The 72,089-nt window shown below is 39.9% G+C and overlaps 2 protein-coding genes and 1 pseudogene across 2 annotated transcripts; all 3 read left to right on the top strand.

The window, feature by feature from the left end:
* Positions 1–1,871: 1,871 nt before the first annotated feature.
* On the top strand, positions 1,872–4,295 carry ANT1 (aromatic and neutral transporter 1). The gene is given in 3 exon segments (XM_089137312.1): positions 1,872–2,145; positions 2,238–3,298; positions 3,301–4,295. Coding segments are annotated over 2 exon segments (1,290 nt in total). The 5' UTR covers positions 1,872–2,145; positions 2,238–2,299; the 3' UTR covers positions 3,592–4,295.
* Positions 4,296–42,150: 37,855 nt separating this feature from the next.
* On the top strand, positions 42,151–55,491 carry LOC149001784 (putative 12-oxophytodienoate reductase 11; annotated as a pseudogene).
* A 13,737-nt stretch (positions 55,492–69,228) lies between these two features.
* LOC149001783 (uncharacterized) lies at positions 69,229–71,073 on the top strand. Its single transcript, XM_089137197.1, has 2 exons — positions 69,229–69,954; positions 70,984–71,073. Exons 1-2 carry the CDS (start codon positions 69,229–69,231, stop codon positions 71,071–71,073), a joined length of 816 nt encoding a protein of 271 aa, XP_088993323.1.
* Positions 71,074–72,089: the final 1,016 nt, after the last annotated feature.

The following is a 72,089-nucleotide window of genomic DNA, read 5'->3' as shown; positions in this document are numbered from 1 at the left end:
ATCTTCTCTTCATCAAGGCGTAGTCTTTTCTCTATATCCAACACTGTCTTCAAGTATGGGGCATCATCTTCAATCTCCATAGGTTCGGAGTCGAACACTATGTCTTCTACCAATATGGCACATAGTTGACTTTCACTTCTACTTTGGGTCTTCGGACCTACAGACAAAGGAGTATCCGGGTCAAGGTTAGGGCCGGGTTTCACAATAGCCCTGTATCAGATGCAATGCTTTCGAATCCCCAAGGGTATATGCAGGATGATGGGTTAAATTTGTGCCAAATTCTGGAAGGGTGGAGCAGAAAAGACCAATTCACTAACCCTAATATCATGGGACAAATGTTGTACACCAAAGAGTCTGGGAGGGCTCGGGTTCAAAAAAATGGAAGATCACAACAAGGCACTATTCTTGAGACAAGGATGGAGATTGCTCACAAACCCAGAGGCTCTATGGGTGAAGGTATTATGGTCCCAATACTTCAACATGACAACCCCCTTTGAACCGCGAGTTATGAGTAAGAAAGGCTCACTGATTTGGAACAGTATCACTAGTATCCTACCGACACTAAAGGAAATGATAGGTTGGAAAATAGGGAATGGGCAAACCACATCATTCTGGTTTGACCCATGGAACCATCCCCTACAAAGAAAAATTTCTTAGCACTAGGATTTTTCTATCTAGCCAAGAAATGTGACAATGGCCTGTGTGGTAGAAGATCTTCAAGCTCTTAACAAGGAGTTATCTGATAACTCTGCCACCTCTCACTCCTTCATTTCTATTCCAATCTCGATATCTAATCATTCTAACTCTTGGTTCTCTTTACTCTCATCCAATGGCAGTTTCACCACAAAAATGGAAAAATTTTCTACATTAAGGAATAAATTCTCAAAGTGGTGGCAATATCTATGGAAAATCCCAATTCACCCCAATTTCAAAATTTTTCTATGGAGACTTTTGAATGCCGGGCTACTTCTCCACGAGATTCTATCCCTGTTGGACTTCACAGTGTGTTTACTATGTAACCAAGAAAGGGAGACAACTTGGCATGTTTTTATCTCTTGTAGGTGGACAAAGAGGATTCGTGTAGCAAGACCTCTTGGACTGAGGACAGAGCACTGGACATATCCATACATACTTCACCTATGCCAAGCATTTCATTCAACCAATCAAATGCAAACAAAAAGTGGTATCTCTTTGTATTTGCAATTACTTGCTACTTTATATGGAAAGAAAGAAATTCTTACCCTTTCAAGAAAACCCAACCAAACTTGTTAAAGGAAATTTCAAAGTGGATTCGAGACTTACACATCTCAGCACCAAGCATTGAACCCACAACCCCATCACCAAGACCTTCCCCCTTGCAAACTGTAATCAACTTAGTCCCTTGATATGTATGCATCGCACTAACAAATCGATTTTACTTTGTGCAGGGATATATAATGAATGGATAGGGAGCGCATGATGGAGTATGGGGATACATAGTAGTGGCCGTCTTCAGTATTGCAGCAATGGAAAAATTGACAATGCAGGTGTGGCGGAGGCGATTTTGGCAGAAATCCAAAAGGGCGTGGAAAAAGCTAGATTAATGAATATTGAGATCAAGGAAATCTGGTGCAAAAATTCCGAACTTGTAACCTTCTTGCCTATACACACTAAAAGTTGGCCACTTAGTATCATTAATAGTTTAGTTGCAGTGGCAGAAGTAACAAAAACTGTTAAGTTTTCTACTTTTTAATACCCCATGCTTAAGGAAATATATGTCAATTTAGCTAAGTATGCATCAGATAGCTCTAATGATAGGCTGGAACCACAACCTCTAATTTGTAACTGTTTCTATGTTGGTAAGTATTTTAGTTCTTATCCCAAAAAAACAAAAACCCACTGGAGTATGTACATAATGCCATTTTTGGTTTCTTCTCTGACATTTTCTGATTATGTGGAACTTATCTCGTTTATGCTATGAGGTTCTTCCTATCGATGCAGGAATAGCTGATCCGCCTCTAATTCCTTGAAGAGTGCACCCAACCAGCAGAAAACCTATCGAAGATCTAGCCTTCGAGAACAAATCTCCCACGGAAGCCGTATAGAGTGGAACGAGCGCGGCGTGACGGGCCCTGCAAGAGCTGTTGATGCATATCTTGATTTCAGGTATGCATGTTGTTCACCTTCTCTCACTGCTCAATTTAGAAGCCAAAGTTGTAATTTGAAGATCTCTCATGGAAGTTTTTCTTCGGTTTTAGATTTTGATAGGTAATTGAGTTGAGTTATAGCTGATTCGTCCCAAAGTCTATATTGGGTCTTTATGTCATCAATGGCGAAGGAAGAAACAGATGTTCCTCTGCTCAAATCTTCAACTAAGGAAACTGCTTCATGGGTTCAAACGCTAGGAAACATAATTGTTGTCATCATCGGCACTGGCGTCTTAGGCTTACCTTACGCTTTTAGGGTTGCAGGTTGGCTTGCAGGAGGCCTTGGAGTAATAATCACCAGTATCACCATTTACTACTGCATGCTTCTCCTTGTTCGATGCAGGGATAAATTAGATTCTTCTCCTCTATCATCTGATGATGAATCCGACAAAGTACACACATATGGCGATCTGGGTTTCAGAGCTTTCGGTAAAAAAGGTCGGTATCTCACTGAGTTTCTTATAGTTCTCTCGCAATTCGGAGGTGCTGTGGCTTATTTGATCTTCATCGGTCATAACTTGTCGTCTATATTCAAATCCCACAATCTCAGCATCTCATCCTTCATATTCCTTCTTGTCCCAATCGAAATCGCTCTTTCTTGGATTCGTTCCCTCTCTGCTCTAGCTCCTTTTAGCATCTTTGCCGATATCTGTAACGCTCTGGCCATGGCGATCGTTGTCAAGCAAGACATCCAACTGTTCGATGGATTTACTGACAGAAAAGCAATAACGAACCTAGCTGGGTTGCCATTCGCAGGAGGCGTTGCGGTGTTCTGTTATGAAGGTTTTGCTATGACGTTGGCATTAGAGTCGTCGATGAGTGAGCGGAACAGATTTCCATGGGTTCTTGCAATGGCTTTCTCAGGCATAACGGTTGTGTATGTGTTGTTTGGTTTCTTTGGATACATGGCTTATGGTGACCAGACGAAAGACATTGTAACACTTAATCTACCAAATGATTGGTCTTCTACGGCTGTGAAAATTGGGCTCTGTGTTGGGCTAACGCTCACTTTCCCAATCATGATGCACCCCATTAATGAGATCATAGAGGGAAAGATGAAACAAGGGGAGTGGTTTCAGAAACTCTGCCATTACCGAGGAAGAGGAGGGGAGGGGCGAGAGAGAGGTTTGTGGTGTATATCAGCAGAGCCCTTGTGGTGTTGGTGGGGGCGGTGGTGGCCGTGGCTGTCCCGGGTTTTGGTGTGTTTGTGTCGCTGGCAGGAAGCACCGTTTCTGCGCTGCTAGCCTTTGTGTTGCCGACCACGTTTCATCTCATGTTCTGTGGCAGTTCTATGCGTTTGTGGCAGAGGGTACTGAATCTCTTTATCTTGGGTTGTGGGTTGGCTTTTGCTGTTTACGGAACTTACAATGTTGTAGCCAAGTGAAATTCCACGGGTGCATTTTGAGACATCACTTTGAAGCATTGCGTAGCCGCGTGTATCCTCGAGTCCTGACCATTCAAGCTGGTTTGTTAACAAGTTTAATCGAATCAGATTGGGTTTATGTGGTTTGCTAAATCACTGATGTCATGGAATCACGGAGGATTTGGATCCGGATGTACTTGTGTTGCACTTGTAACAAACAATCTGTTCTCATTACAATGGGTTGATTTTGTCCAAGTCGGTTTGGTGTTGATCAAGGTTGGTCTGGATATCGATCTGATGTGTTGCAAAGTGAGATTATGTTGCTCTCTAGAGTTAATTTCATGCATTCACCCTACCCTAATAGGGTATTTATAGTTTTACAAATCATAGACTAGAATTAAGAGTATATTAAGTACAAAACAAATGAAAGTAACTAAGAGTCCTAAAGACATAACGAGAGGAGAGTCGTATTCAGAGTAGGGTGAAACACTCATTAATTTAGGTAAACCTTTGGCGGAAAAATATGTTACTTGATCTTTTGATTTCACAAATGGTATACAGATGATTCCACTTTACAGTACTTTTATAAAGTGCCGGTCAATATTCACATGCTTTGTCTTATCATGTTGTATATTGGATTATGTGTAATTCTTATGGAAGTCTTCTTGTCACGATAAACCATCATGGGAAGAGGCATTAGTACACCAAAATCTTCAGGTAGACCACATAACAATAACAGCTTACAAACTCCTTGAGTTATAGCTTGAAATTCTGCTTCAGCACTAGATCTTGCAACAATGTTTTGCTTCTTATTTTGCTAAGTGATTAGATTCCCACTAACGAACTTTTGATTATGTGAATCTTCCTAGTCTATGTCAGTGTAAGCTTCAACTTGAAGATGATCATGTAGGGATTCGATAACACCTTTGCTAGGAGCAAATTTTAGATAATGAAAAATTCAAAAGACAATACACATATGATTGGAATGTGGGTCTCACAAGACTAAAAACAACAGCAACATCTGGTTGTGTATGAGACAGCTAGATTAGTTTCCCCACTAGTCACTGATGCCAACCTCTATCAACAAATTCTCTTTCTTTTTACTTGAGTTGCATAGCAACTTCTCGAGGAGTGTCAATCGGATAACAACCTAGCAGTCCTATTTCATATAACAAGTTTACAATATACTTTCTTTGGGATAGAGATATGCCTTTAGCTGAATGAGCAACTTTGATCCCTAGAAATTATCTTAGTTTTCCTAGATCTTTTATTAGTCAAGAATTTATTTGACTTGAGTATTTCTCTATCATCATTACCTGTCACAAGTATATTATCTATACATGCAATGAGGATGGTGGCTTGAGGACTTGTTCTTTTGATGAAGAGAGTGTGATCAACATTAATTTGTTTGCACTCAATTGACACCATCGCCTTATGGTACCTAACAAACCAAGTTTTAGGAGACAATTTTAACTCACACAATACACTTGGAGTCTACAAACTTTACATTGGGTTTTATAGTTAGAAAACCAAGAGGATTTTCATGTAGACTTCTTCTAGTTCTTCATATAAGAAAGTATTCTTCACGTCTGACTGCTCAAGATCCCATCCCATTTTGATGGCACATGCAAGTAATATTGTTACTATGTTCAGTTTTGCAACAAGTGTGAAAGTCTCCTGATAGTTAATCTCGAAGATTTGGGTGAATTCTATAGCTACCATCTTGGCCTTCTATTTGACATAGACAGAAAGGACATGACCCACCGAACAACCCAAAGATGGTTGGACCATGCATGAGACCTAAATGGGAAGGAGTCTAGTTCGAGTAAAATTGCAAGGTTCTCGCCGAACACTCCGAGAACGTATAAGGGAATCTCAAACGTACATGGATTGACTAGATCGAATGGCCTCTTACCATATTGGAATAGGACACTACAATTAGGGCATGTGGGGGTGCATTGCATCCAACAAACAGCGATACAAGGTCAACAATACATCCAAAATCCATCGTGACACCCTAAAACCTATAAACCCTACTAACTCACCAAGCAGAGGTACATGTTCACTATTCACTCTTAGTATTCAAGTTCTATGCTAGCTCATACCTAGAGTCTCTATCCAAGCTATTGTGTTGTGACTAACTTGATTGTCAGAGATGTTCCCTAGACCACCCTAGTTTGGCACACTATTTTGCAGTTTCTCATCCTCAAGGAGAGCAGGGATGAAGTTATTGGAGCAATAGTTTTTGGCATCGTCTGTGGGAAATGATACAAGAAGTCAGGGTTCCTATAAGGACAGGTTTGGAGACAGGTGGCTAGTGGCATAACTACAACCAACAAGAAATTCAAGATCCTCTTCCTTGCAAGTTTCCACCACCTAATGAGCAGGATGACAATGAGGCTTTGGCTAAATCTTCCACTAGGACCTTCCAACCAAGCCTTCATCGCTATTGAAGCCTTCCAGAACATGCAGTGACAACTTTTGGAGTTATATGGGATGATAAATGGTTTGACACAAAACATTGGAATCCCTACCAATCCAAATTCATTCATCGAAGAACAGGTTCGCACAACGAAGAATCCATCTAGAGTTGTAACACAAAGGCCAGATGACTGAGCATCTCAATGATAAGATGCTCAGCCATCCCAAATCAATCATGAAGAGTGCTCACTTCTAGGAAACCAAGAGAATCAGATCCATCAAGTGGATGGTGGAGTTCGGTCAAATAAGAATGAACATCCACGAGGAAATGCTCTGATAAGCGTGTTTGATCGTCTGAACAACCCAAAATGAAGGACCTATGATCTTCCACAAAGGATTTGGGGAGGATCTTGTGAGGTGGATAGCTGACCAAAATTTGAAGACCAGAAAGGTCAAGAGGACAAAATTGGACACCAACCCACATCCAGGAAGGCATGGGCGAGCATAACGGTCACACCCCACCCAATTGTATCTAACCCACCCGACTACTCATGGATCTTATCCATAGTCATAAGATCAAATTACGTGCCACAATACAAAATACTCCTCACAGTTCCATAGTTAATGAGCAAGAGTAAATATGTCCAACAAATAAGTATTAAAAGAGAATAAATATAACAACTATCTCAAAAGGAAAATGGAAAGGAAGCAAAGTTTAATAATATCCTTAAGTAAATCTTATAAAATGATGTACTTTCCATTTAATTACTTCTAAGTTTCCACAAATGACTATCCTCCTATTAGAAGGGTTGAGTGCCATAGGAGCACTTCATACATGCACATGAAGTATTGCATGGCTTGTAGTCTTCCACAGCTGGAACCTTGTAAGTCTCTGCCGGGGCTGAGTATTCTTGAATGGCTTGATTGACATAACTTGCAACAAAATATAAAGTGTTTTCCACAAGGATTGAATTCCACAAAACTTAGCGAGATCAACAATACTCACATAATACTCAGTCAATATGCTAGAATGGAATATGAAATGCAATATAGGATGCCTCTAGTGTTCTAGCCATTCTAGTCTCTATCTAGGTAGACACAAATTAAGGATACCAATAGCCGCCTCTGGGATGACTCACACATACCCCTCACAGATTCCAACTGACTATTGGGCGTCATGACCAAGGTGTATGTATACAAGTCTACATCACAACCAAGACGGGGTATAGGGCCATGCTTTGTCACCATGGCCATTAGTATGAAATTGGCATGTGTTAGGGTAGAAACTTGCCCAATGCAAAGTCATCTACTTATCATGCTACTCAAGGTTCATATACCTTCCCTCATGCCACATGCCCTATTGGTCCAGTATCATTTCCAAGTGTAGGAATGTTGATCCTCACAGCTCCTAACTGTCTTTTGGATAAACACCCCATAACCCTATGGTCATGCACATATGATAGGGTGGAAGCCACTTGTGTCCCCTTACAGCTCCGAACCATCTTTTGGGCACCCCATGAGCCCTACTCCTACCATATGCAACCTACAGTGAATGACATGCCGGTAGAACTATGTCTCCTCACAGGATGGCTACTGATTGCGGAACGCCCACAATCACATCTACAACTTTCATGGCTCACTCGGCTTCAATGCCCATGCCAAATGGGGCAACATGCTATAGGTCCTTATCCATGCATCTAGACATCCAAGGAATGCACATACAATCTATATGTTATACAAGATGAACCAAGGTCAATGGCCTAAATCACAACCCCCTTCATGGTTAATAATTATGAATGCATCTATACAACATAATTCCAACATTTAATAATTCACATAATCAAGTGAGACAAATAGTAGAATAACATGATAACAAAAATCCCATCATCTGCCCATGCATATGCATGCTCTAACAGTATAAGAGATCATCACATAACAAACATAGGCATTATATGGAATTAAAACTAAGGACAATTAACATAACCATAGATATGTGAGGATTGTCTCCCTCACCTGACCAATGCTTAAAGATATTTAAAGTATTCACAAACTCTACAATCAGAGATGCTAACAAGCTACTGGAATCCCTAGAATTATGTGCAATTAATTAGATTTAGGTTTGGAACCGAAACAAGCCAAAATAGTGCCCCAAACATGTCACAGAAGAGGGGTGGCCAATCAAGCTACAAGAAGGCGGTTGACCACAACTGACTAACCGCGTAGGTGTAGGAGACAACACCTAGGTCCCAATTCCTTGTCTTCGATCCCTTGTTTCTGAAAGGTTTTGGGTCGATTTTAGACAAGAAATTTTGCCCCTAAAGCATGCTCAATCACCCCAAAACAATCACAAATCAAACCATGATCTAAATCTAACATTGTAATGATATGAAGTTTCTGAAAATCTATTTTGGGGAAAATTCAGCTATTGGGAGAGATGCAAATATCTTCCCACATGCCAGATCTGATTAGGATAAATGGAAAACACGTGTTTCCCAACTAGGTTGAATCCCTAATACAAATCTCCTACATCCTTCCATCACAAAACCAAAAGAAAGTGATAAAATAGAATGAGAGGATGATTGGTTACCTTCAACATTGAAAACCAATAACTGATTCGTGATTCATGCTGCAAAATCCACTTTCTTCTTCATTGTTATGACACCTTGACTCGTTCTAGGGTTCTCAGCTGTGTAACAATATAAAAATCTCACAATTGAGTTTAGGGATGCTTAAATAGAGGTCTTAGGAGCCAAAAACCTGAAAATATCTGTCCTTGTTTGGCCAATTGCTTATTAGAGTGGCAGGTTGGTTGACCAATTTCACCCCTACCATTTTTATGTGGCAAGGTGGTCAATCAGTCTAGTTTGTATTGGGTACTTGCCCAAACTTAGAGACCACGTTCAGGGCTCTTACCTGAATTTGGGCACCTCTCAAATCTTGAGATGGAGATCCACCTTCCAAATCCATCCAGTTTCAAGTCAATTCTTCTTCCAAAATCCAACAAAGTGGTAGAACCACAATCCTCATCATCCTAGTCCATAGATTCTAATCCAAATCTAAGCATCTCAATTTGGATGGCTCACAATTGGCTTTTGTTGGATTCCCGAGTTCTCAGGCTTGCAAATAAGGTTTTGGGTTAGAATCTAGGGCCTGACCTTTAATGGTTGGCCGGGGTTGGAACTCAATCTGATGTTTGCTGAGCTTGATAGCCCAAGTAACGAGTTGACCTGCTAAGTCTGGTCAGTGAAGTATGTAAAAATCCAACCCTAACCTTGACCCGGAAACCTTGTTGTTGTAGGTCCAAAGACCCGAAGTGAAGGAAGAAGACAACTATGGGCCATCTCAGTGGAAGACATGGTGTTTGACCCCGAACCCATGGAGATTGATGATGGTGCTCCATACTTGGAAGCTTTGGTTGTGTTTGATAAGAAACTACACCTTGATGAAGGAGAGATTAGTTGATGGACCTAAGGCCTACTTGGACATGATTTGAAGGTATTTCTCTATCCTAGATAAGTCAATTGTTGAGTAGGAAGAAGCCCACTTGAATTTGAGTTGATTTGGGCCTCCATTTCCTTGTCTAGGCTTATTGTCCTAGCCTAGTTGACCAGCCAGGCTGCTTGACAGAATCCAAGAATATCTTATGTTTAGGTCTTTTGGTGCTCTATATAATGGAACTTCATGTTTCTTAGCCTCCTTTGTTTCTAAAACCATTAGAGAATGTGGGAAGCCTCTCCCTCCTTGGTGTTTGTGAAGAACTCTTGCAAGATCTCAAGTTCTTCATCTCTTGTTCATCTTCAAGGTTAGTAATCTCTATGTTTCTCTTTGATTTACTCTTGTATTGATCTAATCTTACTACTATGATTTTGAAGAAAGTATTGTAACCTTTCAAACACCTCTTCTACAATCTCTAATGATTTGGAATGAATCTCCATTCATTCTATTGATGCTATGATCTTCATACTTGATTCTAGCCATGTTTCTTATGATTTCTTCATGAATACATGATCATTCTTTTAATTTGATTTCTCTAGCATATTAGGACTGATTATATGATCGTATTCATCTATGATCTATTGCTAATGATCCTCTTGACATGATCCTTCATTCTCCTTTGCATCCATGGTTGTTTTCATTAAAAACCATGCTTTTGATCAAAATAGAAAGTAATGTTTTCAAAATAGGAAGTCATGGTTTTGATCCTTGTTTGATGTTTAATCTTTGCTAGATAGTCTTAGATTACTGTTCCTAAGGTTCCTTTAAAATTTTGGAGTGTTTCGAATCCCGGAAGATGAGTTTTGGACCAAGATTTAATTTTTGACTACGAGTACTGTTCCACTGGTCACCTGGTTGATTGGATCAGTTAACCATCCAGGCTGTCAGGCATGGACAGCATTGTGTTCTTCATCCGATTTGATCCGTTTGACCTCCAATCTTCAAGGGCTTTTTCCTAATATTGTATCTATGTTTGTCTAGGGTTTATTTGCAAACTTTGGACTTGATCTCTTGTTCCTCCAGATTTTCTTCGAATCTAATTAAGGAAAGGACAATTGTTTCCATATTAACATAGCTTGCGTGAATCTTAGTTTCTATTTTGGGAATTTCTTAGATTTACTACCATTCTTGTATTTTATTAGCATGATATTATTATTGTTAGTACTTCAAGTACAGTAGTACCTTGTTCATGTATTTCTTTATTATTTATGAATACTTATCCTTTTTTACATAATTGATTGGTCTTGTTTATATGTATATGTCTATATGTTGGAATATCAATTGTGTATGTTATGACTAAATTGGGATTGTGATTGATTAGGTATGATTTGGGATTGGAGAATGTCCTTTTGATGTTTCTGTCCTTGGATGTCAGTGGGAATAGTATGGGATATTTTCGATGGTGCCCTTTGACACATTTCCGGATTATTGGTTGTCATACCTAGGGCTTGTCTAGCGGTGTTTGGCTAGGATGACCCTATTATATTAGACCCAATTTGGAAGGGTATTGAGACCGAGTAACCCATGGTAGCAATGGGGATTTGTGGGCACTTGAGACCGGTGGGTTATATCCGTGAGAGGACATGAATCACATTGTGGGGGCCATTTATTGGTAGGGTTGCAAATAGTAGACTTGGGCTTATGGGCGCTCAAGGCCGGTGAGTCATATCTGTGAGAAGACATGAGATCTTCCCGTTTATTATTTGTGGATGACTAATAGGGTTGATGAGTCCATAGTCCGAGTTGGTTGTATCCATAAGATACGCTGACTCTAGTGAGAAGGATACCGGAAAGGATCGCTCGAGGCGAGGAATGGACGTATCTAACTCTGACTTGATATAACCAAGTAGATGACTTGCATTTGGCTAGGCTTTACCTTTCCATGCGCCAATACTTAGATCAATGGTGATGTGAGAGACTAGTGACCTAAACCCCAGCCATGGAATGTCTCGAGGGATGCAGGACCCAACTACCACCGATAGACCCAAGATACCAAGATGGTTGAGGGGGAGTGATTTGATACCTACCCAAAGAAGTATGGTGCTATGACTTAAAGCATGTCTGCCAATAGAGACCAACATACATAGAGTTAGATTCATACATGCATTGTCTGTTTCATATCATATTGCATTTGCTATGTTTTGCTATCATGTTATTTATGTTGTTGTGGAATAACTTGCCTTGCTGAGTTCTTTTGAACTCACTCCTTTTTGCAAATATCTTTGTTAGACTATCTTGCAGATACTTTAGAATATGACAACCAGTACTATGAAGCGCAAGTCAATGACACATACTACTCCTAAGGTGCTAGCGGTTACAAACATTACGTTGAAGATCCCTCGTGTGATCATGTTGCATACCAGGATTACCCCTGTCTTGGAGTGGAAGTGGTCGTGTTTAGTTTCTCTAGTTTATGTTTATGAAGATACACTTTACAAGTTAGAAGAGACCTTAGCTTAGTTTGATTACTTCTTTTCTTTCTTTTCTTTTGGAAATCAGTTGTAATCTTCTTTTTGACTTTTGATTTACATTTCCGCTGTGTTATGTGGAGTGTTTTTTTGCACACTTTACATGTGATTGTTCGACATTGATTAGTATTATATTGGTATCATTTCTTTCCGCACTCTGATTATGTTGTCTTTTTCTTCTTCTTATCTTTATCTCATTGTTCTTATAATGTTACTTTGATTTTATCTTGTTCTTGATTATGTTATTGTATATGTTGGTCTTCGGGGGATCACACACTCGGGTATGCCAGGTAGGGTACCGACTACGTGGATGTGACAGAGTGGTATCAGAGCCCAAAGTTTAAGGTAATCCACACCACAAAAAACAATAATGGAACATTCCTGGGTCATAGATCCAAAAGTGACTCCAAGTATTCTTAGATGTGAATAATAGATAACTTGGACTAGAAACTTAATTAATAAAGCAAAACTTGTTTGTTGAATAATGCACAATAATTATGATTCAACAAATATCACTTAATGCAATAAAGGAAAGTGCATTATACACAATAATAAAGTGAAACAAAGTGAACTTCATTAATATTAGGAAAGTTTTACAATGTGTTACATCGGATAAGCATAAAAGGAAAACCTAGTACAATCTATCTAGGAGATCGCCTCTGATCTCTGGGTGTCCTAACATCATCTGCAATCTAAGTGAGCTGAGATTCCATCTGATCCTGTCTCGGCTCCATTTGTACCTATCTCAACTCCATTCTCTCATGCATACTATACATCTGCTCCTGTCTGACATCCATCCTCTCCAGAATGGAAGTCATAAAAAGTATATGAGCATATAAGTCCGATGTCTCCGGAGCTGATATGAAAAGGACCTCCGATCTCGAAATGTGATGGTGCAGGAATCTTATGATCATCCGGATCAGCCTCGTGCATCTCCATGTCATCTCTAGCCTGATCATCAGTATCTGGACTAGCATCTCCCTCATCCACTGGGATATCCTCATCCTCATCCTATGAGTCATCATCTTCCTCACCCTCGTATCTCACAGCATGATCTAGGTCATCATCTTCCTCACCCTCGAATCTCACAGTACTAGGCTCATCCGATTGTCCCAATGGGATAGCCCAGTTTTCCAGTAGTCATCTCTATGTCATCTAGTCTCACCACGAAGTGCCTAAAGATGAGCGCCATAAGTCGCCCAAAGAAAAGGTTCATTGTACCTGGATGGTCGACTATCTCTATCATGGCATTTTGAATAATGAAAGCCAAATCTATCTCAAACCCCATGTAGATCCGATAGATGACTAAAGTGTCACACCCCACCCACTGGTCTCGATTATCCGCCCGACAACCCGTGGATGTGAACCGTCACAGGATCCACGGTCTTGCCCATTAATAATAATAAACACAAGTATAGACAATCAAAAGCAAGAATAAGTGCAATAATTAATAAAAAGGTTACATGAGTTCAAATACTCCAATAAATATCCAAGAAAGAATCAAAGGAAAGAATCAAGAATCAAATGTAATATCGAGTTCAGCGGAAGCAAAATAAATAAAATAAATAATCCTCTTTCCGGTTTTCTTTTCTAAATCTAAAAACTGATTTTCTAAATTAGCAAGTAAAGGGGGTCCTCCAATCTTTCTCCATACGATCATCAAAATCCTGGCAATCTGCCTCCGTCGGCCATCAATGGGTGCTATAAGCGCACACCAAGCATCTTCAGGAGGCTTCGTGCTTTGCTAGTTCATGAACCACTGTCTATGCCACATTAGCTTCGTACAAGAAGGCTCTTTCATACGAATCATCTCCAACTTCTGATGTTGTGCATCCATCTGTACACTCATATAATATATACAATAAAGGAATGAGTTCTGACGAACTCGACTAAGGAACAGACAATTCTCATATATATATATATATATATCAATACAATCCATGAATGCATATATGAAATGATATGGATGGTATGTAGAAATATGAATGCTACTAAGATCTAACTATGCAAGTCTAATAATTGACATGCCTTTAAGATATACACCAGCCCTTCTCTGGGTAGATCTAGTCACTCTGATCCGGCAAGGACTGGTTACCTCTGTAGGATCCTAGGCAAAGGGGTAGGTCCACACCTAGCTCTCAAACCATCGCTGGGGTTAAGTCAACACTTTCTCACCACGACCATTGGCAATGAGTATTGGCGCATGTCGGGGTTTCTAAAATGCAAGTCATAATGGTAACATACTATATGAAGTCCAGATACTTCCCCTATGGCACCAACCAACATGGTTCAGTATCTTTTGCAACCTAGGGGCGAGAACCCTCACGGACTGGCTACCACTGTTGGACTTCACTCCTTAACCCTATGGTCATCCACATATTATTGGGGCGGATGCTCTCATGGCTCCTCACGACACCCGGTCCACTCCTTGGACATCCATGAGCCCAACCCTAACATATGCAACCCTACCATTGCATGACCAATAGTGGACCACTGAGTCTCCGCATGGGATTGGTTACTGATGTAGGATGAAACAGAGTCACGTCACCATTGTCACGGGTCACCCGGCTTCAATTCCCCTACCGAAAGGGTAATAGCATGTGGAATACCTAGCCATGCAATTCTAGACTCTCCTAGGTATGTCATCTAGTTATCATGATAGTGCTAGAGGCATTAGTGAGCATGTGTCCCATACCACAACCCTCTAATATCTCTAGCCAAGATATCCCAATGGAATACCCCTTCCATCACAACTACACTACATCACTCTTTATCATACCATGAACAGTTGTGTAATATCATAAAAGATAAAATACATAAAAGAACATTTCAAGCTGCAAGTATACAATAAGATTCACATGCTTTATACAATTACAGCAAGATACATAACTAAAGAATAGTAAATAGAACAACTGATTCATCATGTATATGTAATTTCATATAAATAAGAATGCATGTCCTTACCTGTAATTTAGTAAAAGTCCTTTAAATTGCAATCCAAACACAATTATAAAACTTTAAGTAGAAACAGAGGACACCTATATGCAGGGTTACAAGAACGTATAAGAGTCAAGAGTCAAAACAATTCCAAAATCAAACCTACACAGTCACTAAAAACCAGCTGGTTGCTTGTGCCGGTCGCTTAGGTTAAGCGACCTCCACAAGCGATCACCCCTATTTTAGACAATTTCCAACTCCGAAAATTAGATTTTTGATCATCCAATTTCAATCCGTTTTGGGATGATCTTAGTTCAAATTTCAAACTTAATATGTCTATAACAAAGGGGTGAAACGAAACCCTAAAATTAACAAAGATCAACCACCCAAAATTCTCCCTTTGATTAGATCCATCCATTAACAAATGCAGGGATTCGTTTATGGACAGGATCTCATCAAGAACATCGAAAGGGAGCTACAACTAATCAATTGGGTAACCACTAACAAAATGGGGATGGGTTCATATCAATTAGAGGTTAAAAAGAAGAGAATAGCAAATGGAGATTCATTACCTTAACCAGAATCACCAAGAGTAGAAGGGAAAGGTTCCAGATCACTAACAGCACTTCTCCCACCTTCCATCACGTTTCCACTGCCACCTAATCTCCCAAAATAGCAATCCTGAACATAATAATGCGTTAATAGGGTGAGGGTTGCTATTTATAATGAATAGGGGGCAAAATAGGGCATTTTCCCGCAAGCGAAAACTGGCGGTCGCTTGGTTTAATCAACCGCCACTAGCAACCGCCCCTTAGTATATTGCTATACAAGGGTGCTTTGCTCAGGGGGTTGAAACCCAAACACAACCTAACCCAAAACAACACTTGGGGGAGGTCTTACCATCATTCCGGACATCTTCAAACACCACTTGCCTTCAACCAAAGATCCAACTTCCTAGCAAGGCAAGTTCTTCAACAAGAGAATCCAAATCCATGGGTTTAGGGTATGGATCATGGACTTCTATCTGGACACTTCACAAATTAATCCGACTAGACCTGCGGGTTCTCGGACCTACAATACGGATCTCGGGTTAGAAATACGGGGGTTGTTACATAAAGCCTCCATCACTGACACCTTATGGTGATGACCGGCTTTAGGTATGATGTTCCGACCCACGATCCAACCGATGACCCTAGCTGAAGGAGTCATCCTACCACTCGTCCGTGGACGGTAACAGCGATCATCATCCCGAAGCATAGCACAGATCTCGTGAAGCTTGTAAGGAAGAAGATGTTTGTCTATCGCAGGACTCGCTGGTATGCATACACAAGCATGTGGATAAAAGGGTACATGGTGCTCGAAAATATCTGCCAGTGTACGTGTAGTGAATCTGATCCGTGTCTCTTGGACCTGACTAGCTACGACCAGCTAAAGAAGATCTACACCCAAACCCTCCTCGAATGATGTAAGGTTGCTGAAGAACAACCTCACTAATTTCGGATATACTGGTAGATCTGCGGTGAATAAGTGTGTCCACTGCATAACATTGAACCTCTGTCTGATCCTGAAAGTCCGAAGCTGCTGTAGTCGTAGTAACCAACCATACTTGATGCGGCAATGACCAAAGAACACCTCATACAAGAACTCCGCCTGTGGTGTGGTAAAATGGTGTCGATTAATGACCTCAACCCATGGCTGAAGTGGTGCTCTACCCCTGCCTCTACCTCTCCTAGCACCGATTTGTCGTCCTCATAGAGGCATGATGTGTATATTTGTAGATAAGACAAAGAAGTTGAATGTCAATGTGATTACGGAAAAAATTCAGCAAAAAGGGCATTTTCGTAATTTTTGAAAAATTTTGACTTTGGCGAAATTGCATTTTGAACATACTAGCATGTGCATAATACTTGGAATAACTTGCTAAGAAGGTTTATTTGAAGAAAATCCATCAAAATCTTGGTCTAAAGTAAAAAAATTCAGCAAGAAGGAAAGGGGATTTTTTGCATTTTAGGTCAAAATTTGATTTTTGGAAATGTTAGAATTGGTTCAAACAAATTACATGCATACATCTAGCATATCATTTCAAGCATGTAGCAACTAATTTGGTGTTAAAACTCCTAGCGGTTTGAATGTAATCAAAGTTTTACCAAATTGGGGATTTTCGGTTGCGTTAACAATGAAAGTAAGCTTGTTTGTGTTTGTGCTTGATGTTTAAGGCTTGGCATTGTAAGAAAACTATGGGAACAAGTTGCTAAATTTTCCTAAGCATGATTCTAACATAGAACAACAAGTATTTCATAGTTTTTCAAGAAATCTAAGTGAAGAACTCAGTATGAGAGAAGATGAATAGTGTTTACCTTGTGATGAAGATCAATGTAGGTTGTGGTGTTGTTGTAGAAGACCCAAAAAACTTTGAATGACCTTTGGAATCCTTGCAAAACCTTTCTCCAGAGCCCTCCCTCAAAGCAAGAGTGTTTGTTATGATTTTTGAAGTGGGAAATGAAGTTTAAAAGATGAAATTCGAGTTCAGCTCAGCCTTGGTCGACTGCCTAGTCGACCAGACAATCAACCACTAAAGGCCAAAATGCCTAGTTGCTGGTTATTTTTGGAAATTTGTGATTTTTTGACCAATGATTGATTGTTTGATGACTATATTGATGATTCTAAACATGATTTAAGTGTTCTAATCATTTGGTCAAGTGGTTGTTGACGAATCTTTGATTTTCGGTGTTTGTTCTCTTTCGGTTTTGCAGAATGGTTGTTTTAAGAAATCGTCATGTTGGGTCCAACAACAATGGAAATGAAGACGCACTTAATGGTGGTTCTGATCAGCAGACTCATGCGAATGGTCAAACTACTAATGACATACCTAGTGCTCCGCTGGTAGGAAATCTCCATGATGTTGCCAACATAATGGGCAATATTATGTAATAGCAAGCGAATCAATTTCATCAGATGATGATGGGTTTCATGAACCTCCATAATGAGACTTGTGCTGGTGTGAATGGAAATCCTAATGCCGCAGTCCTAAATGCAGAAAGATTAGTTGGAACTCCTCATACTAGTCTGATGGAGAGTTTCTTGAAGTTGTAAGTGCCTACCTTCACTGGTGTGACTAAAAATTCTCTATTTCCTAACAAGTGGCTGCGGGAACTAGAGAAGGCTTTCCGCCACTTATAGTGTTCTGATGCACAGAAAATTCTGTTTGCCGAACAGAAGCTCCAGCATGAAGCCGATACTTGGTGGACCTCCACCCGACCTATTCTTGAAGAATTACATGCTGGTGTTGTTACTTGGGAATTATTCCAGGAAGCTTTTTGTAGGAATTATTTTCCTAAAGTGGTGAAAGATGCCAAGGAAGCCGAGTTTATGGCTCTTGTGCAAGGTTCTCTGTCTGTCTGGACTACCAACAAAAGTTTAAAGAACTCTTCTTCTTTGCCCCTGATTCTACAAAGCCCGATCATGCTAAGGCAAAGAAATTCTTCAAAGGTTTGCGGCCTGCAATCAAAGCATACCTCACTGTCCACCCTATTGAGAGTTATGCTCAGATTGTATAGAACTTGAAAAAGTTGGAAGACAAGAGAAAGAAAGTGCTCATGTTCAAAGGCCATGGCAGTAAGAAATCTTGGATTGGTTGATCGTACTGAGAGGTGATTCATTTGACCTACACCTTATCCTACTCTTACATTTTAGCTTAGGAGCGTAGGTTAGAGTTCTAGATTTGCACATGCCGGTCAGCATAGTCAGTTTGGTGGGAATAGACCAATAGTGAGTGTCCAATCTTCTAGGCTTGAGAATGTGAAACCTAGACCTGTGTTTCAGAAGACTCCTATTGCAGCAACTCGAGTTGGACCAAGGGACCCTGTTTGCTTTTTCTGTAAGTAGACTGGACACTTCACTAGTGCTTGCCCTAAGAAGACAAATCAGCCGTCCACCCCTACAGCAAAGAGTGCTCCTGCCCCTCCCTCTGGAAGAGTGTTTAATATATTTGGTACTGAACAAGATGTGAACCATGATGTGGTAACAGGTACATTGTTAGTCGCTTCTATACCTACATTTGTTTTATTTGATACGGGTGCGTCTCATTCGTTCATTTCATCTACATTTGTTAAGAGGACTGACCTAACACCCAAGAACCTATCTAATTGTTTGATGATTAGTACTCCTACTAGATTTGTTGTGAAACTAGATAAATTTTTAGAAGAATGTCCTGTTTTTGTTTTTGAGAAGAATCTAAAAGCCAATTTAGTGCTTCTTGATATTAAGGACTTTGATGTTATTTTGGGAATTGATTGGTTGACAGCCCATAAAGCTGTAATCCTTTGTTCTTCGAAGAAAATTCAGTTTCAGATTTGTGGAAATTCAATTTTTGAATTTTAAGGTGAGAAAGGAAGAATTAGTAAGAAGACCTTAACCACATTTATGCAAATCTGTGCATTAGTGGAAAGTGCTTCACCTGGAAGGAAGGTCAAGGAAGAGAAGAAGCTTGAAGAAGTCATGGTTGTTAGTGACTTTGTGGATGTTTTCCCGGATGATCTGTCAGGATTGCCTCCTGATAGGGACATTGAATTTTCGATTGATTTGATCCCAAGAGTTGCTCCAGTAAAGCTCCGTATAAAATGGAACCTACCAAATTGAAGGAACTACAAAACCAGCTGAATGAGCTCTTAGTTAGAGGTTTTATACAGCCAAGTGTATCACCTTGGGGAGCTCCGGTTTTGTTTGTGAAGAAGAAGGACGGTAGCATGCGTCTATGCATTGATTACCGGGAGTTGAACAAGTTGACCATTAAGAATAGATACCCGCTGCCCAGGATTGATGATCTCTTCAATCAGTTGAAAGGTGCAGCCATGTTCTCAAAGATTGATTTAAAATCTGGATATCACCAACTGAAAGTGAAGTCTAGTGATATTTTCAAGACAACTTTTAGAACAAGATATGGTCACTATGAGTTTAGAGTTATGCCTTTTGGTTTGACAAATGCTTCTACTGTGTTCATGGATCTTATGAACCGAGTATTTCATGATGTGCTTGACAAGTTTGTGACCGTCTTCATTGATGACATCTTGATTTACTCGAAGAGTGAAGAAGAGCATGTGAAACATTTAACTGTCACTTTGCAAAGGTTGAGAGAAAAAAAAAGCTTTATGTTAAGTTTATCAAGTGTGATTTTTGGCTCTCAAGGGTAGTATTTCTCAGCTATGTGGTTTCAACCGAAGGTATTTGTGTTGATCTTGAGAAGGTACAAGCAGTTGCCTATTGGGAAAGACCAAAGACCATGACGGAAATAAGAAGTTTTCTAGGAATGGCAGGATACTATAGAAGATTTATTGAGAATTTTTCTAGGTTGGCTACCCCTATGACTAAGCTAACTAGAAAAGAAGAGAAGTTTGTGTGGACCAACACATGTGAGAAGAATTTTCAAGAGAAGTTTGTGTGCCCCGGTTTTGACTATACTTGGTAATTCAGGTGGTTTGACCGTCTACACTGATGCGTCAAAGATTGGTTTGGGTTGTGTCCTAATGCAACATGGCAAAGTGGTAGCTTATGCTTCTCGGCAATTGAAGGAATATGAGCGGAATTACCCCACTCATGATTTAGAACTTGTTGTTGTTGTCTTCACTTTGAAGATTTGGAGACATTACCTATACGGTGAGAAAATCGCTATTTTTCAGAGATCATAAAAAGTTTGAAATACTTCTTTACCCAAAAGGATTTAAATATGAGACAAAGAAGATGGTTAGAATTGGTCTATGATTATGACTGTGACATTCAATATCACCCTGGTAAAGCAATTGTGGTTGCTGATGCTCTTAGTAGGAAAAGTAAAAGAAAAGAGTTGGATTTGAATGCTTTGAGTTAACCATTGTTGTTTTTGATTTCGGAACTTGGATTGGAAATTGTTCTTGAGGGTTTGGAATTTGTTCTTTCTACCATGACAGCAAGATCCACCCTAAGAGATCGAATTGTTGCCTTGCAAAGTTCTGATCAGGAATTGAAGGAGAAGATTGAGAAGATTTCTTCAAATCCTGAGTTGGATCTTGATTTTGATATATCTATGGATGGTGCTTTATTGTTTAAAGGAAGACTCTGTGTACTTGTTGTTGAAGAGATTAAGAAGGAAATCTTGAAAAAAGCACACCAGTCTATTTTCACAGTACACCCAAGAAGTACCAAGATGTACAAAGATCTAAGAGACCATTTTTGGTGGATTGGTTTGAAGGCCGATGTGGAAGATTTTGTGGCCAAGTGTGAAACTTGTCAACGTGTGAAAGCTGTTTGACAACCTCCATCTGGACTTCTACAGCCCCTTCTTGTTCCTAGTTGGAAGTGGGAAGACATTTCTATGGACTTCGTGACTAGCTTGCCCCGGACAAGCAAAGGCAATGATACGTTATGGGTAATTGTTGATAGGTTGACCAAATCAGCCCATTTATTCCTATGAAGATCACTCATACTTTGGATAAGCTAGCTAGGCTTTATGTGGACAATGTGGTTCGTCTGCATGGAGTGCTAGTGAATATTGTTTCTGATCGTGATCCTAGGTTCACCTCAAGGTTTTGGAATAGTTTGCAAAAAGCCTTGGGAACCCAGTTGAATTTGAGTACAGCTCATCATCCATAGTCTGATGGACAATCTGAGTGGACAATTCAGATTTTGGAAGATATGCTTAGGTCTTGTATTGTGGATATGGGTGGCAATTGGGTTGAACATCTAGCTTTGGTTGAGTTTGCCTATAATAACAGTTACCAAGCCATAATAAACATGGCTCCATTCAAGGCTTTGTACGGAAGCACTTGTAGAACAACCTTGTATTGGACTAAGACCGGTGAAAGGAAAGTCTTAGGTTCCGAAAATGATTGAAGCTACAAGTGAGATGGTTGATATGATAAGAGAAATGATTAAGTCTGCTCAGTCAAGCCAAAAATCCTATGTGGATAAGAGAAGGGCCAACTTGGAATCTCAAGTTGGGGAGAAAGTTTCCTAAAGGTATCACCTATGAAAGGTGTGATGAGATTCAATGTTAAAGGAAAGCTCGAGTCCTCGCTTCATCGGACCTTTTGAGATTCTTGAAAAGGTTGGATCTGTCGCATACTGTTTGGCCTTACCCCCATCTCTTGCTAGAGTTCATAATGTGTTTCATGTTTTGATGCTTCGGAAGTACATAGAGAATCCGGAACACATACTACAGCAAGCACCTGAAGGACTTAGTGCTGATCTTTCCTATGATGAAGAGCCAGCTGAAATCCTAGACAAGAAAGACAAACACTTGTGGAATCATACCATTCCTTTGGTAAAGAATCATACCATTCCTTTGTTAAAGATTCGGTGAAAGAATCACACCCCCGAAAAAGGTTCTTGGGAGAAGGAAGAAGACATGAAGGAGAACTTTCCTCATCTTTTTGGAAGCCCAGGTATGCTTTCAATTTCGAGGATAAAATTTCTTTTAAGGGGGGGGGGGAGAATGTGAAATCCAGCCCTAACCTTGACCCGAAAACCCTGTTGTTGTAGTTCCGAAGACCCGAAGTGAAGGAAGAAGGCAACTATGGGCCATCTCAGTAGAAGACATGGTGTTTGACCCCGAACCCATGGAGATTGATGATGGTGCTCCATACTTGGAAGCTTTGGCTGTGTTTGATAAGAAACTACACCTTAATGAAGGAGAGATTAGTTGATGGACCTAAGGTGTCACATCCACCCAGCCGGTACCCTACCTTGCATACCCGAGTGTGTGATCCACAGCCTCGAAGATCAAGTATCGAGGAAAACAACCTCCCACATACACAATAACATAATCATGAACAAGATATAATCAATGTGATATTATATAAGTAAGAGATCAAGACAAAAAGAGAGAGTGACAATATATCAAAGTGCGGAAAAGAATTATACCAATATATATTAATAAAAAATGTAGAGAGTGCGGAAAATCACTCCACATATAACAGAGGAAATGTAGCTCGAAACAAAAGAAAGAGATTACAACTATTCCTCAAAAGAAAGGATAGGAAAAGAAGTAATCAAACTAAACTAGAGTATCTTCTAATTTATAAAGAACATCTTCATAAACATAAACTTCAGAAATTAAGCATGGCCGCTTCCACTCCATGGTAGGGCTAATCCTATATAGCATGATCACAAGAGGGATCATCACCGAAATCTTCGTAACTGCCAACACCTTGCATGAAGTATGCTTCTTCAGTTTGCATCTTGTAGTACTAGCCTTCATATTCTTCAGTACCTACAAGATAATCTAACAAGATATTTGCACAAAAAGGAGTGAGTTCAAAAGAACTCAAAAAGGCAAGTTATTCCACAACAACATAAAGAACATGATAACAAAACATAACATGATGCAATATGATATGAGACAGACAATGCATGTATGAATCTAACTTTATGTTTGATGGTCTCTATAGGCAGACATGCTTTAAGTCATAGCACCATACTTCTTTGGGTAGGTCATTCACTCTCCCTCAGCCATCTAGGCATCTTGGGCTCTGCCGATGGTAGTTGGGTAAGGCATCCCTCGGGACATTCCATGGCTGGGGTTCAGGTTGCTGCTCTCTCACATCACCATTGGTCTAAGTATTGGTGCATGTCAAGGTAAAGCCTAGCCAAATGCAAGTCATCTACTTGGTTATATAAACTAAGGTCTAGATACGTCCATTCCTTGCGTCACCACAAGTTATCCTTGTCCTCTCATGGTATCCTTTTCCACTATCTAGTATTTGCAACCCATGACCAATAAATGGCCTCCATCCCTGACTTACGGCCTCATCAACCTTATTGGTCATGAGCGCCACAAATCCCCTTCCCCCCCGGTCATTCGGTTCAATCCCTTCCGAACGGGCAATATAACAGCGTACTAGCCGAACACGCAGACAAGCCCTAGGTATGACAACCAATAATCCGGGAAAGCATCAAAGGGCACCATCGGAAATATCCCATACTGTTCCCATTGATGTCTAAGGATAGAAATGTCAAAATGACACTTCCAAATCCCAAATCATACCTATTCAATCACATTCCCAATTCAGTCATAACATACACAACCGATATCTCATCATATAGAAAGTTGCATATAAGCATGATCAATCGCATATGTAAATGACAAGAATAAGTATTCATAATAACAAAAGAATACATGAAAGTTTTTTTTTTTTTTTTTTTTTTTCCTCCAGTTTCTTTTTACATTAAGAAACTACAATAATGGTAGTGAATCTAAGAAATTCCCAAAATAGACTAGATTCACGAATGTACTTATGGAGACAATAGTCATACCTTAAATAGATTTGAAGATATTCCACTCGACAATCAAGTCCAAAGGTAGCAAATGAATCCTAGACAAGCATAGATTCAACATCAAGATAGAAACCTAGAAGATTGGAGGCCAACGGATTCATGCAATCTATGTAAGGTTGACTAATCCAAGATCGAGACAACCAACAGTCCTTAAAACTAAATTGTTTATTCGACACCATACTTCCCAAAAGTCAAAGAAATCTAAGTCCAAGACTATCTAGCAAAGATCAAGCCAAACAAAGATCAAAACATGGACTTTCTATTTTGATCAACATCATGGTATTCAATGAAAACACCATGAATGCAAAGGAGAATGAAGGATCATGTCAAAAGGATCATAATCAATAGATTAGAGATGAATACTATCATAAACTTAGATCTAATATGCTAGTGAAATCAGATTGAAAGAGTGATCATGCTTTCATGAAGAAAATCATATAATCATGGCTAGAACCAAGTATGAGAATCATAGCATGAATTGAATGAATGGAGATTCATTCTCATCATAAGAGATTGTAGAAGAGGTGTTTGCAAGAGTACAGTACCTTCTTCATAATCACAGTAAAGAGAACAAGATCAAACAAGAGTAAATCAAAGAGAAAACAAGAGATTACTAACCTTGAAGATGAACTTGAGAAGAGAAACTATAAATCTTCAAAGAGTCCTTCACAATCACCAAGGAGAGGCTTTGGAGGAGGTTTCCCATGTCCACAATAGGTTATCGCAGCAAGGGAGGCTAAAAAATATGAAGTCTAATTAAATAGAACAAAAAAAGACCTAAAAGCAAGATTTTCATGGATCTTATAATCAGCTGGTTGATTGGCTTGGTCAACTGGCCAATCGACCAGGGCAGTGGACCAGGCTAGGACAGCAAGCCAAGTCAGGGATTTGAAGGCCTAGATCAACTCAAATTCAAGTGGGATTCTTCCTACTTCTCAATTGACAAGTCTAGGACAGAGAAATACCTTCAAATCATGATCAAGAGTGCATTAGGTCCATCAACTAATCTCTCCTTCTTCAAGGAGCAGCTTCTTATCAAACACTGCCAAATCTTCCAAGTATGGGGAACCATCATCAATCTCCATGGGTTCGGAGTCAAACACCATGTCTTCTATTGAGAGGGTCCATAGTTGTCTTCTTCCTTCACTTCGAGTCTTCGGACCTACAAACAACAGTGTTTTCGGGTCAAGGTTAGGGTTGGGTTTTACATAAGGCCTACTTGGACATGATTTGAAGGTATTTTTGTATCCTAGATAAGTCAATTGTTGAGTAGGAAGAAGCCCACTTTAATTTGAGTTGATTTAGGCCTCCATTTCCTTGTCTAGGCTTGCTGTCCTAGCCTGGTTGACCAGCCAGGCTGCCGGTTCTTGCCAAAATCCGAGAATATCTTATGTTTAGGTCCTTTGGTGCTCTATATAATGGAACTTCATGTTTCTTAGCCTCCTTTGTTTCTAAAACCATTAGAGAACGTGGTTAGCCTCTCTCAAAGCCTCTCCTTGGTGTTTGTGAAGAACTCTTGCAAGATCTCAAGTTCTTCATCTCTTGTTCATCTTCAAGGTTAGTAATCTCTATGTTTCTCTTTGATTTACTTTTGTATTGATCTAATCTTACTACTGTGATTATGAAGAAGGTATTGCAACCTTGCAAAAACCTCTTCTACAATCTCTAATGATTTAGAATGAATCTCCATTCATTCTATTGATGCTATGGTCTTCATACTTGATTCTAGCCATGTTTCTATGATTTCTTCATGAAGACATGATCATTCTTTTAATTTGATTTCTCTAGCATATTAGGACTGATTATATGATAGTTTTGATCTCTGATCTATTGCTAATAATCCTCTTGACATGATCATTCATTCTCCTTTGCATCCATGGTTGTTTTCATTGAAAACCATGCTTTTGATCAAAATAGAAAGTCATGTTTTCAAAATAGAAAGTCATAGTTTTGATCCTTGTTTGTTGTTTAATCTTTGCTAGATAGTCTTAGATTACTATTCCTAAGGTTCCTTTGAAATTTTGGAGTGTTTCGAATCCCGGAGGATGAGTTTTGGACCAAGATTTAGTTTTTGGCTACGAGTATTGTTCACTGATTCGTGCGGGTTGGTCGCATGCAGCCACGGCTGCCGGCATGGACAGCATTGTGTTCTTCATCCGATTTGATCCGTTTGACCTCCAATCTTCTAGGGCTTTTTCCTAATGTTGTATCTATGCTTGTCTAGGGTTTATTTGCTAACTTTGGACTTGATCTCTTGTTCCTCCAAATTTTCTTCGAATCTAATTAAGGTAAAGACAATTGTTTGCATATTAACATAGATTGCATGAATCTTAGTTTCTATTTTGGGAATTTCTTAGATTTTAGTACCATTCTTGTATTTTTCTTAGCATTATATTACTGTTGTTAGTACTTCAAGTACAATAGTACCTTGTTCATGTATTTTATTATTATTTATGAATACTTATCCTTGTCATTTACATATTCGATTGGTCATGTTTATATGTATCTGTCTATATGTTGGAATATCAGTTGTGTATGTTATGACTAAATTGGGATTGTGATTGATTAGGTATGATTTGGGATTGGGGAATATCTTTTTGACGGTTTTGTCCTTGGACATCAGTGGGAATAGTATGGGATATTTCCAATGGTGCCCTTTGACGCTTTCCCGGATTATTGGTTGTAATACCTAGTGTCACATCCACCCACCCAGTACCCTACCTAGCATACTCGAGTGTGTGATCCATAGCCCTGAAGATCAATTATCGAGGTAATCAACCTCCCACATAGACAATAACATAATCATGAACATAAATAATCAATGTACAAAGTATAATCCAAAAGATCCAAATAAGGAAGGAATAAATCATATATCATCAGAGTACGAAAGACAATCAAAATATCTAAATCAATAAGTAAAGTGAGGCGGAATCCCACTCTACAACCAGCGGAAAAGTAGTTCTAAAAAGAAAAGGAAAAGGAATGAAAACTAATCCCAGTAGCAGGTACAATAAGTAACTAAATTGTTCTCAATCTTATAGACAACATCTCTATAAGTATAAATCTCAAAAATGGAGCAAGGGCACTTCCACTCTATGGTCGGACTAAGCATCGTACGTAGCATAACCACCCGTGGAATCTTCAGTGTAATTGTCATAACCGCAATCACCTTCCTGGAGATATGCCTCTTCTCCTTGCGCTTCTTCATATGAGCAGTCATGATACTCAGAACCTCTAGAGAAATCTAACAATACATTGCACAAAAGGAATGAGTTTCAAAGAAACCCAGTACGGCAGTTAATCCATAACAACATAAATAGCAGGATTTCAAAGCAAAGTAAAATGCTATATGATATGAAACACATGATGCAATATGATTCTAACTCTATGTATGTTGGTCTCTATTGGCAGACATGCTTTAAGTCATAGCACCGTATTTCTTTAGGAAGGTCTCATCACACAACACCTTTTGGTAGTGGGTCCGGCATCCCTTGGGACATTCCATGGCTGGGGGTTAAGTCACCACTCTCTCACATCACCATTGGTCTAAGTACTAGTGCATGTCAGGGTCAAAGCCTAGCCAAATGCATGTCTCCTACTTAGTTACATCAAGTCAGATCCAGATACGTCCATTCCTCGCCCCTAGCGATCCTTTCCGGTATCCTTCACACTAGAGTCCTCATAGTCCCTGACTACAGACTCATCAACCTTATAGGTCATTCACATATGGTAAACGGGAAGCTCTCACATCCCCTCACGGGTTAGTTACCAGTCTTAAGCGCCCGTGAGCCCAAGTCTATCCATATGCAACCCTACCAATAAATGGCCCCCACAATGTGATTCCTGTCCTCTCACGGGTTGGTTACCGGTCTTGAGCGCCCATGAATCCCCATTGCTACCATGGGTCGTTCATGGTCTCAATACCCCTCCGATTAGGGTCTGACATAATGGGACATCCTAGCCAAACACTACTAGACAGCCCTAAATATGTCATTCAACAGTTTAGGAAGGTGTCCATAAGGCATCTCCGGAAACATCCCATAATATTCCCGTAGTTGTCCAAGAACAGAAGTGTCAAAAGGACACCTCTCCTTTCCAAACCATACTTAATCATTCAAAAACATAAATCCATCATATCACATATATGGTAACTTCTTATATGGAAAGAAATCAATAATAACATCCAACTTGCATATAATTGGTAAGTAAATCATACATGAATCAATTGACATGATCAAGTAATGCTACTGTAATTCAAAGTCATTGCATCAGTAGTATATCAGTGTAAGAATCTAATTAAGGAATTAAATCAAAGATTCAAATATAGAAATTAGAACATGCAATCTATGTAGTTAAAGAAATAACCATCCTTACCGTATATAACTCGCAAAGGATCTTAGGGAATCAATTAAGACCTTGACTAAACTTGGGAAGAAAGTCCTAAACAAGTGTATATAATATCTTAGGAAAGATATCAAAACAACATCCAAAACAATCCAAATATGAAGTTGTCTTCATTGGTCGATTGATTGGTCTACTACCTCAGTCGACCAATGAGTCGACCAACAGAGATAGTGGCCTTCAAAATCAGAAATTTTAGAATATAAAACCGAATTTGGTGGTTCAATAGGGTACCAAACAAGGGGGAAATTACTATGACAGTATACTAGTATATAGAGGACTTCAAAACTCTAATCATACCAAGTCTTCAAGTCACAGATTAGGAAACAATAAGTTACCATAATTAGATCAATCATGGTTCTTGAAGAATTCATAGTAAAAATCATGGACAAGAACAAATAGGATGATGGATCACTAATTGTGATAAAGAAATCATGAAAACCATGCATAGATCTTCAAGAAAATATATCTAAGATTGATGAACATCAATCTAAATAAGGAAAGTGAATGAATACATGTTTTCCTTCAAAAGCGAGTGATGATCTTGATGAAGATCATCCATCAAGCTTTAGATACTTAGGAAAGAGAGGGAAAGAGTATAGTGATAGTTGCAATAGAGATACAACATCACTTCTACCATCCTCAATCAGAAAAGGAAAGAAAAGTAATGAAAAATCAAAGATGAAACATAGAAGAGGATGATCACATACCTTTTTGTGTAAAAGCACGAGATATGACGAAGATCCGTCAAGAAAATCACCAAGATTGCAAGGGAGATGACCTGCAGAGGGCTCTGGTACATTCCAAAGAGTTTGGAGGCAGAAAATACGAAGTAGACTCGAGATTGGGCTTAAATAGAGCAAGCAAAGACCTAATCAACAAAATCAGATCTCATTGGTCGATTGATTGGTCGATTGGCCCATGAGTCGACCAATCAAGACAGCAAGTCCAAAACAGGAAAATGAAGGCTCAGATCAAATCCAAACATAAAGGGGTTTTGCACATGCACCAAGTGACTTACCAAGTAGGTAGAAATGCCTTTGAACCAAGCCAGAGAGTACTCCAAGTCTATCAACTAATTCCACCTTCATCAGGGTGCAATTTTCATAAATGGAACACTGACATCAACTCTCATGGATTCTAAGCCAACAACCAAATCTTCCACTGGGATGGCCCATAACTGACTTCTTGCTTTACTTTGGGTTGTAGACCTACAAATAACAGGGTTTCCGGGTCAAGGTTAGGGCTGGGTTTCATACCTAGGGCTTATCTAGCGGTGTTTGGCTAGGATGTCCCCTAGTCGACTGAGACTGACAACAAGGCCAAAACAAGGACTTCAAGGCCCAAACCTCTTCCAAATCAAATGAGCTTCACCCAACTCAACATATGACTTACCTAGCATAGAGGAATGCCTTCAAACCATGTCCAAAAATGGCTTTAGGTCCATCAACTAAGCTCTTCTTCATCAAGGTGTAGTTTCTTCTCCAACACTACCAAGGTTTTCAAGTATGGAACACCATCATCAATTTCCATGGGTTCTGGGTCAAACACCATGTCTTCCACTAAGATGGCCCATAGTTGCCTTCTTCCTTCACTTCAGGTCTTCGGACCTACAAACAACAAGGTTTACGGGTTAAGGTTAGGGTGACTAGTGGCTGCAATGGGGATTTGTGGGTGCTCAAGACTGCATCCCATCTATGAAAGGACACAAATCACATTGTGGGGGCCATTCATTGATAAGCCCGCATTATAATAAGCCTGGGCTTATCGGCGCTCAAGATCAGTAGACAACCCATGAGAGGACATGAGAGCTTCCCGTTTATTATATGTGGATGACCTGTCACATCCACCCATCCGATATCCTATCTGGCATACCCGGGATGTGATCCACAGCCCGAAGATCAAGATCGAGCAGCCATGCCTCCCACATACACAATAACATAATCATGAACAATAAAATCAATGTTTAAAGTAAGTAATAAATAGGTCAAGTGAATAAGAAAAGATAATCAATTAGAGTGCGGAATTTATCAAGTATTAATTACACATAAAGTAATCTCAAAAGGGAAAGAGTGATCAGGAGTCACTCCTTCAAATATAGCGGAAAGTGGTTAATCAATCTCAGTTACAACCAAAATTAAGAATAAATCCATAAGAGTTAAAGACAATATATCCGGGTGTTTTAACAGTAATCCAGGGAAATGGGGCACTACGCAAAAGTTTCTTCTATCCTAATGATTGTTTCTTCATAAGTGTGGATGAAGTGAACCCAGCGCGGCTGCTCCCTCACCATGGTGGGGCTAACCCTGGTACAAACCATAATCCTCCTCGGCACAATAATCCTGACTCTCATTGTAGCCATCACCCGAAGGGTAGTATGCGGGATCATAGCTCGTGTCGTAGAGTGCGCCATCAGAGTCTTCTACACCTGCAGGATAATCTAACAAATTGCACGAAAGTAATGAGTTCAAAAGAACTCAGCAAGGCAAGTCGTTTCATAATACACAATTCATTCGATACAAATCACAATATGATGCAAGATGATATGAGACAATGATGATATATGATTCTAATCCTAAGTATGCTAGTCTCTAAAGTAGACATGCTTTAAGCCATAGCACCATACTTCTTTAGGTCATCTGTCACTCCCCCTCAATCATACAAGATATCTTGGGTCTGCCGGGGTAATTGGGTAAGGTCCTCATCAAACCATGGTTGGGGATTAAGTCACCACTCTCTCACATCACCATTGGTATAAGTATTGGCGCATGTCACGGTGAAGCCTAGCCCAATGCAAGTCATCTACTCAGTCGTATCATGTCAGATCCGGATACTTTCCCTATGGCACCGACCAACTTGGTTTCGTATCCTTCACACTAGAGTCAGCGTATCCTATGGCACCGACCAACTCGGACTACGGACTCATCAACCCTATTAGTCATCCACAAATGGTAAACGGGAAGCTCTCACGTCCTCTCACCGGTTGGTTACCGATCTTGAGCACCCGTGAGCCCAGGTCTATCCATTTGCAACCCTACCAATAAATGGCCCCTTTTAGGTATCCGCAGTATGGTTTAAGTCCTCTCATGGAGTGGTTACCGGTCTTGAGCGCCCATCAACCATACCCTACCACGGGTCGTTCGGTCTCAATACCCTTCCGATTCGAGTCTGATACAACAAGGATAATCCTAACCATACACCTAGACAATCCTATGTATGTCATCCAATAACCCGAGAAAGTGTCGATGGACACCTTCGGAGAATATCCCATACTATTCCCTCCGATGTCCAAGGATAGAAGTGTCGGAAGGACACTTCCCAATCCCAAGTCATACGTAGTCAATCACAAGCTCAATCTCATCATATCATATCAAATCAATAATTCATCATATAATTAAAGGCATGTCATAACATGATTAATCATATACATAATCATAAAGGATAATTAAACATGATATTCCGAATGACATATAACATACAATTACTGATAAAAATGCATATAATAGTCATGCATGGTTAAGGAGTACACATAGGAAATATATCTACTGGGTTCTCAAGTATAAGCTTGTTTACATAATCAATGTACTTGAGTTAACGACCATCCTTACCTTAATAGAGTCGTAAATAAAATCAATGATCACCAAGAATAGTCCCAAAAGTCAGTGTTGGTACCCTAGACAACATACAAGTAACATCATAGAAGAAAACAATCAAATCAGAGGTCAAACGATGCAATTCGACTAAGTACAGGGATGTTACCATCTCTTGGTTGACTAGCTTGGTCGGCTGTCAGTCGACCAAGGCAGTTGACCAAGACTTGTTAACAATGGGCAGAATTGAAGATTTGGTCCTAAATTGACCTTCCGGTTGCTCCGATCAACACGAAATTTGGAGGGCATGATTATAACAATAAGAGGACACTACACACTAAATTTCATGACGATCCAACGGACCAATTATAAATACCCAAATCGAAGCCCTATGTTCTATATGATAAATATCAAGAATCGAATTGGAATTGATTGAAATTGTAAAGAATGATGGGAATCAATCAAGTGAATGTTAAGAATTAAGTTAGAATCAAGAATTCATAATAATCTAGACCTAACATGCATCTACATATTAGTTTTGAATCAAGAATAGGTTGAAATGAAAGGAATCAAAGCAATGAAATGTAAGCAATCCTAATGGAAGCATAACATAGCATGAGTGGGGTGATAATCATGGAATTGAAAGGGGGAAACTCATGGTTAAGTGTTTGCAAGGTTGCAGCACTTCAATCATGGTTTTAAGATCATAAATTGATAGAATAATTAGTAGATTAGAAGAAGAATAGGAGGAATCATACCTTGAGTTAATGATTGAGGTGCAAGACTAATGATTGGAGTCAAGGATCTTCACAAACACCAAGAAAAGCCCAAGAGAGTGTCCAACCTCGTGCTCTGGAGTGCCAATGATTAGTTTAGGTCCTCATTCATAAGTTCCAAAAAGGCAGGGTCAAACTGGGAAGTAATTTTGTAATTTTTCGAAATCATTACTGCTAGTCGACCAAGGCTTGACAACAACTTAGAACAGGGAATTGGAAGACCAGACAGATCCGAATTGAGTTGGGTTTTCTCCTACAAGTCAATCAACAAGTCTAGTTTCAAGAAATACCTACGGATTGATCTTGGGGGTCCAATAGGTGCTTCAACTAATTCAATCTTCTTCGATGTGCAGATTTTCACTAAACACTGACAATGTGCTCAAGTAAGGGGCATCATTGTCAATGTCCATAGGCTCTGGATCAAGCATTGAATCTTAAACTACGAGGGCCCACAAGTCTCTTCTACCTCCACTTCGGGTCTTCGGACCTGCAACAGTATAAAAGCCAAGCCGGGTCAGTGTTAGGATAAGGCCGGATTTTACATGACCAATAGGGTTAAGAGTCTGTAGTCTGAGTTGGTTGGAGCCATAGGATACGACAACTTTAGGGGGAAAGGTACTGAAACGGATTGCCAAGGGCAAGGAAGGGAAGTATTCAACCTCGAGATTGATATGACTCAGTAGATGACGTGCATTGGGCTAGGTATAACCCTGACACGTGCCAATACTCATACCAATGGTAATGTGAGAGAGTGGTGACCTAAACCCAAGCCATGGTGATTGTCTGAGATGGATGCCTTGACCCAACAACTGTAGAACCCAATAGACGTCTCTTGTTGAGGGAGCATGACTTAGACTACCTAGAGGAATATGGTGTTCTATCTTAATGCATGTCCACCACTAGAGACTAGCATATGTTAGAGTTAGATGCATACTTGCCAATTGTTTCATATCATATTGCATCATGCTTTGTTCTTGAATATTGATTGTAATGATTATTTGTACTTGAACTACTTGCTGAGTTTTTTTGAGTTCACCCTTCGGAGACAATATTTGTTGGACTTTGCTGCAGGTATTGATGACTTTGAGAACCAGGACTACGAAGCCTCGGTGAGTGACGACCTGCATTGTGTACAAGGTGCTGGTAGTTACAAATATCACAGTGAAGATTGTCGGTGTGATGACTGCACGTACCGTACTATTAGTCTAATTCTGGAGCTAGAGTATCCCATATTAGATATGGAAGTTTTTGAGTTTAGACATACTCTATTCAATAAGGAGATTTATTATGAGTAGTACTTAGAGTGTTTAATAGTCTTCTTTAATTCTTCCTGATGTAATACATTACTAGTTCTGCGTTTGACTATAGAGTTTATTTTCCGCATACTTTGTTTACTCTAATTATATTGGTAGCATTTTTCTGCACTCTGATTATGTTTTGCGATCCTTCTGAGATCCACTATTTATTATTCAATTAATTACATTTATACATTGATTTATTCTTGATCTTGATTATACTATTGTGCTATGTGGGAGGATGATTGTTGAGACTTGATCTTTGGGGTTGTGGATCACACCTCCGGGTATTTCAGATAGGGTACTAGCTGGGGAGATGTGATAGGCTACCTCTGTTGGACGACCACGAGTCCAAACCCCCCACCTATGCAACCTTACCATTGCATGATAATAATGGGCCTATGTCTCCTCACGGACTAGATACCTTTGTTGGACTCCCATAGACCCAGCCACTGCTATCGCAGGTCACCCGACTTCAATAACCATGCCAAATGGGTAGCAACATATAAAAAGGGTATTCTACCCATGCATCTAAACACTTACATATAACGCACATAAATGACTAAATGAATAAGAAGGCACTAGGGCCAGTGGGTGAACCCACAACCCTGGGTTAATATACATGCAATGCATTATTAGCCAATTCCCAACACATCACATTCACAACCATAATTTGAAATGAGTTGAATAATATATAAACATAAAATATCACCAAACCATTTATCCATGCAAAGTCCCACGCAATTCATACAAGGATATTCCACATTCATAATAACAAGAATTATAATCAAATTGAATACTCAATGTATGAAATGCCTACCCTCACCATATAATAGCGAACAATACAATCAAGTTAATTATATGATATATGAAAATGTATCCCTCACAATAAAATAACAAGCAATGAAATCAAATTAACTACATGATATGTGAAAATGTGTCCCCCACGTATAAGTGACAAATTAGTCTCTAAAGCCCAAGAATTCCACCATTAAAGAGTGTTAATAACCCACAATTAACCTAGAAAACAAAAGGGATAAATTAGGTTTTAATTGGAAATCAAATTGGACATCAATAGGACTCGGGTTGACTGGGCAGTAACTCAGCCTCACTAGGCCGGTTGATTCAGCCGGTCACTCACCTAGTTGACCAGCCAGTCAACTGCCGACCTTGGCCGCAGGTGAAAACACTCGACTTCGAGCTTGTTTCAAAGCCGATTCAAATGGGGGGTTTTGGAGCTTCAAAAGGGAGTTGGAACACACATTGCCATACCACCCTACTAACCTTGACCCGCCCGGACCCGCCCCCGGGAGGCCTCGTTTGTGCGCGCCCTGGCTTGCATGCCCCTTGCTCTTGCGGCCGCGTTTTGGTTGTGCCTGCCCCGCCACCGTTTTCACTCTTCGTTTGGGAACCCCCTTTCCTGGCCTCCCCTCCGTCCCGTTTCTTTTTCGTCCTTTGGTCGTCCTCCCGCCCCCTCCCCGTTTTTCCTGGTTCCTTTCTTTGCCCGCTGGCTTTTGCTCTTTTCTCCCGGGCTGGGGGGCTCCCGCCTCCTTGTTGTGTGGGGTCCTCATCCCTTGTTTTCTTGTTCTTGTCTTCTCTTCCCCTGGTTGACTCCTCTTCCCTCTCACCCTCCTTTTCCTCTTTTCTTTGTCACCTTGTGGCTTTGGTGGTGCGCCCTTGCCCCCCTCCGTGCCTCTCTGTTCAATCCATGTTTCCTTAGCTATTCTTGATGTTGCTTATATCTCATGCCTAGCATATGTATTCCATGTTTACCTATTAACATCATGCCATTTGTTCCTGGCTATGGTGTTTTGTTCATGTTTAACTTGCCATATGATTCCATCTTTCTATTGTTCCTCTAACTATTGCATGCTATTCTTCATCAATGCAATCAATTCCAACTCATGCCATGATGTTTATCACTTGACTTGATAGCTCAATTGGGGCTTTTATTGACCATTGGATTGGGTTAATTCCTTGTTTATGTGTCCTACTCTGTTGTTGTATGCCTCCGTTTCGGTTGATCCCATCGAAGACTCATTTCGGACCAATCCCCAATCCACTATTCTACCCCGGCTTTTGGTCGATCCTTTGGTCGATACCTCGACCGTTGTTGCGCCCTTGGTCGTTTGCCCTGCATCCGATCTTCCGACTTCTTTTCTAACTTATTATTGTGTTTGTTTAGGGCCTTAACAATTCTATTGGACTATTCTTGGTATTCTCAATTCATCATCTTCATCCGGTAAGGATGGTTATATCCATAAACATATAGTCATCAATATTGCCGGCTTTATTTAATGAATGAAATCCCTAATTTCCTTTCAATCATTATGAGCTCTCATTGTGTTAGCGTAGCATTTAAATCTTTATACTCTTGTTGTGTTACTTTATCATTTTGATTTGCTTATGTTTATAATGTTCGTTTCAATATCATGATTTGATTACTATTATGAATATGCATTGGATGCATGAGATGATGAGTTGGTGTGTGATTGCTTACGTTGACTTGGGTTTGGGGGTGTCCCGCCTTCGTCCTTGGGCATCGGAGGGTAGTATGGGATGTTCTCCGATGGTGCCTATCGACCTCTCCCGGTTATTGGATGACATACATGGATTGTCTAGTTGTGTGGCTAGGTTCATCCTTGTTGTGTCGACCCGAATCGGAAGGGCATTGGCCGAACCCCGTGGTGTGTTGGTTGGATGGGCGCTCTGGGCCGGTGCCAATTCGGTGGGGACATCCTGCTACGGATACCGAAGGGGGGCCTTTTTGGTGGTTGCATATGGATAGACTTGGGCTCCGGGCGTCAGCCGGTACCAATCCGTGAGGGTGTGAGAGCTTCCCGTTTACTTTGTGGATGACCTAGGGTTGTGAGTCCTCCGGGATTTCGCGACTCTGTGTGAAGGATACCGGGATCGTCGGGGCGGATGGCGTTCCGTCGACTTGCCGGGTAGTGCTTGCATTGGGCTAGGCTTCTGTGCTGCGCCGCTGCCATGGTGTGTGGGGTGGTGCCGATCCCCTTCCCGGCTTTTGTGCTTTCGGATCTTCCCCGGCATTCCCAGATTGGATGGGAGGTGCATGACCCGGTCGGTGCTTGACTTAAGCTGTCTACCCTAGGCCAGCATTCATGGTTAGGCTCATATCTGCATCATATGTTCCATATCGCATTGCATTATTATATGTTTTGATGTGTATGATTTCTATTATGGAATACTTCCTTGCGAGTTCTTGAACTCTTCCTTTTGTGCAATGTTTTAGATTACATTCCGGACCGAGTTCGATGGCACCTCCTTGGGCGGACTATGTTCCCTCCCCTCCGGGTGGCGTGGTGGGATCCGTTTTGGGCCGGGAGGATTCTTCCCCGGTTGCCCCATGGTTGTGCGGGGGCGGCGTGGGTTTCTTCATCCGTCTGTTGAGGAGCTACCTTAGTATAGGCCCTGCTGTGCCCCTCCCCGGTGTTTTGTGGACCTTGGATCTTGTTTAACTTGTTTTTGATTATTCCGGACACTTGGATATGTCTCTGTTTACTTCTTTCTCTCCGGGGGTGGCTCCCACCTTCTCACCCTTTTGTTTTGATCACCTCTATTATTATCTATATTCCGCCTCGATTTGTTAATCTTATCTTATTCATGATACTTGTTTGTGTTTTTACCTTGTTATTGTTCTGTTGTGTTCCGTGTTGTGGGGGCTGGCCTCGGTCATTGATCCTTGGTGTGGATCCATCCGGGTATCTGGGGTCCGGCTGGGTGGTGTGCCTTCTATTCCAACGAAACCCACCAATTTCATCTATACATTCAATCAATCCACAAAAACCAAGAAAAATACTTGAAAGAGGGGTTATGTAGAACACACTTACATCAACAAGCGATTAGCCTTCCGATTCGTGTTTCAACACCTTCAATCAAGCAAGAATCACTTCAATCTCTTTCTTCTTCTTCTCTCCCACGAGCTCAGCCTCCAAGCAACTCAAACCGTTGTTTATGAGGTTAGAAATCAAAGAAATAGGGCTTCAAAGAGTGAAAACTCGAAACTACTCTTTTTGGGCATGGGGCAATTGGTCCAATTCGACCAACTGGCCCAATCAACCGGCCATGTATCTTCCTCATACGAATGTCGATTCCGATGGGCTTCGGAGGGTAGGAACCTCTAAACATTTCCTAATCAATGGTATATTTTAATTTGGCATTGAAGTCCTCTAGCATAGGTTTCCGTGGCATGCCAAAACCTCACTTATTATGCATTTTGGGCTGAATTTCTCACTCCTCTTGAAACCAATTAGGGTGGCTAGGCCTTCTTCTAATTCATCCAAGTATATAGGTTCAATTTTTTGAACTTTCGGGCTCAACTCGAATGGTTCGAACTTGCCTTATAATAGTACTCCAGGTTCACGGATCTGAAACGTCTGGTTACAAGGTTAATATTTTTAGGGATTTCACAAGTACTCTATCTCAAAACTCTAGATTAAAGAAGTCATGAGAACCTCCTTCATCCCCTTGTCAATGTGGCAAGTGACCAAAGCTCTCTTCTCATCAATGGGTTCCGTAAGAGCACTCCATGTACACATACGAAGCTTTGTGTTGATCATACCTATGTCCCATTGACGCCTCCAATATCTCTTCAGAGGTGTCCTCCAATGCATAGGGAACTTCTCTTGTTTAGATTAAGGCATTTGAAGAAAATACAGAGATCCACAAGGAAGAGTTCTAAAGAACTCAGTAAGGTAACATTTCCATACATATACCGCAATCACATAATCAACAAAAGATCAATAAAAGAAATGCTACCTTATGGATGCACCCTTTGATCTAACTATGCGAGTATCTAGCTAGGCAGACATGCTGAAGTCCACAAAATTCATTGGCAATTTGTACGCTCTCCATTGTGCCTTCTTGTTCATTAAAATCTATTTCTGGTGAAAATTAGTTCTTCCAATCCTTTATGATTTACCTTTGGGATTGTTTAGCAGATTTACATTGGGGGTTGTTCCAAGCCAACATCTATATCATGTAATGCAATGTTTAACACAAGGTCGACAGAAAGACAAATCATGGTCAAACCTATGAAGTTTTCCCTTCCAAATCAATATAAGATTCACAATCTGCAACCATCTGATCACCTGTACTTGGAATAACTTTGGGAATTCAACACTCCAACCCATTGAAGTATACTTTGGATGGGAATGCATCTGCACCAGACACTTGGATTCCTGGAGCTTTTATAATCCTAAGCTGAACTTTATAGTGAGCTATAGACATTGAGATCCATCTTTGATCATAGGTAAATTTTGTATCATCCATTGATTCTACATGGAATTGAAGGATATACAACACTGGAATGCAAAAATCATTCTCACAATACAAAATTGAAAGATATAGCACACAAAATTTACTAATCACAGTTTCACACAAGGGATTGTAAAGTTTAGTTCAGAGCTTCTCAAGTTAAGTACAAATCATTCAGAGTGTAGAAATCAACAAATAACATTTTCAACCAAAATGTAAAAATCAACAGATAACAACCATATTGCTACTTAGAAGGTTATGGAGATCTTGGGGGCACCGGAAGACTTCAAGTGATGAGAGACTTGCTCCATGTATCGATGCAGAACCATCGACTGATCATCTATACTTGCAAACCTTTCATCCACATGGTGCTTGTAAGCTAACATTTTAGACTTTGTGACGTATGGGTCCTCATTTGTTGAAGGATGTGGTCCTACATTTGGAGGGTTTTGATGACCTAGCACTTCTTCACCAAAATGAAAATTACTAAAAGAAATACAAATATCATTGCTCAAGGGACACACCTCATCCTCAACATCAACTCTAGATACAACAAAGATGTAACTTAGGAGTCTATCATAGGGGAGAGCATGATTGTTTGTAGCTAAAACATATTTCATCCACCAGAGAATGATATAGGGCAGGTTTAGAGGAATCACACTATTAACACAATGGGTCACATAAGCTTGAAAAGAATGAATAGAATCATGGTGACCCTTACGTGGGAGGATGTTGTATTGGATGATGTGGCTAATAATGTGGGGAAGAAGTTTCAGCTGCTTTTCCTTAATATTGGTGCCATTAGTATAATTAACCATAATATCCCTATAGGTTGTATCAACATCAATCAGATGCTGAATTTCCTTTTAGGTTCCCAAAAAATACAACGCTCTTCAACTGAAACATAAAAACAGGAAGCTAGATCTTTAATACCTAGTTCAATACAGATTCCTTTTACATGGGAGATGGCTTTCAAGTTTCCCCCAACCTAGTGAAAGTTAGGTTTGCATAGATCATCTTAACCAGATAAGGAAAGCACTGAGACCAAGTATAGAATATTCTCCCAACCCATCCCTTTGAACTTATGAGCTAGACCCCAAGAGAACAAGGTTTTAGTGTCTACCTCCCTTCCTTCCTCAATAGATCGTTCCTTTGAAATCGCGCACCTACCCTAATCCGAAAAATATATTTTGTAGGTCCGAAGACCCAAAGTCAAGGTAGAAGACAACTGTGGACCCTCTCTATTGAACCCATTGACTTTGACCTAGAACCAATGGAGATTGATCCCATTATGGAAACCTTGTATGATTTTGGAAGAAGATGTAGCCTAAATGAAGATGGACTTGGAAGATGGACCTTGAGTACAGTGTTGACACCTTTAGAAGGTCCTATGAAGTCAGGTAAGACCCTTCCTTAAGTTGGTTGAGGACCCAAGTGGTGAATTTGGCTTTTGGGAACCAAATTCAACAATTTTGACTTAAGGCCCTGCCTTGGTCAATCCCCTTGGTCGACCCAAATGACCAAAGCAGTTGACCAAAGCAAGCCTCGAACAAAATTATTTACTTTTGGAAGTTTTAGGTTTTGAAGTTCTATTTATATGTATTTCAGACTAAACCGAACCACTTTGCCTCTTAACTTTTGGAGAATGTGAGAAGAACCCTAGAGCCTCTTCTTCAAGCCCAATGTTGATTCCAAGCATCCAAGAGAAGTTCCTCCATTGATTCTTTTTCTAAAAGGTTAGTATTCAATCCTATACTTCATTGATCTATTCTCTCTACTATTTCTACTATTTCATTTGATTGTGAGGAAGGTCTTACACTATTGAAATGGCTTAGTCTCTGATACGGAGAAAATATGATTGAACTTGGTTCATTCATGGTTCGACCTCGACTCCGGTCGAGACGAAGGGAATCGACTCATTTCCGAGCGAGCCGGGTTCAGGAGGTAGCTTGCTGAGGAAGAAAACTAAATCAGCCACAAGCACGCCCTAATCCAATACTTATGGAGGAGGTTAATTAACCTAATGACGGCAGGCAGAATTCAGCGGCTGTCACTTATCGCTTTCAAAAGGATAACCATGAGATAACGATCGAGTTATCCTAGGAGTCCTCTACTAGTCCAAACTAGTAGAAGTCTATCACTCAACGGATCTATCTATTGAGATCCAACGATTATCCAAATAAGGCTCAAATACATCCAACGAAGAAGATTCGAAGGTACACTCTATATAAACATCACCTCCCCACATGGAAAGACACAGACACACTTGGACGTGAACACCTAGATGCTTACTATCTGAATCGTATTCCAATTATTCATTCCTTAGCTCTGTGTTCTAGCAGAGCCGTTTGTGATTAAGTTCATCAACTAACTTAGCCTTCGGAGGTGGACTCCCGACCCCAGCGGTCGGGCCACATCTGACTCTTTGTTTTGTAGGTCATTTTCAGGAGATCTATGGGCTGAGCAGATTTTGGACGCATCATTTGGCGCCGTCTATGGGAATCGTTTCAGAAAGCTATGGTGACTAGATCAGCGGCAGCAGCAGCAGCTACTGCACAGCGAGATGCTAGCGTCCAAATTCCCGGAGTAAACAATCCAGATATTCCTCAGGGAAGTCGACCACTCGAAGTAGATGGCGGTCAAGGAGGTAATAGTCCTCCATATTCACTCCAGCATCAACTGGATCAACTGAAACTCCAGATGCTAGATGTAAGTCAGGCACTCCGTGCACTGAACAGGCAGGTGGTGGTGCCACCAAAGCCCGATCGTCGTGATGCAAGAAGGTGCGCATCACAGCGAGACCGGAGATTGATTGACGAACAAAATGTCGGTCAAAACTTCCGTGAAGGCGACCGAATACCTAGGAGAGCTGAAAATCTCCCTAGGCGTGATGATCGGTTCGACGGACCACAAGGAAATACAACTGATTCAAATACAAGGTTGGTTACAGGAGTAAGAACTCACTCACCAACTATTAGACGTGCTGCTCGTGATGATCGTGATGTTCGCAATGATCGTGTTGTTCGAGATGATCGTGTTGTTCGCGATGATCGTGCTGTTCGAGATGATCGCGCTGTTCGTGATAATGATTACGTTGTTCGAGGTCATGATCGTGTTACCGAAGATCGATCGACACATATTGGTCAGGAACTGGCTAATATCAATCAAAAGCTCGGGCAATTGGCGAAAGGTAGGATAATTGATGATATCTATTCAGTTATTCGAAAGACTCCGTTTGCCGAACCCATTGTCGAATATCAGTTTCCTCACAATTTCCGTCTACCAACTTTTTCTACATTCGACGGCTCTGGAGATCCTACGGCCCACATCGGTTATTATCAGCAAACTATGGCAGTCGCAGGTAATTCTGATGAAATTCTCTGCAGGGTCTTTGGTTCATCTTTAACTGGAGCGGCACAGAAATGGTTCTCGAACCTCCCATCGGGAAGGATAGTGAATTTCGACGAGTTGGCACGCAAATCCATAGGGCGGTTCCAGAGTGGAATTCAAATCAAGAAGACCGAAGAAACCTTATTTACTATTAGACAAGGGAAGAATGAATCAATTTGGGAATATCTGAAAATATTCAATAGGGTTACAATGGAGATAGAGAATATAGATGAGCAAGTAGCTAAAACTGCTTTGTTCACTGGACTCACTAATCGAAGACTCTTGGAGTTATTACTTCAAGATATGCCTACAACTTATGCTGAGTTGGTACAGAGATGCCAAAAGCAAGCAGAAGTCACGGAGATCTTGGATGCATGCCAGGGAGACAATAAAGCCTCCGCAAAAGAACCAAAGGTTCCTGAGAATAAGCAGAAGCCAAAACAGAATATTCGAGATCGAGTTGGAAAGCCTTATCAGGCGTGGTGGCAGAGATCTCTTGACAAAAATGAGTATACTCCATTAAATACTCCTCGGGCTGATATTCTGAATATTATCAAGAAGCGGAATATCTTGAAGTGGCCTCCAAAGCTTCCTACAAAACCAGGGGAGTAGGATCGAGAAAAATATTGCCATTTCCATAAAGATTACGGTCATTATACCAATGATTGTAGACATTTAAAGGCAGATATCGAGAGATTGATATCCCAAGGACATTTTTCTAGTTTCGTCAATAGAAGGCGAGAGGAACCATGTGATGCGGGACCCAAAAGGGACCGATCGGTTAGCCCAGATCAACCGGCAGAGGCTCCAAAATCTAAGAAGGGTAAGGAGGTAATTGATGCTACTCGATCACCGATCCTTACAATCTTTGGAGGTCCCGAGCCTGAATCACTCCAGAGGCTGAAAGCAAAATCAAAATTTGTTGAAACTGGAGAGACGCAGAAACGTAAGAGACCAAATGGTGAGGGTTTGATCACCTTTGGAGAAGAAGATGAGAGAGGCATTTGTCTGCCTCATGATGATGCTATAGTCATCAAGGTAGAGATTGCGCGCAGAGAAGTACACAGGGGGTTAGTTGACACCGGATCTGCTGCAAATCTTTTATCTTATGCAGCCTATCAAAAACTTAAGGTGGGTGAAGACTTGATGGAGCCATCATCCACACATCTGTATGGCTTTGCAGGATCATCTACAGTTGCGGAAGGATCGGTCCAATTGGACCTATCAATTGGAAGCTTCCCCAAGGAAACAACCGTTCGGGTAAATTTCTTGGTGGTTCGAGATCTCCCTGCTTACAATGTAATTCTTGGGAGACCATCGTTGTCAAAATTAGGTGCTATCATATCAACGAAACACCTTAAGATAAAGTTCCCAACTGAGATGGGAGTCGGTCAAGTTTCATCTGACCAGAAAATTTCTCGGCAATGTTATGTTGCATATTTAAAAGATAAGGAAGGGTCGAGAAAGATAACGGCGTTACCGATTGAAGTGCGAGATGATCAGGATGAAGCAGAAATGCAAAGGCCCGAGCCAGTAGAAAAACTAGAGCAAATCCAGTTGTATCCCGGTGATGAAAAAAGAGTTACTTATATCGGGTCTGAGCAGCTGGAAGAATTCAAAGGGGAGTTGAAGTCTTTTCTTCAACAAAATAGTGACGTGTTCGCGTGGTCTGCAGATGATATGCCAGGAATAGATAGGCAAGTTGCAGAACACAAACTTTAGATAGATCCCAAAGTGAAACCAGTTATCTAACGAAGGAGAAATTTCTCCATGGAAAAATATGAAGCCATTCGGGGCGAAGTCGAGAATCTGAAGAGTTCTAGTTTCATCGAACCAATTGAATGCCCCATATGGCTGGCCAACGTCGTGATGGTCAAAAAGGCAAACGGGAAGTGGAGAATGTGTACAGATTACACAGACCTCAACAAGGCTTGCCCTAAAGATTGTTACCCGTTGCCTAGGATTGATTTGCTGATAGATGCAACTGCAGGATATGAAACCTTGAGTTTCATGGATGCTTACTCAGGGTATAATCAAATCCTCATGAGTAGGGAGGATGAAAAGTTTACGGCTTTCATGACTGATCGTGAAAGTTTTTATTATAAAGTCATGCCATTCGGCCTGAAGAATGCAGGGGCTACTTACCAAAGGGCCATAAACAAAATATTCAAGGATTTGATCGGGAAAAATGTCGAAGCTTATGTCGACGATATGCTGGTAAAGAGCATTGCAAGAACAAAACATATTGAAGATTTAACAGAGGTATTTTCGGTACTACGAAAATACCAGATGAAGCTGAATCCGGAGAAGTGCGCCTTTGGAGTCTCGTCGGGCAAATTCTTGGGCTTCATGGTATCACAAAGGGGTATTGAGGCTAATCCAGCAAAATACAAGCCTTGATTGACATGGAGGCCCCCAAAACAGTTCGGGATGTACAATGCTTGACAAGGAGAGTAGCCGCTTTGAACCGTTTCATCTCACAATCAGGAGAAAAATGTCTACCTTTTTTCAAGGCTCTCAAAGATTTGAGGGTAAGCAAGGAGGCAAAATGGACTGAAGAATGTCAAAAAGCTTTCGAGGAACTAAAGGAGACACTAGGAAGACCACCGCTATTATCTCGACCTGAGAAGGGAGAAGTATTGCAGCTATATTTAGTAGCATCCCCTTTGGCGGTCAGTGCAGTTCTTGTTCGGGAAAAGGACAAGAAACAATGGCCAATTATTATGTCAGTCACGTACTATTGGACGCGGAAACACGATATTTTCAGATCGAGAAGCAGGCTCTAGCTCTTATGATAGCAGCTAGAAAACTATGGCCATATTTTCAAGCTCATTCCATCAAGGTATTTACTACTTTTCCTCTTAGTAAAGTTCTTCGTAAACCTAATTTATCTGGAAGAATGGTGGCATGGTCGGTTGAACTCAGTGAGTTCCAAGTAAGCTTTAAGCCTCGAACGGCAATCAAAGCTCAAGCACTAGCCAACTTTGGAGTAGAGACTACTGCACCCATGGAAGAAGTTACCGAGCTCACTATCCCGACAATGTGGGAAGTATATGTGGATGGTTCTAGTAACAAAGATGGAGCAAGAGTTGGAATTCTCCTGAAGAGTCCAGCAGGATTTATTATTCGGTATGCGCTAAGATTTGCATTCGAAGCAAGTAATAATGAGGCGGAGTACGAAGCCCTAATAGCTGGACTTAGATTGTCAAAAGCTTTGGCAATAGCAGACGTAACTATTTATAGTGACTCTCAGCTTATTGTCAACCAAGTACAGGGGGAATATGGTGTTAAGGAACCCCGGTTACAGAAATATCAAGAAATTGTGCAAGTATTGCAAAAGAGTTTAGGAATCTGAAAGTATGTCAGATTCCAACAAAAGAAAATACAATGGCAGATGAGCTATCCCGATTAGCCAATGCCAAAGAAAAGAATTTAGACCCTTTGGTCTACATCGAAGAGATAACATTTCCAAGTTATCACGAGAAGGAAATTTCCTATATTGAAGCGGAGTGTTGCTGGATGGATCCAATAGTTGAATATCTGAGAGATGATAAATTACCAGAGGATCCGAAAGAGGCGAGATTAATCAAATTACGATCCGCACGATTCATTATGTAGAATGGGAGGCTGTACAGAAGATCTTACTCTGGACCCCTCCTGAGATGTTTGGGTCCCGAGGGATCGGAGTCAGCCCTGGCTGAGGTGCATGAAGGAATTTGTGGTGCTCACTTGCGTGGTCGAGCCTTGGCACACAAAATTCTGAGGCTTGGATTATACTGGCCTAAGCTCCAACAAGCTGCTATGGAATACGTTCGCCGATGTAGCAACTGTCAAATCCATGCTACGGTATCTAAACGCCCAGCTGAAACCATGACTTTGATTTTAGATCCCATCCCTTTCGTGATGTGGGGAATCGATATCATGGGCAAATTCACCAAGGCGTCGAGCGGAAGAGAGTATCTTATAGTGGCAATCGATTACTTCAACAATGGGTCCAGGCTAGCGCATTGGCAACCATCACTGAAAAAAAAGGTGGAGAAATTCCTGCTCGAGTCAATTATATACCGATTCAGAATGCCAAAAATAATCGTTACCGATCATGGCACTCAATTCGACTGTCCACAGTATGAACAATTCTGTGGAACTTATTTGATCGAGCATCGTATGTCATCAGTGGCATACCCCCAAAGCAATGGTCAGGTAGAGGTTACAAACCGAACACTACTTGAAGGAATAAAGAGAAGACTTGAAGCTGATAAAACCTTGTGGGTCGAAGAATTGCAGAATGTACTGTGGGCCTACCGAACTACGATGCGGACACCTACAGGAGAATCTCCTTTTAAACTGGCATACGGATCTGAGGCATTGGCACCTGTGAAAGTAATGGCTGGAACACTATGGGATAGAGAATTCGAAGAAAAAGCGAATGAACAAGGACTACTTGATAGCCTTGATTTATTGGATGAGGTTCATGCAGAAGCAATAGCACGAACTCAACATTATAATTCCCGAGTAAAGAACTGTCGGTACTCAACAGGAGAAATGGTATTGAGAAATACCTCAGATTCAGATCCACGCCATCAGAGGAAATTGGACCCTTCATGGGAAGGACCATATATGATTATCAAACCAGTCGGTTCGGGGGCTTACAAGCTAAAGAACTTGACAACCCAGAAAGAGTTGGATCCTTCGTGGAATGCCAGGCATCTGAAAAAATATTATCCCTGAAGATTATCATTTTCGTTCACGATGTAACAAATTTCAAACTCAATCAATACAATTTTCAGTTTTTAACATACTGTCTTTTGATTGGGGGCATCATACAACACATTCGAGGAACAGATCCAGCGACAAAATCAAAAGGCATCGGTTTAAAACCCGTGTGGGTCCTTCTACAAGGCATCGGTTTAAAACCCGAGTGAGTTCCTTCTCAGACTTATTGAATTTCTCCGGAAATCCTTAAGTAAAGGCATCGGTTTAAAACCCGTGTGGGTCCTTCTACAAGGCATCGGTTTAAAACCCGAGTGAGTTCCTTCTCAGACTTATTGAATTTCTCAGGAAATCCTTAAGTAAAGGCATCGGTTTACAACCCAAGTGAGTTCCTTCTCAGACTTATTGAATTTCTCCAGAAAGCCTTAAGTAAAGGCATCGGTTTAAAACCCGTGTGGGTCCTTCGACAAGGCATCGGTTTAAAACCCGAGTGAGTTCCTTCTCAGACTTATTGAATTTCTACGGAAATCTCTAAGTAAAGGCATTATAAGACCTACTGCAAAAATGACTCAAGTGATTGGCAAAGTTCAAAGATGAAGTTTAATTCTTTATTTCTTTAAACAACCAGAAGAGCCCAACCTTTACATCAAGCATACATATGAGACAACAAGTGTTGGGGTACAATCTTCGCTCGGTCAAAAAAGAAAGATATCATCAAGAAGTTAAACAAGATCGAAGGAGCTTTGCCAGAAGTAATACAGAGTCAAGAAGCAACACGGATTCAGGGAGAAGAAGAAGAAGAAGAAGAACGGGGCGGGAAAACATATATTATCATTTGTTTTTTCCCTTAAGGATTGTGAAGCATTCTGCAAGTACAAAATCCTCTGCAATTCGATACTCTTTATCCAGCTTGACCGGAAGAAGCCTGATCTTTGATCAAACCTGCGTTCAAGGCAAGCTCTTCATAATTGAATCCTTGGAGAGGAGCATAAGGAGAGGAATCATCGAGATAGTGCATGATATCCGGATCTGGAGGTGGAAGGTCGATCGTATCCTTGGTCTAGTCAAGAAGAGGAAGACCCAGCTTTGCAAACACTTCAAGATGACAATTGGCGCTGTAGGGAGTCGTGTTGAAATAAGGATCTCTCCTTAATATTGATTCTCATACTTCGTTTTCGCCATCCCGGTATGCCTGCAAGTTATAAGGGTTCAGCATGTCAACAAAAGGCTTACTGTGCAAATACTTGAAGATGCAAGCTCTGCGAACATCAGTTGGAAGGGATTCGGGCAAAGGAATAACAACTTGCCTTTGGGGTAACACCTCAGATCCTTTCGCCCCTAACCTTTCTGCTTCTAGTTCCAGCCGCCGAATCTTCTCCCTGGCATCATCCAAATCCGAATGGAGACATTCGATAATGGAATTCTTCTCCCTTGCAACCTCCCAAGCTAAGTTTCCAAGACGAGCAATTTCTGCATCTTTGGCTTTGGAGTCTTCCCGAAGCTTAGAAACTTCATCACTCAGTCTATTGAGTCTAGAGGCTGCTTCCACTTGGTTGTGGAAGTTACCAGTAAGACTCCTGCAACAACTTCCGAATTAGTCATGAGCAAAAGAAAAATCTTCAAAACAAAAAGGAAATGAAGAAAAACTTACATCACCAATGACTTCATAAAGTCACTGTCTGGAATGGTGGAGAGGACTTTGCTCTTGGCAGGCATTTGAACAGCAGTGCACCACTCCAGTGCCTTGTCAAACTCGCTTGACACCAAGTTAGACTTCCTCAAAGAACAAGAAGGATGAGCTACATCAAGAGAAGGATGAACTGCATCATCCGCCAACCTAGGGCGCTTCCTGGTGGAAAAATCCTCCAGCTCCAGAGAAGGGAAGGAGGAGGATGCCAAACAAGCCTTAGAGTTGGAAATAGAAGCAGCACCTGCAGGGACCGCACCTTCATCAGATGCCAACATAGTTGCCTCAGATGTCCGAAGGGTCTTCATCAGGAGATCCCGAACAGTTTCTCTAGCTGGGGCATCAACAGTACAAACAATGACGGAGGGAGCCACATCCTCCTTGGAAGACCGAACAGCTTCTTCAGGCAGAGGGAGCTTAGGAGAAACATCAGTAGAAATTGTGGGAATCTGATTTGAAGATTCACCAACAGCAGTCTCCTTACGTTTAAAAGATTCACCAGATGCAATCGCCTCACAGGAAGCAACCTTCGTCGGTACTGGGGCAGTTTTCTTACCGGAATTCGCCTTAATAAAGCTCAATTCAATTCTAGGTGGCACTGCAAATACAAAAAAGTAGTGTTAGTACGAAGATCCTACAACATACAGAAAAAGGGGAAACCCTAGGTCACTGTTAAGCATGAACAGTTCAGAACTTCCATCATAAGTAAACCCAAAGTATGAATACTGTGGAGTTTACTCAGGGAGAAGAAGAGATGAAGATTCGTGACAAAAATGGAGCAAAAGACTTACTTTTTCAACTTCTGATCAAAGATGGTGTTGAAGGACAAGGGTAAGTATAGAGCAAAAGAAGACGGAATGTCGTTTTGCAAATCTATCGACAGAAATAATTTGCCAGATAGCAAGATAAGGGTGAAGTACCTTAGAGGGGCTTAAATAGCCTCAAGGTGTGATGCTATGGTTGAAACCCCAAGGTAATCAAGGGACAGGATCGAAGAGACGCTTCAAACTCCTCAAAACGAAGGATCAACGGTCAGGGGATAACGACGCTTCAAATTCAAAATTCGAAGGCTGATCAAAGCTTCCACGTGGAACAATATTCACCTGATACTAGGATACTACCAACCATCGCACCACATGAAGTATTTCTAACTCCTTGGGAGAAGTGATTGGCATACGAATGCAAGAGAACGTTTGGACTTCGCAATAAATAGAGGAACGGTTGGGAGTAAATGTTCAAAGGAAAATGAACTCATCTCTCCTGAGCACATCTCTGTGATATCCCGAACATTATCTCCAGTTAAGGTACAAGTTGCTCTGCAAGATTAACTTATATCATTTACGTCTTGACCTAAAGACGATATTTTGGGATATGAGATGAAGAAGCATTAAGGCAATCATTGGAAGAGTTCGAGAAAAAATATTGATTTCTATTTCATTAAGAACGTGGAGGGCCAACCCTTACAAAAAAATATATACATATGGGAAATGGTTTCCTATGTTTCTTCTTCATTATTAACCGAGGAATCTTTATCAGGATCTCTTTCCAAAGCAGGCTGTGAAGGTTCTTCGGGAAGAGGCGGTGAATCAACAAGATACTCCTCAATATTTGGGTCCGCTGGAATAGGATCCTCCTCTTCCAAAACCCAATCCGGGAAAGCCAACTTAAACTTCCCGAAGATTTCTTTGCGACACCTCTCGAAAGGGAGTTGTATCAAAGGAAGGGTTAGATTCAAGGATCTTTTCCCAGACGTCATTTTGCCCCGCTCGATAAGCTTGAAGGTTGACGTGGCCCATCAATTTGGTAAAGGGGACGCTGTTCAGATATTTCCAGATGCATTTCCTCCGAAGATATGGCTTGATATGTTCGGGTTCGCTAGGAACTGCCATTTTCGATAGGCGCTCATTATCCAAGGACTTAAGCTCGAGGCTCTCGCCAAAGGCAATAGCCTCCTTTTTATGCTTCCTGGCCTCACGTTCAACAGCATGGGCACGAACATTTGACGATTCAAGTTCCTTCCTTAAGGAATTCAGCCCCTCATCATGCTTCTCCTTCAGCTCTTCGGCTGCCTTCTTCAGCCTGTTTACTTCAGAATTGGCCTTTGACAAATTCTCTTCACAGGTCTGCAGCAAGGAGCCATTGTGACCAACTCGGCTCAATGCCTCCATGTGTTGATAAAAGCTCAACATAGCATTCCTAAAAAGACAAGGAGATAATTAGAAAATCTCGAAGAAGATTACAAAGCAATTAGCAAAAGATCAAGAAGATTAATACCTTGTGGAATGACTAACAAGAACGTCATCCTCCAGAGCTTCATCGCGGAGAAAGGGCAGCAGAAAAACAAGTGATCGAGATACTGTCTCCGACGCCGTGGACATTCAATTGAAACTTGCAGGCCTCGACGGAGAAGATAAACGCGAGTTTGAAGACGTTCTTTACGAGCCAACCATGCATGGAAGAGAACAGTGGTTGATGAGCAGGAAACCATGAGAGGAGCCCATTCCGTGGCAGTAGCAGGGGTTCGCAAATTGTGATAAGCAGAACGCATGGTAAAACGACGTGACTTTTATGGCGCCAAACAGGAATGTCTACTGTCAACGAGTGATAAATAGGAGTTGCCTGAATCTCCGCCCAACGACTAGAGATAAAGATGTCAGAGTGAGAAGAAACCCAACGTTATAGACTAGGTCCTGTTATGCCAAACAAACTGGCCTGTGGTGACTGCTCGATGGAGCCGTTGCCCCAGCCTGCGCAAGAAACTTTGAGTTCTGTAGGCCAGTCGTCAAACCACCATCAGTTGTTAGCAAAACCGCTACTGTATCAGTTTCAGAACGGCCTAACGCAGGGATGGTGGAGCGGTTGTCCTTATCCTATCCAAACACCCTAGAGGAAGGTAGGGGCCCGACATAATGACGTGGTAAACCCATTATAAATGAAATTCCGAACCAACAGCTCAGCACAATCCCGAAGATTGAGAATTGCCCTAAGAGTGTGACAGCAGTGAACAGGTGCAGTTACAGTGCTCCAAATCAAAGTGCGGTGAAGCCAACGTGACTTGACAAAACGAATCCATAGAGAAGAACTATCACTACAGAGATTCCAAAAGTGACGGCAGTTGAATTCCACACTCCCAACCGACGAAGACCCAACCCGCCCTCACCTTTAGGCCGACACACTTGATCCCAGGAAACCTTGTATGAACCAGAGTCATTGTTTTCGAAACCACAGAAATGCTTCACGCTGCGCTCTAGACGCTGGAGGAAACAGATTGGATTGCAAACAAATAGCCAGCCAATAAAGCAGTTGACCCTGAATAACAGATTGAAGGAGGCACAAGCATGGATTCACAACGGCTAGCATAAGAAAGACAAAGAGGCGCGGCGCGAGTTTAAACGAGCATCCACCTTGATGAAAAGAGCTTGAAAATCCTGAGGACGAAGAGAAGAAGATGACAACGAGACCCTCAAGAGAAAGTGATTGGCAAGAGATCGGCAGACAAGCAACAAAAAATAAAGTGGACTTTTGCAAGCTAACAGATAAGCCTGTCAAAAGTTGGAACCAAGAGAAAAGGTTGGAAAAGCAGGTCCCATGGCCATTCGTGTGAGAAGCTTTCCCAAACAAAACAAAAACGTCATCAGCAAAGCACACCGGGGTGTACTTGGCCTCGAGTGGGGATTTAATCTTTGCGGCCTGAGGATTTTGCTTGGGAGCAGTGCCTACGTGGCACTGCTCCAAGCAGCCAAGGGTTGGATTTTAATTTTGATTTTTAGATTAAATCTCCACCATCTATTATTAACATGTGCATCAAACCTCAACTTAAGTGAGAATAAACCGTTTTCTTTAAGCGAACCGAACCATCTGTGGTTCAACTCAAATCTGTATTTCCATAATTTTGATTGTATTAGAACGGTCAGCCATTTTGGCCCAAAGCTACGCTCCGGCGACTGACGAAACAAGTTGCTTCGGCGACGGTGAAACATGTCGAGTTTGTCTGATCATTCCGAAACAAAAACGATGATGTGTGCTGCTATTAGGTTTTCTAATTTCTGAATGCAGAGCCCATCTTCTTCCTTTCCTCAATGGAAGCTTCTCCATCCTGAAGATCCCACCAGCATCGCCATCTCTTCACCTTGGGTCATTGGGTGGACTCATCTAACAAATTGATCTTTGGACTCACCATTCCAACCATGGCCATAGTTGTTTTGGCTCTCTTTCTCTGCATTTTCTTGGAGATGAAAAGGATCATCAGAAGACCAGCTGATCAGGTCATCACGATGGAAAAGATGCCAGTGAAGATGAGGAGGCATTGGGATCTTGCACCAAACAAGCTTCGGAAGCAACCTATAGATATTTCTGAATTGATATGGATGTTTTCCCCAAATCAACCTACTCTGTATTCTGCTAATTGGCAGATCTTCTTTATTGTCGCAAAGTTTAGCAAAATCCGATGGGTAATCCATATTCGATAAATCCCATCAGAAACCAAGAGACTTCATCCATCAGAAAATCAAACTGGAGTTAACATATTTCTGTTCAGCAACCAATGAAATTTCCAAATCCCCTGTGGCTACTAGCTTCAATGTCAGATTTGTCTCCCCGACGAGATCTTTTACGTATTTTTCTTCAGGAGATATCCTTTACTGATAAAAAGAAGAAGCAGCAGAACAGAGGATTGAAGCGATGAATGTGAAGATCCCCAAACCTAATGGTAGCACACATCATCGTCTTTGTTTCGGAATGATCAGACAAACTCCACATGTTTCACCGTCGCTGGAGCAGCTTGTTTCGTCAGTCGCCGGAGCGTAGCTTTGGGCCAAAATGGCTGACGTTCTAATGCAATCAAAATTATGGAAATACAGGTTTGAGTTGAACCACAGATGGTTCGGTTCGCTTAAAGAAAACGGTTTATTCTCACTTAAGTTGAGGTTTAATGCACATGTTAATAATAGATGGTGGAGATTTAATCTAAAAATCAAAATTAAAATCCAACCCTTGGCTGCTTGGAGCAGTGCCACGTAGGCACTGCTCCCAAGCAAAATCCGCGGCCTGAAACCGATCGGCCATCCAGCGGGCACTCTGATGGCCGCCACGTGTCTGCAACTAAAGTCCAACCATTGGTTTCAGCCACTGGCTTTAAGCCAATATTTCTCAAATATTCAGTTTCGTCTGAATAATGGACTGGTTTGATTAAACAAACAGGTCATTATTTCTTACTTTTTCAAAATCATATAAAACATAATTATAAACCTAAACTGGAGATGTCTTCCTCTTTTATCCATCTCGACGGAAGATGCGAACAATTGCGACTAAGATGATGAATGATTATACAAAAAAAAAAAACTGTTGAAGTCAATCATTCGTGCCAATGGTGTCGATGTAGCAGAGTTCACACTTCCACTTTCCCACCGGATAAAAACTGAGGAGATTCCTCATTTTATCAATGAATTTAGAAATGCTGCAAGGAATGCTATGGAAGTAGGTCAGAATTGGGTGAACTTGATCTAAAATTAGCAACAAATCCAGATACAAATTAAAGTTGCAATTGTAAATATTTTTATTAACAAAGAATAACTTTTGGCTGCAAGGTTTGATGGAGTTGAAATCCATGGGGGCACATGGATACTTGAACACATCATGAAGGATGAAGAAAATGACAAAACCAATCAATATGGTGGAAGCCTTAAAAATAGTTGCGGGTTCCCAATAGAAGTAGTTGAAGCAGTAGTGAATGAAATTGGAGCTGAGAGAGTTGGAATAAGGCTTTCTCCCTTTGTTGGTTACAAAGAGTGTGGAGGCTCAAACCCATAAGCTTTAGGTCTTTACATAGCTCAACAACTAAGCAAATTTGGACTTGCTTATTGCCATGTGGTTGAGCCAAGGATGATAACTTCTGGAGAAAAACATGTAGTTCCTCACAGTCTTCTTCTACCCATGAGAAAGGCTTTCAACGGTACTTTTATTGTTGTTGGTGGTTATGATAGAGAAGAGGCCAGGTAACACAGCTATTGCCACAGGTTATACAGATCTTGTTGCTTATGGTCATTTGTTCCTGGCAAATCCTGATTTGCTGCGCTTAATGTTCCACTAAACAAGTTTATTTGAGAGACATCTTATATACAGGACCCTGTTCTTGATTACGTTGATTATCCTTTCCTCGATGATACCAATTCCAATGGAGAAGCTTGATTCACTACCTTGGATATCTTTGGAAATTGGTTCTTCAATATTATTTTTCTTCTATGTATTTGTTGTAATGCCTGGATTTTATTCTGGTAGTCATTAACTATTATAGTGTTATTTTATTCTTATAAATAAAGAGATCCTTTTTCCCTTTGAAGTTGGGATGATTATCAAGAGCTTTCTGTTGTTGGGTTTGTATCAATTCGGAATTGGATGGAAGGTCTTTTTGGCCTTCGACCACCTGGGATTTCCAAGAGAGCAGCCATATAGCTTTCTCACTTCCCTTATTCTTCCTGACTTGGAATAGTTGTTTTAATTGATTTTGGACAGCAATAAAAAATTTTCAATCTCTATTACCACTGCATTTATCACCATCGATTGCATGCATCTTGGATTATCATGCTTCCAATTTCTTTCACACCACATTGAAGAGTTATGAGAAGGATCAAAGCTCACCAAGCTTGCCACAGATTAACAACCAAAGATTTTCTTTCCCACAAAGAGGAGTTCCTCAATAGAAGAAGTCCTTCACTGGACTTCAAATCACAAAAAGATCTTCCATTGAAAAACCATAACGGATCTGTTATGGTTTGAATTTGATTTTTGAATTCAAGTTTTTAAATTTAATTTCAAATTTGAATTTTCTCTCAACTAAATTTTGTTTTTTTTTTTTTGTTGTAGAAAAAACTTTAATTAAATATAAGTTAGTGCTGGTAGCACCTACATATTGTTCGTAATATACTATTACAACCCTCCAGCTGAGTAGCTGCAAAAGATGCATATTTTTCAAAATAATGATAGAGCATTGGATTAGGGAAGTCCACATAGTTCACCAATTTTGTTGCTTGAGCTAGGTCCATCAACTAAATTTTGTTGTAAACGACTCTTGTATAATAACCATATTTTTTCAAGTTTATTTATAAATACATAAGACTTACCCATCAAAGTAAGCAACATACTTAACAAAATTAAAGTTTTTCTCTCTATTATTTCATGGTATTAGAGTTAAGGTTTTGAGATTTTTCTTTTCTTCCCAAAACACTACATTTTCAATGGCCACTCCATTCACCATTACCAATCTCTCGAACCTTGTTTCAGTCAAGCTTGATGGAGCAAATTATCTCATGTGGAAAGAACAACTAGAATCCATTTTTATTACCTGTGATCTTATGCATCATCTTGATGGTACTGGATTAATGCCAAATCAAACTGTTACTACTAGAGGAACTCAAACGCCGAATCCAACATTTCAAACCCGGAAAGAGAATGACCATTTTGTTCATGCATGCATCAATGCCACCCTCACATCGTCTCTTTCTTCTCATATTCTTGGCCTTCAAACAACAAAAGATGTATGGGATTCTCTTGCACAACTCTTCCAACAATAATTCATTGTTCGAAAGACTTATCTTCGCAGTGAATTGCAGATGATCAATAAAGGAAGGAGCACAATTATGGACTATCTTTACAAAATTAAGTCCATCGCTGATTCCTTAGCGGCAATCAATGCCAAGGTAAATGACTCTGACTTGGTAGCATAAACATTAAATGGTCTTGGTCCGGATTATCTCACTTTCATCATCACTGTGGAAAATATTACCCCACCCGTTACCTTTACCGACCTAAGGGCCAAACTACTTACTCATGAGCAATGGTTACGCCGTGGCTATGGGAACACCCAATCAATCTTAACTGATTCTCATTCTCCTACTATATTACTTTTTACAGATCAGCCTAAATTTAATCGACCTAATAACAGTATTAATTCATATCCACCCAACAACTGAAACCCACTTAGATTTGACTTCCGAAATTCATCAAATGACTCTCCAAGATCTCAAAATTCCTATAACCGACCAAACAAAAACACATTTAATACTAATTCCTTCAAATGTCAAATATGTGCTAAGCAAGACCATTTGGCCAATAGATGCTATTTCCGTTATGCCCAAAGCCGAAATAATCCTAATCAACCACCTCACATTCCTTATGCTAGCTTACATGGTACCCAAAATAGCCAACACACTACACCACAGAATGATGCATAGTGGATATCGGATTCAGGTGCTATCAACCATATGTCATTTGATCCAGCCATGCTACAGCGATCTGCCACTTACAAAGGAGAAGACCAGGTTTCAGTAGGTGATGGTAAGAAACTCCCTATAACTCATATAGGCTCCTCAACTTTGAAAACAAATTCAAATCCTTTATCTCTTAATGATATATTAATAGTTCCCCAATTGTCAAAGAAATTAATTTCCATTTCTCAACTTACATTTGACAATAATTGATCTATTGAATTTGTTCCATGAGATTTTTGTGTTAAGGATTTGGAGTCACGCATCACTCTACTGAAGGGTCCAGTCAAAGATAAATTGTATTATTTCTTGGTCAATGTTGTGCCTCCTTTGGCTTTTTATGGAAATAAAAGCTCCTTCTGATGTTTGGCATTGACGACATGGTCATCCTTCTTCTACAGTACTTCATCATTTGAGAAATAGTGTCTTATTTAATTCCTTTGAAACACTTGGATACAATAAAATTTGTGACACTTGCCAACTTGGCAAACATCACAAATTACCCTTTTCTATTTCAATTAGTAGAACTACTCAACCATTACAACTTATTCATTGTGATTTATGGGATCCCACTAAAACTTTGTCAATTAGTGGATTCAATTCATATATTATTTTTGTTGATGATTTCAGTCGATTTACTTGGTTTTATCCTCTGAGATTTAAATCTGATGCAATTCATTGTTTCAAGCATTTTAAAAATATGTCTGAAAACTTACTACTTCTATTAAATTTTTTCAAAGTGATGGAGCCTTAGAGTTAACAATGGGAGCTTTCAAAAACTATCTTGATGAATGTGGCATTGTATCTAAGATTTCATGTCTTCACATTGTAGAACAAAATGGAGTTTCAAAAAGAAAACACAGATACATTACAGAGATGGGTTTATTTCTTCTAGTCCGAGCTCACATGCCCAAAGAATATTGGTTATAAGCCTTTATTGCTGCTGTCTATCTAATAAACCGGTTACCTACACCGGTGTTGCAAGGAAAATCTCCTCATGAAACACTATTTGGCTTAAGATCAGATTATTGTTTATTGAGAGTTTTTGGCTGCCTTTGTTACCCCAACTTGACACCCAACAGAGAAAACAAATTATTGTCAAAGTCCAAGGCTTGTGTTTTTCAAGGGTTAGAGATGCTTAGATAAGGACATAGGCTAGGTATGTTTATCTAGACATGTTATTTTTGAAGAAAATGAATTTTCCTTTTTAAATCCCCCATCACACCAATCATCAAACAAACCACCAGTCAAATTTATTTCTCTACCTGTTTTCATTCCACACACCCCACCAAATGTGCCTCCACTCACTTCACCTTCTTCTTCACCTATATCATCACCAGCCATATCAATGGCAAACCCAACCTAAGACGTTAATCAATCCCCACCTCAACTACCTCCATCAATAGACCAACCACAGCCGCAACTATCTCATCCTTTGATTACTAGGAGTAAAATCAACTCCACCAAACCAAAAAGCCCTCTCTCTTTACTCACTATTAGACACCCAATACCTCAAACCTTTCTTACCACCATCTCTAACATCCTAACTGAACCTAAAACCTACAAATCAGCCTCAGAAAACCCAAAGTGGATTGATGCAATGCAACAAGAACACAAAGCCTTGATAGAGAATCAGACTTGGAACTTGGTGCCTTATAACAAGGGTATGAATATTGTAGGCTGTGAGTGGATGTACAAGATCAAGATAAGAAGTGATGGTTCCATTGAGAGATATAAGGCATGATTAGTTGCCAAGGGGTTCAGCCAGCAGGCAGGAGTGGACTTTCATGATATATTTAGTTCAGTTGTAAAGCCAGCCACCATTCGGACAGTATTAACTATTGCACTCTCAAAGTCATGGCTAGTGAATCAACTTGATGTGAAAAATGCCTTCTTGAATGGCAACTTAGCAGAGGATGTTTATATGGAACAACCACAAGAGTTTGTTTCCACATCTAAACCAACACATGTTTATCATCTACAAAAAGCAATTGGCTCTTGAATAACAGCCATATTTTTTTCAAGTTTATTTATAAATACATAAGACTTACCCATCAAGGTAAGCAATGTACTTATCAAAATTAGAGTTTTACTCTCCATTGTTTCATCCACACTTGAACACTGACTTGCTTTCAGTAGCCGTGGCACCCTGTTTCACTTAAGGTACTGAGAACGTTGTTCATCACATATCTCTCTGGTTTCTGCTCTGTTATGGTTCAAACAAAGTGGTAATTAGAGGTGTATTTTATCATAGAATTAGACTTGTAATTTCTTTGGTTACAAATTCATTATACTACTTTTGTAAGACCCCACATTGTTTTCCATTCTGTGCCTATACACGAGCATTGAATGATTAACTATCAACATGGGCTGCTAGATGTCCGGCTTTTACAGTTCACATTCACTTCACAACTTATTGCTGAAGTGAATGACTATGCTGCCATCTCATCGTGTTGAAACTAGGAGAACGTGGGAAGAATAAGTACAAGTAGTATTTTTTTTAACAGATGGATGAATCGTAAAACTGAATTTAAATGGCCTTTAGTTCTATCCAGTTAATGAGTCCCAAAATCTACCCTGACAAGCCATTCATCATGCCTCTTTCTTAATCATATCATACTATCATACTACTATTATAAAAGTATGAACTCAAGGGAAATGGCTACATTTCTGTTTCCTTCAATGCCCATGAATTTTTACAAAAAAATCTGATAAATTAGGACTAAATTTGTAATTCTAATCTATCAGGTAATCATAATTAATTATCACAACCATTTGTCCAAAAAAATAATAATTTACTATCAGATATCATATTCAACGTACTTTTGCTCAAAAAAACAAAGACCTCTATTAATAAATAGAACTCTAAAATACATAGAAACCAAGTGCAGGGAATAGCGAAAGCCATTACTTCCTCCTCCAAGAGGAACCCAGACCTCTCTACATCTACCATTTTAGTGAGGTAATGAAGTATGTTTTCTATGTATATGAGATCAAAACACCAGTACCATCTTGAGGTTGTATTCCGCGTCTATGGTGGGTCAACACATTCTCAACATTAGCCGGCCGTACTTCATATAGATTATTCACTTTGATACCAACCTTTCAAATGCAACCTTTTTTTGGTAGGATCAAATGCGGAGTTAGCAAAGCTATTGTGGAATGTTGTTTCTCTTTTCTTCTTCTTGTGTTGGTGTGTTTATGTTGTTTCTTTCCATTTCTAATGGTGTGTAAACTTAAGTATGAGTTTCGTTTGATAGTCTAAGATTCAGCTATGCTTATTAATTATTCTTCTATTCTCATAGTTGATTCGATTCAAGGAACATGGTGAACCAGATAAGGAAGAAATACAAAATCAAAGGAATCCAGAGTTAACAAATGCAGGTCGTATTATGCCAGGGAAGCCATAAGGTGACAAGCAATTGGTGAAGCTATTGTGAAAGCCTGGAATACCCGGTTTTCTGTTGAAGTCAACATGCACGGTAAGGATATATTTGTTTTCCATTTCCAACATAAACTTGATCTGAAGAATGTTTTAATGGAAAGGCCAAGGGCAGTTTCAAATAAACTAATAATTCTTGAAAGGTGGTGACCAAAGGGGGACTGGTGTTTCACATGTCTAGTTCTGGTTGCAGATTCATGAAGTTGTAGATGAATTAATGAACTTGGAATGTACTTCAAATATAGCAAACAGGTTTGAGAGCCCTCAGTTTTTAAAGTAATGATCATCAAGGTTTCTAGAGGATCGGTCAAGATGCATTTTATCAGATTAAGGAATGATCTTCCTTGAAATTACTGAATCAGTTAAGCAATCATTTGAAATACAGAGAAAAGATGAATCGATGCAGCAACTTCCCATCAAGTATGAAAAAGTTCCTTTGATCTACTATTACTGTGGGCTCATTGGACATGATGAATAGAGATGCACGACATAGTTTGACAATGAACAACAACATTAGGAAGTTCATGGATGTTGTGAACAAACCTGCCCAGATTTTAAAAGAAGAAACTTTAGTTCAGAAATCAGAGGTTTAGTGCCAGATAGTCGTATGAGTGAGATGGCTCAGATGAAGATCATTAAAGGCATGGAGAAAATAGAAAAAGATAGGGTAATTTTCATCTGCACCCCTGAGGTTTGATTCATGTCATTTTTAGTCCAAATAAATTGACACTTTGCATTTGCCTTGCCTCCCCTAATGTATCTAATAAGATCAAGTAAGGACAAATTGTGATTTTTATGACCAAAATACCCTCTTATCTATTCTTCTTTTACCGCCTTCTTCTACACCGGTGACCAAATAGAAAAATGCCTTCGAAACCCTTTTAACCCTAATCCAAACCTAGATTCAATACTAAGGAGCAGAACATTTTTATCGCTATTACTATCTCATCTTCTGTTCTTATCTTTCTTGGCATCTTGTTCTTGCTCTACTACCTCTGGGTACTTTCGTTTATCGTTCTCGCACCAGTCCTTTTGACTCTTGCGCTCCTTTAAGGTTGCAGAGGTTCTGTTACAAGGAGGGTATTTCGAGGTATTCAGTGATGGTAATTCAATTGGAAAACGTAGATCAGGTGCTGCGTTTCGAGGTATTCTTCGTGATGGCAAGTCTGTTGCATTTAAGAGACTTATCCAACTTCTTTGCAAGGTGAAACAGAGTTTCAGAACGAATTGCATGTTCTTGGGAGTCTATATATGCCCAACAAGAGTTTGCAGAAATTGCTTTTCGCAGAAGCATCAGGGGTTCCAATTCTGGATTGGAAACAAAGGTTTGATATCATCATCGACGTTGCTTGATCACTTGCTTTTTTGCATCTGGAATGTGACACGGTCATCCATGGTGATATAAAACCAATTAATGTTCTCTTGAGCTTGGATTACTGTTCGAAGCTTTCAGATTTTGGTCTATCGAGGATTAAATCAGAAGGTGATTCGCCCAGAAAAATAATAGAGATTTACAGGAAACAGTTATGCAATTAATTAATTCACAAGCCCAATTCTCTCATCAATGGAAGTTTTCGGCTCCAAAAATTGCTTCTCTGTATATGAAAGCAAAGGGCCAAAGAAAGAAAAAGAAAAGCAGAAAAGAAGGAGAAAGAAAAAAAAAATGCAAAAGAGAAGGCAATTGTTGTTCCTATTGGAGGAGGTCTGAACCCATTCGATGCGTCTTCTTCAGCGATCGTTTCTAGCCAACTCGAAGAATTATATGATTTCTAACGGGTAGAAGTGTAGATTGATGGTGCAACTTCTTCCATCCGTGCCTGTGAAACCGATGATCCGATCTGTCTTGCCATTACTGCAAACGGAATCTTTTCTTAAAATGTAAAAAAAATAATATAGTTTTTACAAGTGAACCCACACTATTTGAGGGTATTTTTGTCATAGAAATCACAATTTATCCTTGATTGATCTTATTAGATAACTCAGGGGAGGCAGAGGCAAAGTGTTCATTTATTTGGACTAAAAATGACATAGATCAAACCTCGGGGGGCCCAGATGAAAATTACCCAAAAATATATGTATGAAGTCTTCTCCGGCAACGGTTCAATTTGCGTGAGTAAGAAAGGCAATGGAAGCTCAAACAACAACATTGTGGGTCATCCTTCCAACTCAGTCTTGCCTACTCAGCAAATACGACCTACAAGAGTTCAGATTTTAATATATATTTTGCAACCATTTTAATTCCCAGCAACCCTATCGTATCTTAATAAGACCCTTAAGTTTAATTCCAAAATTTAAGGATGGTGGAATTAGCTGACCATTCTCATTTCTTTATGAGCAATTGGAATGGTTTTGATTCTTCTACACAAATATATGGGTTTTAGATAAAAATTCAACTCAAAAAGAAAATATACAAATAAATAAAAAAAAATAAAAAAAAAAGGTTGAATTACACAAAATTAAAAAATAACATTCGAGAACACATCACACGCGCTTGTGCACGTGCCTCATTACTAGTTGGAAAAAATGCTGCAAGATTAGAAGAGGAAAAGCTTTGTAAACTGAACACATTTGTGCACTTCTTGATGACTTTTATCTTCATATATATATATATATATATATAACCATAGGTTCTCAAACGTACAAGATGAAATTCACTGAGCTGGATAATGCTTGCTCTTGGACATTCTATCAAAACAAAAACCTGCTTTTGCATATCTATTGAAAAAAAAAAACTTGCTCTTGTGTATTTGCTCATGAAGAGAGAAACCTTTCTCACTTCCGTCGAGATGAATGGAAGACGAAGACGTCTCTTCAGTTTAGGTTTATAATTATATTTTATTTTATTTTGAAAAAGTGAAGAAATAATGACCGGTTTGGTTCAATCAAAGCGGTCCATTATTCAGTTCGTAACTGAATATTTGAGAAATGTTGGCCTAAAGCTAGCGGATTTCAGCGACAAACACGTGGCAGCCATACCCAGCGGCCGCTGGGTTTCAGGTTGCAGAGGATTAAATCCCCATCAAGTGATATTCAAATAAGCCCCGCAAGGCCATATCTACCAAAGAATCAGGAAAAACCTAAAGAACTAGGTTGAATAGAAAAGGAGAGAGGGGGCAACCATGTCAGAGCCCACGATTAGCCGTAAAAATCTGACTCTTAGTGCCGTTAGTCGAAACCACATAAGAGGCATCATGCACACACTGTGTAATGCAAATAATCATTGTAGCAGGAATATTTCAGTGTTGGTTATATTCTCTATCTCTATACTCGAAATAGAAAGGGAAAGATCCTTACCTGAATTTGCTTTTCCTATATAGAATAATTGCAGCGGAAGTAAATTGGATCCACTTCCTCGTTCCTCCATGAAATCATCACCGGTTAAATTCCACAATCACGAGGAAAGTGAATGGATTCCACAACCCAAATGCCATGTGGATGGAAGAAACGAAGACCAAGACTAAGGAGAAGAAGATCCATGAAAGCTTCTCCTTCCTACGTTTTCTTGGAAAGAGGGAGAGAGAGAGAGAGAGAGAGAGAGCCGCCTTTTCAGGAAATCTCACGTATCCGTAATGTGATCACCCAAGTGATGCGGTGGTTACCAAAATATATAACCCTATATTTTGTAACCGCCCAAAAAATGAATTCCAAATTTTCTTTTGGGCATATTATAATTAATAAAACCCAACATTCAGTTTGGCCAATAACGTAAATAAAAACCTCCATTGAATTTTAGGAAGATTTCGTATGCCCCATATACCTTTCCAAACTTGCTTCTTTACTAGTTGCCATCGAGGGATTCTGGAAGAAGATACTACCTGCAGTAAATTCTGCTGTTGTGCATTGGTTAGAGCATGGTATGTTGATTTCATAGAGAATAGGCTGTTCTTTGCTGCTCCCCAAATTTGTGAGTCATCTCTAGGAAAAAGCCTAAGGTTTATACTTCTTATTCCTTCCACATCCATGGGATGAAAGAAAGCAATAAACATATCTTCATGCCATCTTCTGTTTTCTGGGTCTATTAAATCAGCTACCCAATTTAAATTGCAATTACTTGGCCATGGATGTTGAATTTTGCCCTCCGGGAGGCTTGGCACCCATTTGTCAGACCATATGTGTACTTTATCACCTTTCTCCACCTTCCAAATTAGATTCTCTACTAGAATTTTTTTCCCCTTCACGTATGCTTCTCCATGCCCACAAAGGCTGCTGTCCAAGAGTGGATTCAAGAAAATTTGTGTGTGGAAAATAGACTGCCTACTGCGGTTAGCTTGTAGTGGAAGGTACCAGTGGAAGCTGCATGTTGTAAAGGGTGTAACAAGGATGAAGATGTTGCCCATCTGCTGCTAGATTGTTCATTTGCAAGAGCGGTGTGGTTTGCTAGCACTTTAAACCATGTTCCTCCAACAAATCCAGCTCTTCAATTTGACAAATGGTTAGAGAATCTTCACACTGCAGCACCTAGTGGGAAGGAAGAGCAGCAACGTTTCTATAGCTTATGTGCTTTCATATGTTGGTTCATATGGCTTGCACATAATAACCAAACTTTTAGAAGTCATACTTGGTCACAAATTGAAGTAGCCCAAAAGGCGCATGCAGCCCATCACGAGTTCTGGAAAGCCCAGAAGCCCATTCAACACATTGAAGGACCACTTGATGGAACCACTATGACTGCACCCTTTTCTCCAATATAACAGGGGCCCATCTAGTTGAGAGAAACCACCTCAAGGATATTATAAAATGAATACTAATGTAGCATACAACAAGGAAAAAGCTTTAATGGGTTTGGGCCTTCTCATAAGGGACTAGGAACAAAGGATTCTCATAGCAATATCTGAAAGAGCCCATGGACACTCTGTGGCTATGGTGAAGCTTTAGCCATGCGCTCCACCTTGCTATATGGATTGGGAGAAGACTTGGACAAAGTTTTTGTCGAGACTGCAAGGAAGTGATTGACCTTGTTCAACATCTGATGCAACCAAAACCCACAGTTTTGGAACCAATTATTTTTTATATTCTCCATTTACAATCCAAATTTTCCTTTTGTAAGTTCTGTTTTATTTGAGGGATGTCAACTTTCTAGTTGACTACTTAGCCTGGAGAGCTTAGTCACTTATGGGCATGACTGTATGGCCCATTTCCACTCCTGGTTGGCTAACCTTGTTTCGCCTTCCTCGACTTTTCCCTTTGAATAAAGTCTTAATGTTTCTACCAAAAAAAAAAATAGTCATAGGCTTTGTAAAGATCAATCTTGGCTGCAAAGCAAGGCATGCCTTTTTTGTTGTGATAGTTACGCAGCAGCTTTTCACAAAGAAGAATATTTTCACTCATACACCAGCCCTCCATGAAAGCGGTTTGACAAGATCGACTAACAAGGGCATGACAATATGTACTCGTTTCTTCCTAGGTGGAAGACAAGGACATAGTGTTCAATGTTGTTGCAGCCACTATGAAGTCGTCGTGCTGGAAGAGTAACATCTAGTGTTAGTCGTGGATGAAGAAGATGTACCACTTCTTCTTCTTCTCTAATGGGATTAGCAATGCAAAATTCGACTTCATTGTTGACACATATCAAACCATAGTTGCTGAAACTAGACATCTTAAGAGGTCCACCTTTGCTACTAATGGAGTTCTTAAATAGCTTATCAAAAGAAGCCCTAGTAACATGATGGTGCCTAGTGTATCTCACAATTGCATTAATATTGTCATCAGAAGTAGCAACATATTGATCAAAAATTAGAAAGGTTCTGTTGTCTTTCGGATCATACCGGACGAGACGAATGAAATAATGTTCTAAATCGATGCAGGAGCAGTTGGACAAAAGTTCATATAAGGATCTAGAGACGTACCTGGGCATGAGTTCTAGCAAGCATGGAACCGTGTTGCATGCCATTTGACCAATCTTGGTTATGCTTTAGCTGTTGCAGTGACCTTGACAGTGACGTCAGCGATCTGAGGCTGTGTTTCTTTTGGAGTTGTTTGAGACGGTGCTTGCAGAATTTGACGGGAAACACTGAGTTTGCTGGAAATTGGTCCCGTCACTCCTCACGGCTTATCTTCCCCTATTCTTAGTCACTCGGGGGTTGAACTCTTGAACCTGATGATCTTTCTCGCATTCTCTTCTTCAATAGAAGAAATTGGTCCAAGTTTGCGATTGAAATATTGTTCCTTGTCGATTTCTGATGCTAGTTTCGGCCCCTTCTTTCTTCTTCTTCTTCTTTTTCTTACGACTTTGTTAGATATCGAACTGTGCTTTCGACAGGCAACGATTAGAACAACAAAAGACTTGGGCTTCACAAACTTCGGAGGTTCTGGTTCCGATTCTGGTTTGGATGAACAGGAGGTGAACAGGAGTTTCATGAGCAATAGTCTTCGGGGCAAGTGGTCTTTGCTTCTTTTCTGAAAGCGCGGCAACTGATGCGAGCTCTGAAGAGGGTGTTGGATTCTTTGGAGGAGGATCTTTCTTCGAGCTGGAGGCATCTGATTTGAGTGCGGAAGACATCATGGGCAATCCAACTATTCTTAGCAGTCCTTTATGTATCTTCACGGCCCCCTCTAAATCCCCATCGTTGCTAAGTCCTTTAATCAGAGCGCTGAAACTATAAATGTCAGGTTTTAGTCCCTTGTTTCCAGCTCTTTAATTAATTGAACCACTTAATTCAAATGTTTTGCCTGCATGAGCAAGTCTTTACATCCTTCCTAAAATGAGAATGATGAGAGTAAAATAGGTAATTAATGCAGCTAGTGTATCTCCACATGATCAAATTTTAGAGACACGATCTCACAAGCACCAAAGAAAATGCTTTCAGCATAAACAATAGTTTATTCATAAATCAGAATCAGTTTTCTTTGTGTAATCGTATTTAATCAAAAGCAAACATAATGAAAAATTTATTTAATTATTTGTCAGGGGAAGTAATCACTCAAATTTAAGCTTCCCTTTCCTAAAATCTTTAAGGTAATTTAAAATTCAAGCAACGTAATTCTGATGTTGTGTTCCTAGTAACATAACTTTACAAAAATCAATGCACTCAATGAAGCGAGGACAACGTAACTAAAATTTCTTCGATAAATAATTCCTTAAACTCCATAAAAAAAATTATTATTTAAATAGAAGAAAAAATGTTCGACATACCTTATGGTTGGATTACTCAAAAAAGGAATTTAAAGGCAGTATTACCTCACAAAGTAACTTGCGGATCACCTCTTGTTTAATCATTATTCGGAAGGTTGATTTAGCATTCCTTATCTAATTTAGCATTCTTGATCGAGTTAGTGGAAACTATAGCTTTAGGAGAATAAAATAACCTGCAAAGTTATCAATGCTAGAGAGAGTAACCTAAAAGTACCTGCAAAGTTATCAATGCTAGAGAGAGTAACCTAAAAGTGCATACCTGTTAATGAGGAAAATGTGGGTATTTATAGATCTTAGGAGAGGTTACCTTAATTGTGCAATAATGAAGTTGGAATGTAACTTTATAATTGTTGTTAACTTCCTGGAGAGAGAAATCTTATCTGCCAAAAGAGTATTATTTGGATTGTAGTTGTGGAATCCGATCTATATTCTAAAAAATACCTCACTTGATCAAGAATCCTTATCCTTATCTTTTTTGCCACACATATTGTGTGGGTCCTTATAAGACCATTGGGGTCCCAACTATGAATTATTTTATTATATTAAGAAAATAGGTCTACATATTTTGTAGGGTCCACACATCTTTGACAAAAATAGGTAAATTATTGATAATGATTTTTTTAAAACAAGATATAAGTAAATAGGTCTACATATTTTGTAGGGTCCACACATCTTTGATAAAAATAGGTAAATGATTGATAATGATTTTTTTTTTAAACAAGATATAAGTAAATTAAACCATCAGCACAAAAAAAAATACACAAACTTGAACAGGATTCAAACGCTCAAGTAACCTAGTAGAATGTAATTTAAACCCAAAAGAGTTTTTCTCTCACTCAAACTCATATGAAACAACATTAGGTTGAGCATCTCCGGGATTCAAACGCTCAAGTAACCTAGTGGAATGTAATTGAAACCAAAAGAGTTTTTCTCTCACTCAAACTCTGGTTTATGAAACAGCATTAGATTGAGACACGGGCGGGGATCGCACCTTCATCTCCTCTCCTCTCCTCTGGTGTTTGATCGAGCCTGCATTCGATCGAGTTAGATCGAAGAAGAAAAGGATTCAGGAAATTAACCGACGACATATGGCAACTGAATTGAGCTTAAAGCTTCTGGTGGACAAGAAGAGAAACAAGGTCGTCTTCGCCGAGGCAGGAAAGGACTCTGTGGATTTCCTCTTCAGCCTCCTCACTTTGCCAATCGGCACCGTAATCAGGCTCCTTACCCCAACCCAAACAACCACTGGATGCATCGGCAATCTTTATTCCAGTTTCGGAAACCTGGATAAGCTTTACATGCAACCGAAAGTGGATAAATCCTTGCTTCTGGAACCCCAGATTTGTTCTGCCGGTAATCAAGCGCAAACACTGCTTATCCAGAATGGTGGCGAAGGCAATGATTCCAAGTCGAAGAGCAGACAACCGGTGAAGCCGACCTATTATGGGTGTGAATGGAATGAAAATCGTGATTATTATGGCTGTCATAACCCTAAAAATCATTGCAAGAATTATGTGAGCAACATTCAGGGGGCTAAGTGTGGTTGCTGTGGAGGGAAGATGATGGCAGAGATTTTTTTTGTTGATGGAGTAAGCTCGACGGTGGCTGATGGTGGTGGTTCTTCCGCAGTTGGGGAAGAAAGCGGTGGTGGTGGAAGAGGAGGATATGTGAAGGAGGCGGTGTCTTACATGATTACTGATGATCTAGAGGTGAAGCCAATGTCTCTTATCTCTGGTATTACCTCTCTTAATAAGTATGAAATCAAGGACATGGGAGCGTTGGAAGACAGGGCCGTTCGTCTGGGCATGCAAAAGGTATAAATTCACACAAACGCACAAACTCAAACCTGGCTTCCACTTTTCTGCTTTTTATTTTATTTTATTTTATTATTATTATTATCATGGTAAAAATTTCGAGGGAAACTTAAGTTTCTACCAGATGAAAATGAGAAACTTAAGTGGAAATTTGGGAAATTTCGAGGAAACTGAGGACTTTTCCATTCAAGTTTCGACAGGTTTTAGAGAGTATTTTGAGGTGGGATTCTGTATTTAAGTTACTTAAGAGTATAAATATCACATTGGTTGTATTTTGCTAAAAAAAAATCAATGTAAGTTTGTCATTCAATGTACATAACATCAATATAGAGTTGTCCGAAAAGTACATTATAAACTTAACAACTTAAGCACATAACATTCAATATATAATTTTAACTTCAAAATAGTTGACAATAAAAGGAAAATACAACTTAATGCTAAGAGGAGTGCCAAAAGTGGATTCATCCTGTGAGCTGACTAGTACTATGCCTGTAACATCCTCTCCTCCAACCAACGAACATAGACATCCCATGACATTTTATGCCTATGGTTGTCAAGGTAATCGACAACTGTAACTTTATGAGTCTGATCATCAACATTCTTAAGATAACCAGCCTGAGGAAATACACACTTTGGATAGGGAAGTCCTGATGGAGGGGGCATTTGTCGTGGTATTTGGGAAACATGAAATAAACAAAAAAATTGAAAATTTGGGAAAATTACAAAATTTACAGAAAAAAGTCCCAAGTTTCCAAGAAATTTTCCAGGTTTCCACAAAATTTCCCAAGTTTCCCACCAAATTTAGGAATTTATTTCTCGTGAACTAGCTGGTCCAACTGGGTTGAACCAAATTTCAACGAAATTTCGACAGTTTAGATCGAAACTGAGGACTTTTTTTCGGTCCTCATGAGTTTCGTTTCGCATTTTCTAAAATGGAAAATTTCGGTGGAAATTTCACAAGTTTCGAGGGAATTTTGTTTAATGATTATTATTATTATCATCTAAGGTTGAGAATTATCGTGTGAACAGGGTCTGGATTTGCTGAGGACATCACTGCAGTCAAAGTCGGTTCTTACAGATGTTTTCCTTGGGAAGAAACGGGCTAAATTGGAAGCTTGATCTACTTCTTCTTCTTTGAATCTGATGGTAACCATTTTGTTCTAGTTTGAGTTGTGCTGGTAGCTAATTAGTTTCGTTTTACTTCTACGGTAATGGACCTAATTTCAAACGGGAGCCAGAACCAGTAAGTAACATATCTTTATTTATTTATGTAACTTGGAGTAGTTGGATAATAGTAATTACTTAAGGGCCTGTTTGGTTACATGAGTCTGGAGATTTCAAATATCTAGAGATTTCAAATCTATAGACTTCAAATCTATGGAGTTATAATTTATAAAATTAAGTGTTTGGTTGTGGAATGAAATCTGTGAATTCATCCTAAAAATTTATTTGATTGACATGATTTTTGTGAATGTACAATTGTATAGCTTTTTTGAAATCTCTGGATTTCACCCCTTACCCATAAATCTACAGATTCACCTTTTTACACTAAAAACGTGAATCTGTAGATTTCATGAATCTAGAGATTTTTACAACCAAACGGGTATAATTCTCAGATTCATGAATCCAGAGATTTGAAATCTCTAGATTCATGTAACCAAACAGGCCCTAAGGGTCTTTTTGGTTACATGAATCTAGAGATTTGAAATCTCTAGATTTATAAATGGGAGATTTATACCCATTTGGTTATGTGAATCTCTGGATTCGTGAAATCTAGAGATTCACAATTTTTACACTAAAAACGTGAATCTGTAGATTTATATATATAAGATAAAATCTAGAGATTTCGCCAACTATAAAAGTGTTGAACATTTGAACCATGACTCCATAAATACTTTTTTTATGATGAATTTATAGATTTCATTCTAAAGATTCAGGCTAACCAAACAGTTAATTTTATAAATCATGATTTTATAGATTTGAAATTTCTAAATTTTTGAAATCTTGACTCAAATAATCAAAGAGGCCTAACAAAGTTATCAAACACTTCCAGGCTGATAATATATTTTATTTAAAATTTTAAATATACCTTTAATTACTATGGTAGTTTAAATCTTAAATTACCTTCTGTTAAT

The sequence above is a fragment of the Hakea prostrata genome, chromosome 10, assembly GCF_041222555.1.
Source record: "Hakea prostrata isolate BN-2017 chromosome 10, UWA_Hpros_2, whole genome shotgun sequence".
Lineage (NCBI taxonomy): Eukaryota > Viridiplantae > Streptophyta > Magnoliopsida > Proteales > Proteaceae > Hakea > Hakea prostrata.
This window is presented reverse-complemented; position numbering and strand designations above follow the sequence as displayed.

What these genes read in the sequence shown, in the direction of transcription:
- LOC149001783 (XM_089137197.1), top strand. Translation starts at nt 69,229, where the DNA reads ATGGCAACTGAATTGAGCTTAAAGCTTCTGGTGGACAAGAAGAGAAAC. An exon ending in TTCGTCTGGGCATGCAAAAG is followed by an intron (nt 69,955 to 70,983) that starts GTATAAATTCAC and finishes TCGTGTGAACAG; the next exon opens with GGTCTGGATTTGCTGAGGAC.